The 51,766-nt window shown below is 50.7% G+C and overlaps 4 protein-coding genes across 20 annotated transcripts; 1 reads left to right on the top strand and 3 right to left on the bottom strand.

The window, feature by feature from the left end:
• The first annotated feature begins 10,582 nt into the window (after window positions 1-10,582).
• Window positions 10,583-29,530, top strand: si:dkey-220o5.5 (actin filament-associated protein 1). 3 transcript variants are annotated; one of them, XM_029161143.2, is made up of 14 exons: window positions 10,583-10,925; window positions 12,888-13,022; window positions 13,767-13,844; window positions 13,927-13,970; window positions 14,419-14,751; window positions 14,825-15,004; window positions 15,066-15,119; window positions 15,263-15,326; window positions 15,395-15,812; window positions 27,772-27,859; window positions 28,054-28,138; window positions 28,226-28,392; window positions 28,476-28,586; window positions 28,654-29,530. In XM_029161143.2, exons 1-14 carry the CDS (start codon window positions 10,910-10,912, stop codon window positions 28,678-28,680), a joined length of 1,800 nt encoding a protein of 599 aa, XP_029016976.1. In that variant the 5' UTR covers window positions 10,583-10,909; the 3' UTR covers window positions 28,681-29,530. The 3 variants fall into 3 exon arrangements, with proteins under 3 accessions (XP_029016976.1, XP_029016977.1, XP_029016975.1); XM_029161144.3 differs by lacking the exon at window positions 10,583-10,925 and having other exon boundaries at window positions 12,851-13,022; window positions 15,395-15,627; window positions 15,700-15,812; XM_029161142.3 differs by lacking the exon at window positions 10,583-10,925 and having other exon boundaries at window positions 12,851-13,022.
• A 229-nt stretch (window positions 29,531-29,759) lies between these two features.
• Window positions 29,760-39,941, bottom strand: LOC114861672 (dematin-like). Of its 14 annotated transcripts, none has more exons than XM_055511267.1 (18): window positions 39,798-39,896; window positions 39,392-39,505; window positions 38,618-39,301; window positions 36,276-36,338; window positions 35,904-35,937; window positions 35,473-35,553; window positions 35,268-35,393; window positions 34,784-34,828; window positions 33,542-33,725; window positions 32,866-32,910; window positions 32,431-32,583; window positions 32,248-32,348; window positions 31,919-32,143; window positions 31,794-31,833; window positions 31,706-31,731; window positions 31,582-31,638; window positions 31,431-31,511; window positions 29,760-31,279 (listed from the first exon to the last, which is right to left on the bottom strand). In XM_055511267.1, exons 5-18 carry the CDS (start codon window positions 35,913-35,915, stop codon window positions 31,166-31,168), a joined length of 1,290 nt encoding a protein of 429 aa, XP_055367242.1. In that variant the 5' UTR covers window positions 35,916-35,937; window positions 36,276-36,338; window positions 38,618-39,301; window positions 39,392-39,505; window positions 39,798-39,896; the 3' UTR covers window positions 29,760-31,165. The 14 variants fall into 14 exon arrangements, 12 of the variants coding, with proteins under 12 accessions (XP_055367242.1, XP_055367246.1, XP_055367243.1 ...); XM_055511271.1 differs by having other exon boundaries at window positions 35,473-35,550; window positions 39,798-39,849; XM_055511268.1 differs by lacking the exon at window positions 38,618-39,301.
• Window positions 39,942-41,249: 1,308 nt separating this feature from the next.
• rsph14 (radial spoke head 14 homolog) lies at window positions 41,250-43,993 on the bottom strand. 2 transcript variants are annotated; one of them, XM_029163652.2, is made up of 6 exons: window positions 43,338-43,993; window positions 43,166-43,268; window positions 42,761-42,879; window positions 42,286-42,514; window positions 42,067-42,203; window positions 41,250-41,621 (listed from the first exon to the last, which is right to left on the bottom strand). In XM_029163652.2, the coding sequence occupies exons 1-6, from the start codon at window positions 43,510-43,512 to the stop codon at window positions 41,356-41,358; spliced, it is 1,029 nt and encodes a 342-aa protein (XP_029019485.1). In that variant the 5' UTR covers window positions 43,513-43,993; the 3' UTR covers window positions 41,250-41,355. The 2 variants fall into 2 exon arrangements, with proteins under 2 accessions (XP_029019485.1, XP_029019486.1); XM_029163653.2 differs by having other exon boundaries at window positions 42,083-42,203.
• A 143-nt stretch (window positions 43,994-44,136) lies between these two features.
• Window positions 44,137-46,555, bottom strand: srp19 (signal recognition particle 19). Its single transcript, XM_029163654.3, has 5 exons — window positions 46,331-46,555; window positions 45,642-45,717; window positions 44,814-44,885; window positions 44,598-44,706; window positions 44,137-44,466 (listed from the first exon to the last, which is right to left on the bottom strand). The coding sequence occupies exons 1-5, from the start codon at window positions 46,366-46,368 to the stop codon at window positions 44,336-44,338; spliced, it is 426 nt and encodes a 141-aa protein (XP_029019487.1). The 5' UTR covers window positions 46,369-46,555; the 3' UTR covers window positions 44,137-44,335.
• Between the last annotated feature and the right edge of the window lie 5,211 nt (window positions 46,556-51,766).

The raw sequence follows: 51,766 nt of genomic DNA, 5'->3' as shown, positions 1-51,766 counted from the left end.
TTATGGGTCTTGGATGTTTCATCCTGGATAGTGGCTCTCACGCTCACTAGTCCTCTGCCTCCTTCCTTGCGGCTAGCGTACAGTCTCAGGGTGCTGGATTTGGGGTGGAACCCTCCATACATGGTGAGGAGCTTTCGTGTCTTAACATCTGTGGTCTGTATCTCTTCCTTTGGCCACCTTATTATTCCCGCAGGGTATCTGATCACTGGCAGAGCGTAGCTGTTTATTGCCCGGGATTTGTTCTTGCCATTGAGCTGGCTTCTTAGGACTTGCCTTACTCGTTGGAGGTATTTGGCTGTTGCCGCATTCCTTGTTGCCTGTTCAAGGTTGCCGTTTGCCTGTGGTATTCCAAGGTACTTGTAATTGTCCTCAATGTCTGCTATTGTTCCTTCTGGGAGTGAGACCCCTTCTGTGTGGATTACCTTGCCTCTCTTTGTCACCATCCTCCCACATTTCTCGAGTCCGAATAACATCCCAATGTCCGAGCTGTAGATCCTGGTGGTGTGGATCAGCGAGTCGATGTCTCGCTCACTCTTGGCGTACAGCTTGATGTCATCCATGTAGAGGAGGTGACTTATGGTGGCCCCGTTCCGGAGTCGGTATCCATAGCCAGTCTTGTTTATTATTTGGCTGAGGGGGTTCAGACCTATGCAGAACAGCAATGGGGACAGTGCATCTCCTTGGTATATGCCACATTTGATGGATACTTGGGCAAGTGGCTTCCCATTGGCTTCAAGGGTGGTTCTCCACAACCTCATCGAGTTTGCAATGAAGGCCCTTAGAGTTCTGTTGATGTTGTACAGCTCCAAGCATTCAGTGATCCATGTGTGTGGCATTGAGTCATAGGCTTTCTTGTAGTCGATCCAGGCTGTGCACAGGTTGGTGTGTCGCATTCTGCAGTCTTGGGCGACTGTTCTGTCTACCAGGAGTTGGTGTTTGGCTCCTCTGGTATCCTTACCAATGCCCTTCTGTGCTTCGCTCATGTATTGACTCATGTGCCCACTTATCTTAGCTGCGATGATGCCTGACATGAGCTTCCATGTTGTGGAGAGACAGGTTATTGGCCGGTAGTTGGATGGGACTGTACCCTTTGAGGGATCCTTCATTATCAGGATCGTTCGCCCTTCGGTCAGCCATTCAGGGTGAGTCCCATCCCTTAGCAGCTGGTTCATTTGTGCTGCCAGGCGCTCATGGATTGCAGTGAGCTTCTTTAGCCAGTAGGCGTGGATCATGTCAGGGCCAGGTGCTGTCCAGTTTATCATACCTGAGACTCTATGTTGGATGTCTGCCACTGTGATAGTCACTGGGTTCTGTTCAGGGAGGTTGCTGTGGTCTTCCCTCAGATCCACCAGCCACTGTGCATCACTGTTGTGTGATGCCTCCCTTTCCCATATGCCTTTCCAGTACTGTTCAGTTTCCAGCCTTGGTGGGTCTGCTCTGTTGTTATTACCCTGCCATTGAGAGTACACTTCCGCAGGTTGTGTTGCGAACAGCCGGTTTATTCGTCTGGCTTCGTTATCTCTGGTGTATCTCTTTAGGCGGCTGGCCAAGGCTTGTAGCCTTTGCTTGGCAGTTTCGAGTGCTTCAGGTATGGTCATCTGGCTGTACCTCTTGGGCATCGGTCTTTTCATTGCACCTCTCTGGGCCTCTGTCATTTGGCTCACTTCCCTCCGAGCTGCCTTGATTTTTGCCTCCAATCTTCGTTTCCATGGTGGGTATTGTTTCTCATGGCTCCCATGGTTGCTCTTATAGCCAAGCATCTCTAGGATCACTGATGCTGAAGCGTATATCAGCTCATTGGTTTCTGTGATTGTTGTGGTAGGGATCGCTCTCAATGCTGCATTCACATCTTCCATGAGACTTTCTGATGGTACTTCACTTAGCCGTTGTAGTGGGGTTCGGGGTTGCCTGTTCAATCTCGCCATGATCTTATCTTTCAGGTCAGTCGCTGCCTCGCTCAGCGTATCTGTGCTTATTGGGGCTTCGTACCCAATTTCCGGTTGGGGGGATGGTGAAACCTCCCCTCTGACCTGGCGTCCTGGCTCCCCCTTGCCGTAGCATTTGTGTTGTATCTCGTCAATCTCAAGTCGTGATAGCAGTTGCCGTTTGTGGATGTTGGAACACTGAGCTACTAGTTGCTTCGCCGTATGTATATATATATATATATATATATATATATATATATATATATATATATATATATATATATATATATATATATATATATATCTATATATATATATATATATATATATATTATATATATATATATATATATATATATATATATATGTATATATATGTATGTATGTATGTCTGTATGTATGTATGTATGTATGTATGTATGTATGTATGTATGTATGTATGTATGTATGTATATATATATATATATGTATGTATGTATGTATATATATATATATAGGGTGAGAATAGAGTGTGTGTGTGTGTGTATACATATACATATATACAATAATAAACAAGACTGGCTATGGATACCGACTCCGGAACGGGGCCACCATAAGTCACCTCCTCTACATGGATGACATCAAGCTGTACGCCAAGAGTGAGCGAGACATCGACTTGCTGATCCACACCACCAGGATCTACAGCTCGGACATCGGGATGTCATTCGGACTCGAGAAATGTGGGAGGATGGTGACAAAGAGAGGCAAGGTAATCCACACAGAAGGGGTCTCACTCCCAGAAGGAAGAATAGCAGACATTGAGGACAATTACAAGTACCTTGGAATACCACAGGCGAACGGCAACCTTGAACAGGCAACAAGGAATGCGGCAACAGCCAAATACCTCCAACGAGTAAGACAAGTCCTAAGAAGCCAGCTCAATGGCAAGAACAAATCCCGGGCAATAAACAGCTAGCAATAAACAGCTAGCTCTGCCCACTTCTCTGGCGAGAAGTGGGCTACTGGAACAAGAAAGAAATGGCTGAGATGCGAGAAGAAGGCTCTGTTGGAATGCTACTACTCAAGTAACCCTAGTCAGAGGGGTTACATGCAAAGAATGTGCGGTGAATGGGAACGGAGAAACCCACATTCAAGACTGACGGCGAAGCAACTAGTAGCTCAGTGTTCCAACATCCACAAACGGCAACTGCTATCACAACTTGAGATTGACAAGATACAACACAAATGCTACGGCAAGGGGGAGCCAGGACGCCAGGTCAGAGGGGAGGTTTCACCATCTCCCCAACCGGAAATTGGGTACGAAGCCCCAATGAGCACAAATACGCTGAGCGAGGCAGCGACTGACCTGAAAGATAAGATCATGGCAAGATTAAAAAACAGGCAACCCCGAATCCCACCACAACGGCTAAGTGAAGTACCATCAGAAAGTCTCATGGAAGATGTGAATGCAGCATTGAGAGTGATCCCTACCACAACAATCACAGAAACCAATGAGCTGATATACGCTTCAGCGTCAGTGATCCTAGAGGTGCTTGGCTATAAGAGCAAGAGCAACCATGGGAGCCATGAGAAACAATACCCACCATGGAAACGAAGGTTGGAGGCAAAAATCAAGGCAGCTCGGAGGGAAGTGAGCCAAATGACAGAGGCCCAGAGAGGTGCAATGAAAAGACCGATGCACAAGAGGTACAGCCAGATGTCCATACCTGAAGCACTCGAAACTGCCAAGCAAAGGCTACAAGCCTTGGCCAGCTGCCTAAAGAGATACACCAGAGACAACGAAGCCAGATGAATAAACCGGCTGTTCGCAACACAACCTGCGAAAGTGTACTCTCAATGGCAGGGTAATAACAGCGGAGCAGACCCACCAAGGCTGGACACTAAACAGTACTGGAAAGGTATATGGGAGAGGGAGGCATCACACAACAACGATGCACAGTGGCTGGTGGATCTAAGGGAAGACCACAGCAACCTCCCTGAACAGAATCCAGTGACTATTACAGTGGCAGACATCCAACAAAGAGTCTCAGGTATGAAAAACTGGACAGCACCTGGCCCTGACATGATCCACGCCTACTGGCTAAAGAAGCTCACTGCAATCCATGTGTCAAGGGACGCTCGGATGAGGACCCAAATGCACAGCAAACACAGGTTGACGGTGATCAGACGGTGGTTTATTCCAGGTATTAGGCAGAGGCAGCGTCAGGAACAGGCAAGGTTCATACACGAAATCCAGCATACAGTACCAATTCGACAGGCGGAGAATCGTGGTCAGGCAGGCGAACGAGTTCGGTAACGTGCAGAGCAGAGAACGGGGTACACAAAACACGGACGGACAGGAACAGCGAACTGGGAACAACGGTAAGCACACAAACAACGATCTGGCAGTTTGCTAGAGTGAGAGGTGGTGCTTAAATATACTGAGCTGATTACTGATCGCATGCAGGTGTGGGTAATGACCGGTAATGGCAGGGAACAGCTGTGGAGTGACATAGCAGGAAGTAAAGCCGAAACAGAAACAGAAACCGTGAGTGCTACCAAAATAAAACCGGAAATAACTAGACCCAAGACCCAGATCGTGACAATACCCCCCTCCCAAGGGCGGATTCCAGACGACCAAAAAAAAAACAAAACAAAAAAAACCAAACCCGAGCAGGGCGGGCGGAGGGAGGACTGGCGGAGGGACAGAACCAAAAACAACCCGCACAGAACACAGACAGGGCGGGCGGAGGGCGGCCCGGGGGAGGGCAAAACGGGAACCCCCATCAAACAAAATTCACGCCCGAACACAACAGACCAGAGGGCCCACCAAAAACCCAAAACAAGGACGAGCCTCAAACCCGAAAACAACATGAATGTCCATGAGACAGGAACAAAGTCCATGACCAGAAAACTCAGAGTCCAGGGAGTCCCTCACGGAGGGTGGGGACGCGGCGAGATCCTGCTCAACCGCCGCTGAGGCAGGAGGGCACCCCCAGCGCCCTTGGGCTGGGCCAGCGTCCACGGGGACCCCCCCGAACGACGACGTCCTCCAGGACGACGCTGATCCTGGAGATCGAGGGGTCGAGGTGGACGTCGACGCAGGAGGCAGCGCCACCCAAACGGCCGGAAGCGCCGAGGGCGAGGCCACCAGTCCAGCTGCCGAAGCGAGAACAGACGTGGCAACGCGGTCAGCGCCGGGCCGCCAGGAACCGATGCAGGTGCGGCCGAGCCGCCAGGAACCGATGCAGGTGCGGCCGAGCCGCCAGGAACCGATGCAGGTGCGGCCGAGCCGCCAGGAACCGATGCAGGTGCGGCCGAGCCGCCAGGAACCGATGCAGGTGCGGCCGAGCCGCCAGGAACCGATGCAGGTGCGGCCGAGCCGCCAGGAACCGATGCAGGTGCGGCCGAGCCGCCAGGAACCGATGCAGGTGCGGCCGAGCCGCCAGGAACCGATGCAGGTGCGGCCGAGCCGCCAGGAACCGATGCAGGTGCGGCCGAGCCGCCAGGAACCGATGCAGGTGCGGCCGAGCCGCCAGGAACCGATGCAGGTGCGGCCGGAGCCGCCAGGAACCGATGCAGGTGCGGCCGGAACTATGACGGGCGCGACCCCCTCCTGGAGGTCCGCCGGGACTGCGACGGGCGCGACCCCCTCCTGGAGGTCCGCCGGGACTGCGGCGGGCGCGACCCCCTCCTGGAGGTCCGCCGGGACTGCCACCCCAAGACTGACAGGGACAGGAACGGCATCTACTTGGCCGACAGGGACAGGAACGGCATCTACTTGGCCGACAGGGACAGGAACGGCATCTACTTGGCCGACAGGGACAGGAACGGCATCTACTTGGCCGACAGGGACAGGAACGGCATCTACTTGGCCGACAGGGACAGGAACGGCATCTACTTGGCCGACAGGGACAGGAACGGCATCTACTTGGCCGACAGGGACAGGAACGGCATCTACTTGGCCGACAGGGACAGGAACGGCATCTACTTGGCCGACAGGGACAGGAACGGCATCTACTTGGCCGACAGAAACAGGAACGACCTCTACTTGGCCGACAGAAACAGGAACGACCTCAACTTGGCCGACAGAAACAGGAACGACCTCAACTTGGCCGACAGGAACAGGAACGGGGACTGGAACGGCCGCAACATGGCCGACTGGAACGGCCTCAACATGGCCGACAGGAACAGGAACAGGGACTGGAACGGCCTCAACATGGCCGACAGGAACAGGAACAGGGACTAGAACGGCCGCAACATGGCCGACAGGAACGGCCGCAACATGGCCGACAGGAACTGGGACGGCGTCCCCTCCGGAGCCGGCATGACTGCTTACAGCTGCCGAGCTCGACGGAGGAGACGTCGGGCCTGATCGGGTGTGCACAGCACCCGTTCGACAGTTGGAGTCCTCTGACTGGGATAAGACCTGCGCGTGACTGGACTGAACTGGGACAGGAGCGTGACTGGACTGAACTGGGACAGGGCTCGACTGGACAGGGCTCGACTGGACAGGGCTCGACTGGACAGGGCTCGACTGGGCTGAGACCCGGACTGGGCTCGACTGAACTGGAACCGGGACTGGGCTCGACTGAACTGGGGACTGGACTGGGCTCGACTGAACTGGGGACTGAACAGGGCTCGGCTGGACTGGGGACTGGGCTCGACTGAACTGGAACCGGGACTGGGCTCGGCTGAACTGGAACCGGGACTGGGCTCGGCTGAACTGGAACCGGGACTGGGCTCGGCTGGACCGGAGACTGAACAGGACTCGGCTGGACCGGAGACTGAACAGGACTCGGCTGGACCGGAGACTGAACAGGACTTGGCTGGACCGGAGACTGAACAGCTCGCGGCTGGACTGGAGACTGAACAGCTCGCGGCTGGACTGGAGACTGAACAGCTCGCGGCTGGACTGGAGACTGGGCAACACACGACTGAACTGGGGACTGGGCAACACACGGCTGAACTGGGGACTGGGCAACACACGGCTGAACTGGGGACTGGGCAACACACGGCTGAACTGGGGACCGCATGAGTGCAGGAAATCCTCCCAGCGGAACAAACATGGAGCTGGGCAGGTTGGTGCAGACACAACGGTGCGACGGGGCGGGGAGGAGGAAACCGAAACCTTCGGCGGTGCGACCGGCGCTGGCGTGGTGCGGAGCGCGTCGCTTAGCTCGCACAGCCGCTCATAGAGGCGACGAACACTGGGGCGCTCCAACACGCTGTCATCGTCCTCCAGCGTCAATATCGCCACCTCCACGGCGCTGCGCTGGTTCCTCGGGGTAACCGCCCGTCTGTAATCCTCCGCGAGGATTTGAAAATAAACGCGTAGGTCGCTGGGTAGCTCGGCGCAGGTGAACTCCATACTTCCTCGCCGGTGAAGGAGACTCGCCGCCAAAAAAAAAACCAAGAAACAAAACAGTCACTGACCTGGGCGACGGCTGAGTGCTGGCTGGGTCCAAGTCTGGCCAGATCGTTCTGTCAAGGGACGCTCGGATGAGGACCCAAATGCACAGCAAACACAGGTTGACGGTGATCAGACGGTGGTTTATTCCAGGTATTAGGCAGAGGCAGCGTCAGGAACAGGCAAGGTTCATACACGAAATCCAGCATACAGTACCAATTCGACAGGCGGAGAATCGTGGTCAGGCAGGCGAACGAGTTCGGTAACGTGCAGAGCAGAGAACGGGGTACACAAAACACGGACGGACAGGAACAGCGAACTGGGAACAACGGTAAGCACACAAACAACGATCTGGCAGTTTGCTAGAGTGAGAGGTGGTGCTTAAATATACTGAGCTGATTACTGATCGCATGCAGGTGTGGGTAATGACCGGTAATGGCAGGGAACAGCTGTGGAGTGACATAGCAGGAAGTAAAGCCGAAACAGAAACAGAAACCGGGAGTGCTACCAAAATAAAACCGGAAATAACTAGACCCAAGACCCAGATCGTGACACCATGAGCGCCTGGCAGCACAAATGAACCCGCTGCTAAGGGATGGGACTCACCCTGAATGGCTAACCAAAGGGCGAACGATCCTGATAATGAAAGATCCCTCAAAGGGTGCAGTCCCATCCAACTACCGGCCAATAACCTGCCTCTCCACAACATGGAAGCTCATGTCAGGCATCATCGCAGCTAAGATAAGTGGGCACATGGGTCAATACATGAGCGAAGCACAGAAGGGCATTGGTAAGGATACCAGAGGAGCCAAACACCAACTCCTGGTAGACAGAACAGTCGCCCAAGACTGCAGAATGCGACACACCAACCTGTGCACAGCCTGGATCGACTACAAGAAAGCCTATGACTCAATGCCACACACATGGATCACTGAATGCTTGGAGCTGTACAACATCAACAGAACTCTAAGGGCCTTCATTGCAAACTCGATGAGGTTGTGGAGAACCACCCTTGAAGCCAATGGGAAGCCACTTGCCCAAGTATCCATCAAATGTGGCATATACCAAGGAGATGCACTGTCCCCATTGCTGTTCTGCATAGGTCTGAACCCCCTCAGCCAAATAATAAACAAGACTGGCTATGGATACCGACTCCGGAACGGGGCCACCATAAGTCACCTCCTCTACATGGATGACATCAAGCTGTACGCCAAGAGTGAGCGAGACATCGACTCGCTGATCCACACCACCAGGATCTACAGCTCGGACATCGGGATGTTATTCGGACTCGAGAAATGTGGGAGGATGGTGACAAAGAGAGGCAAGGTAATCCACACAGAAGGGGTCTCACTCCCAGAAGGAACAATAGCAGACATTGAGGACAATTACAAGTACCTTGGAATACCACAGGCAAACGGCAACCTTGAACAGGCAACAAGGAATGCGGCAACAGCCAAATACCTCCAACGAGTAAGGCAAGTCCTAAGAAGCCAGCTCAATGGCAAGAACAAATCCCGGGCAATAAACAGCTACGCTCTGCCAGTGATCAGATACCCTGCGGGAATAATAAGGTGGCCAAAGGAAGAGATACAGACCACAGATGTTAAGACACGAAAGCTCCTCACCATGTATGGAGGGTTCCACCCCAAATCCAGCACCCTGAGACTGTACGCTAGCCGCAAGGAAGGAGGCAGAGGACTAGTGAGCGTGAGAGCCACTATCCAGGATGAAACATCCAAGACCCATAAGTACATCAAGGATAAGGCCCCGACAGATGACGTGCTGAGTGAATGTCTCAGGCAGTGGAGAACAGAGGATGAGATGCTGGAAGAGGGACCATCATGGGAGGACAAGCCCTTGCACGGGATGTACCACCGGAACATAACTGAAGTGGCTGATCTCAACAAATCCTACCAATGGCTTGAAAGGGCTGGGCTGAAGGACAGCACAGAGGCACTCATCCTGGCTGCACAGGAGCAGGCCCTGAGCACCAGAGCCATAGAGGCCCAGATCTACCACACCAGACAAGACCCAAGGTGTAGACTGTGCAAAGAGGCCCCAGAGATAGTCCAGCACATAACTGCAGGGTGTAAGATGCTGGCAGGCAAAGCATACATGGAACGCCATAACCAAGTGGCTGGCATAGTATACAGGAACATCTGCGCGGAGTATGGACTGGAAACCCCAAGGTCAAAGTGGGAAACACCTCCCAAGGTGGTAGAGAACGAGCGAGCCAAGATCCTGTGGGACTTCCAGATCCAGACTGACAGAATGGTAATGGCGAACCAACCAGACATTGTGGTGGTGGATAAAGAGCAGAGGAAAGCCGTAGTGGTGGATGTGGCAATACCAAGCGATGGCAACATCAGGAAAAAGGAACATGAGAAACTAGAGAAATACTAATAATACTATTACTAGGGCTCAGCTCCCTGGCCTCTGGTAGAGGACCCGAGCTTGGAAAGTGGATGAGACCACCCGAGTGTCACGTCTTGGGTCAACTTCCGCTATTATTGTGAAAGGACTTCCGGTTTAAGTCATATCACAGCTGTTCCCTGCCTTTACCGGTCATTATCCACACCTGCAGTTCATCAGTAATCAGTCACCTTGTATTTAAGCACCACCTCTCACCCCAGTACCTTGCCAGATTGTTGCGTGATATTCACCATGTTCCAGCGTTCTGAATCCGAGCCCAGCCTTGTTATCGTGAACCTTGTTTTTGACCACCGACGCCGATCCTGTCTAGTCCTTGTCTGTTGTGTACGCCTTGGCCTTTGATCCTGTCTGATAACGACCGTGCTTGCTTACCTGACGACGAGCCTGCCTCTGACGGAACGGTACTGTAATCCTGAGTCTTGTTAACGAACCTTGCCTGTCCCCGACCACGAAGCTGCCTGATCCTTTGCGCTGCTCCGTATTTGACTACCTGTGTCTGACCCTGCCTGATCTGGACTCTGTGTTTCGGAATAAACTCTCATTTACCATCTTCAAGCTGGTCTGTGCTGTGTATGTGGGTTCGTCATCTACAACGTCCGTCCGTGTGTGTGTGTGTGTGTGTGTGTGTGTGTGTGTGTGTGTGTGTGTGTTCTGCACATCCACTCTAACAAACCACACTGTAGGTTTTTAATAAAATCAAAATAATGAATGTATATATTAACTAGAACAATTGTTTGGGATTGATAGTAGAAGCAGCAGCACATAATATTACTAATATTAGACTAATATTCAGATTCACATGAAGACAGTCGCTGCTCACACACAGCAACTGCTCCTGTGGGATGTAGTTTGATGAGCTAGTCGGTCCGTCCTCCTGCTCCTCCCACAGAGGCAGGACTCAGACTCAGCGCAGAGAGGCAGAATCAGACACGGACTCAGAGGCAGAACAACAGACAGAACCAGACACACACACACAGAGGCAGAACCGGGCACGGACCCAGAGACAGAACAACAGATAGAACCAGAGGTAGAACAACAGACAGAACCAGACACACACACTGAACCAGACAAGGACCCAGAGCTGAAGACAGACCCGGTCAGTTTGGTTCTTCTGCAGAGAAATGAGACTGAACACCAGCAGCTACTGAGGAAACAAACAGACATGGACAAACAGAAAGGTACAGACCTCATGTTACTTACTACAGACATAGAATCAGAACCAGTCCTCACATCAGGTTCTCAACCCAGGTAAAAAACATCCTGCAACTGTTTTACTGGTTCTGTTTTTGACTTTGAATGTAATGCTTTCTGTGAGAACCATGTTTTTCTTTGAGTAAACGTTACACGTTATTGTGTGGATCAGTGATGCAGCAGGCAAAGGCTGATTTAAGCCTTCAGCATTTATCAGAACTACTCAGAACCAGGAAGCAGAGTCCGGGGTCAGGGGTCAGCGGACCGGCTCCTACTAGGTCTGATCAGTCCAGTTCAGAGTCCAGACCCAGCAGCGCCGCCAAGTTCATGCTGAGATGGAGTGATAAACATACTGGACCTCAGCACATCACACTTCATCAGAACCACTGTAGCAGTGAGCTTTGGGCTTTGACTTCAATTTCCAGGTGTTACTCATCTCACTCCTGATGTTCAGTCCAGAACCAGGCTCAGGGTGGGCGGTTGGGGTAAGGGGACTGAGAGCCACGAGCAGGTCGTTGGGTCAGAACCAGGTCAGCTGCTGTGGTCCCGACCCTGGTGGAGTGTTAACTGCAGCTGCTGCGTCCTCCTGCCCCAGGAGACCAGATAACACACTGTTCAGGTTCCACCTGAACCCGGGTCGGGCTGAAGCTTTGTCCCATTAGAGGATCTGGACTCAGTGCCGATGGATTAGTTTGAGGCTCTTGGGTCCTGTGGTCTCAGCCACTTCTTAACTTAAGCTCCTGCCTCTCGCAGCCATCGTGCTGCTGGCCGGTGGATTCAGATGTAGGCGGCTTTGGTTTCACTCTCGACCAGGCGGAACTAATCAAGACTTGGTCTCATGTCCACAGACAGAACCAGAGTCGTTGGGAGGACGCCAGCGCCTCCAGTGCGAGGCTCATGATGACGGTGGCTCAGGGTGGGGCCGTTTAGCTCTTCATCAGACGCGCTGACTGCTGCTGGATGCCGTCAGCTTCAAAGCCAGACACAGGAAGTAAAACGATGCTCAGATAAGCTCACGGCTGCTTCTCTCCTTGTGTGTGAGCTATGCACTTCTCAGCGCTGAATCGTGGGACCTTAAGTCAGCAGAGAGCAGTAAATGAGCCGTGTTCAGGCCTCGTCTTCCACACGGAGCCGAGCGTCACCCGCTCTGAACGGAGCCACACAACCAGCGACTGTCTGCCCCCGAAAATCATCATTTTCCCCCTATGACAACTCAGGTGGTTCAACCTCACACACAGCTGAAGGACAGACACACTGAGGGTTGTGTTTAATCGTGTAAAGTGGGGTCTGGTCCGGTCCGCTCCGGTTCGGAAGAAGAACCTGCTGCTCGAAGACAAGAAGCCAAGGCAGCGTCCGTTATGCGCTACAGACTCATCAGGAGGTGGAGCTTCTCTTGGTTTTCTGTTAAACATTAGCGGCACATCCTTCACATCTGAAGGTCAGAAGAAGCCACAGACTGGTGCATCATGGGAAAGTACCTGAGCAGGTGCAAGCTTTCAGCCAATCATTAACCTGTCCATGTCCTCGAGTGGGCGGCTTGTGACTACTGTCAGTATAATACTGCCTTTATTTGTTATCAGCTGGGACAGAGAACACGCCTGACGTGTTCTACGTTTGTGAGAGGCCGGGAATCAGTCTGTGCATTCACAAAGACAAGAGAGCGTTTATCCACCTGCTTCCTCAGCGTGCTCCCAAGTCGGAGGCTCGTTGTCGCTTAAGTGTCTGCAACTTGTTTAAGGACGAAGGTTAAAGATGCAGATGCAGCCACAGGTTTTAGTGACATACATGTACTTATACAGTACTTCACTACATCACGTCGCTGACCTGCATATTCTAAAAGCTATATTAATTATGATAATGTTAAACACGCGTGATGGGCAGAGCTCGAGCTCATTTCTTCCCGTGAAGTAACATGATGTTGCAGATGTTCACCTCTGCCTCTGCTTTAGCTCTGGCCAAGCTGATCTGGGACCTGCGCTCCTTTCTGTTGGTTCTGGACTCGGAGAACTTGAGTTACATCGCTCAGGCTCAGAAGAAATCCATCTCCGACCTTCTGTCCAAACTGCAGAGCAACGAGACGCCTGGTGAGAACAAAGCTGCACTGTAAACACCTCTACTAACTGATAAAGATTGAGGACCCTACATTTAAACACTGTCTAAAAGTTAATGAAACTCAGAACTACTGTATTAAGGTCTTGGAACAATGAACCTACTTTTAATGTTTTGGTGCTGAGACATTTTACATAAAGTAAATTTACAGCGTGCCAGTGGGTAGCACTGTTGCCTGATAGTGAGAAGGTCCAGGGTTGGATCCCAGTGGTCATGGCCCGTCCACAGTGTACTGATCTGAGGTACATACATGTAGAGAGGAAAAGAAACAATAAGTCAAGGAAAGAATCATTTTCAGCCCAGTGCACTTAAATAAAAAAAAACACAAATGAAAACTTTTTACTTTGATTAAATTTGTTGTTTTAAGTTATTGCTTACTTATAAATTATTATTATTATTATTATTATTATTATTATTATTATTATTATTATTATTATTTTGAGGTAATCGGTTCCTTCATAAGTTCCTTCGAGTTCTGATACAGTTTTATGGTTTTATAGTGTGGGAGTCGGTTTAGTCCTTTAATAGAAAAGAGGTGGCTAACGGATCAACTGGACCACTGGGCCCAGAATCCGCCACAGAACCAGAGCTCCGTTAAAAGTCTGTCCAGCACACAACAATGAAGAAAAGTCTTCAATTCTTCTGAGAAAACACCCAGGAGCTGTTGTAATGCGCCCAGTCATTAGCAGTTAGCATTAGCAGTGCTTGTTTGCTTTCAGTGGAAGATGCTGAGTACATGGTGATGAGCTGCCCATCGTCGTCTCCTAGCAACGAGCTGCCAGACACACCTGCGACAGGTAACTGAGCTATGAGTAACTGGACGGAAATGTGTTACAGCAGCGTGCGTCTGACGTTCAGCACGCTTGTGTCTCTGTGCAGACGCTTCCCAGAGCTCAAAGCTGGACTCCAAGGCACGGGATTGGGTGAGTGGTACCACCGGGCCGGGTCAGAACTACGAGAGAACTGCCCTCCAACGCAGCAGTGTCGCCTGGATTCACTGCGTGCACACGGCTCAGCCTCTGCTCAGACCATTAACTTGTGTGTTTCTCTGGATTCTGTGGATCCAGAAGTAGAAACAGAGAGGAGCCGTGTGATGTGGCTCAGTAATGACAGACTGTAATGTCAGTAATGAGCTGAGGTTTGGGCGGAGACGAGGGACGAGGGAGCGACAGGATGCTGGTGTTTACACATGAGGCCATCGCTGGCCGCTGGCTACAGGGAGGAAGTGCTCGCTAATGGCAGCTGATTAGCATCTGTCTCTGTGATGGATGGATAACAGCACCACCGTTAACCCGGAGCTGAACCTTCAGTTATTAGTGAAGCCACAATAAGCAGATGTGTTGTGAGAAGTTACTGAGCTCTGCTTTGCAGATTGACAGTCCTTCGGTGCCGCCGCATCCTCCAGGGGGTCTAGGAAATGATGATGATGAAGACACCTATGAGGAAGCAGAGCCCTACGTAGCGGCTGGTACCGGTGCCGGAACCGGTGCCGGTGCAGACAGAGACTCTGACAGCAGCCACTACGAGTCGTACGGCGAGGACGAGGAGCCGCTCCAGGACCGGGCCCACTACGTCCGCTGGAGCGCGTCCCAGCCCTGCCTGCGACCCGTCCCCGAGGCCCGGCTCTGCGGGTACCTGTGGCGCAGGCGCTGGCTCGGGCAGTGGACCAAGCAGCTGTTCATCGTCAGACAGGACGCGCTGCTGGTGAGGAGCAAAGCGAGCGGCTGTGAACGAACACGGGTCCGATGGCTCTGACGCGCGTCTGCTTCTGTACCAGTGTTATAAGTGCGCTCAGGACCTGCTGCCGCAGCTGGAGCTGAGCCTGCGCGGCTGTCGGCTCAGCTACAAGTCCAAGAGCAACAGGAGGATCCAGCACCAGCTCAAACTGGTTCCACTGGGCTCTGAGACGCTGGTGCTGGGATACAACAGCTTCCAACAGGCTGAGGAGTGGAGGAAGGTGAGTACGAGCGGGTTGAGGTCCGGCGGAACCGACCGGCACTCACACACACTGTGTGCAGGTGATGGAGGAGGCTGCAGCTGAAGGGGAGCCAGCGGTGCCGCCGTCCTGCCGGGTGAGGACCGTTCTCCTTCTGCAGAACCCATGAGTGACCCCGTGACGCCTTTCTGTCACAACCAGCCACAGTGGCAGAACCTGTCAGTGTTCCAGCGCCTGTGGTTCAGACATGAATGTTCTGATCCTGTTTGTGTTCTTCAGTCCAGAGCAGTCCAGACTGAGGAAGAGAAAGCTTTATTTGACTGCAGCCTCCACCAGGACAAAGGTACGGGCTACAGCAGGTTTGTGGGTTTGGACCAGAACACGTCTGACCCGTCTCCTTCTGTAACGCAGCGGGCCTCCTCAACGTGCTGATGAACTGTCAGTGGCAGAGCCTAGCGTGTCGGGTGGAGGCCGGCGTCCTCAACATGTTTGCAGAGGGGGAGGAGGAGGAGGAGGAGCAGAGGCAGCAGTCTCCTCAGTACACGGTCCAGCTCAGGGGGTGCGAGGTCCGAGCTGGGCCCGACACCGAGCGCTCCCACAGGATCACACTGAGCATGCTCGGTGACCAGGTGGCCGTGCTGGAGGTGAGGCCTGCGACTGCTCCTTCCACCGCGCGGGTGCCGGCGTCTGGCGTCACTCGTGCTCTCGTCCTTCAGGTCGGCAGCTCAGAGGAGAAGGAGCGATGGGTGAAGCTTCTGCATGAAGGAGCTGCCCATCACCGTCACCATGACAACCGCCCCCAGGAGGATGCAGGCGCAGGAGTGCTCAGGTGAGGAGAGGGGGGTGTTGACAGAAGCTGGCAGACGGTAGCGCAGATTGCAGAACGCAGAACGCTGGACGCAGAACGCAGAACGCAGAACGCTGAACGCTGAACGCTGGACACAGAAAGCTGCACGCTGAACACTGAACGCAAAACGCAGAACGCTGGACGCTGAACGCAAAACGCAGAACGCTTGACGCAGAACGCTTGACGCAGAAAGCTTGACACAGAACGCTTGACGCTGAACGCTGAACGCTGGACGCAGAACGCTGCACGCTGGACGCTGAACGCAGAACGCTTGACGCAGAACACAGAACGCAGAACGCAGAACGCAGAACGCTGAACGCAGAACGCAGAATGCTGAACACAGAACGCTTGACGCAAAACGCTTGACGCAGAAAGCTTGACACAGAACGCCGAACGCTTGACGCAGAACGCTGCACGCTGAACACAGAACGCAAAACGCAGAACGCTGGACGCTGAACGCAGAACGCTTGACACAGAACGCTGAACGCAGAACGCTTGACGCAGAACGCTTGACGCAGAACGCTTGACGCAGAACGCTGAACGCTGAACACAGAACGCTGAACGCTGGACGCAGAATGCTGGACACAGAACACTTGACGCAGAAAGCTTGACACAGAACGCTGCACGCTGAACCCTGAACGCAGAACGCTGGACGCTGAAGGCAGAACGCTGAACGCTGAACGCTGAACGCTGAACGCAAAACGCAGAATGCAGAACACTAAACGCAGAACGCTGAACGCTGGATGCAGAACGCTGAACGCAGAACGCTGAACGCAGAACGCTGGACGCTGAACGCAGAACGCTGAACGCTGGACGCAGAATGCTGGACGCAGAACGCTGCACGCTGAACACTGAACGCAAAACGCAGAATGCTGGACGCTGAACGCAGAACGCTTGACGCAGAACGCAGAACGCAGAACGCTGAACGCTGAACGCTGAACGCTGAACGCTGAACGCAGAACGCTTGACGCAGAACGCAGAACGCTGGACGCTGAACGCTTGACGCAGAACGCTGGACGCAGAATGCTGGACACAGAACGCTTGATGCAGAACGCAGAACGCTGCACGCTGAACACTGAACGCTGAACGCTGAACGCAGAACGCAGAACGCTTGACGCAGAACGCTGAACGCAGAACGCTGAACGCTGGACGCAGAATGCTGGACACAGAATGCTGGACACAGAATGCTGGACACAGAACGCTGCACGCTGAACACAGAATGCAAAACGCAGAACGCTGGACGCTGAACGCAGAACGCTTGACGCAGAACGCAGAACGCTGAACGCAGAACGCTGAACGCAGAACGCTGAACGCAGAACGCTTGACGCAGAACGCTGAACGCTGGACGCAGAACGCTGCACGCTGAACACTGAACGCAAAACGCAGAACGCTGGACGCTGAACGCAGAACGCTTGACGCAGAACACATAACGCAGAACGCAGAACGCTGAACGCAGAACGCAGAACGCTGAACGCAGAACGCTTGACGCAGAACGCTTGACGCAGAAAGCTTGACACAGAACGCCGAACGCTTGACGCAGAACGCTGCACGCTGCACGCTGAACACTGAACGCAGAACGCTGGACGCTGAACGCAGAACGCTTGACACAGAACGCTGAACGCAGAACGCTTGACGCAGAACGCTTGACGCTTGACGCAGAACGCTGGACGCAGAACGCTGGACGCAGAACGCTGAACGCTGAACACAGAACGCTGGACGCAGAATGCTGGACACAGAACACTTGACGCAGAAAGCTTGACACAGAACGCTGCACGCTGAACACTGAACGCAAAACGCAGAACGCTGGACGCTGAACGCTTGACGCAGAACGCTGGACGCAGAACGCTGCACGCTGAACACTGAACGCAAAACGCAGAACGCTGGACGCTGAACGCAGAACGCTTGACGCAGAACACATAACGCAGAACGCAGAACGCTGAACGCAGAACGCAGAACGCTGAACGCAGAACGCTTGACGCAGAACGCTTGACGCAGAAAGCTTGACACAGAACGCCGAACGCTTGACGCAGAACGCTGCACGCTGCACGCTGAACACTGAACGCAGAACGCTGGACGCTGAACGCAGAACGCTTGACACAGAACGCTGAACGCAGAACGCTTGACGCAGAACGCTTGACGCTTGACGCAGAACGCTGGACGCAGAACGCTGGACGCAGAACGCTGAACGCTGAACACAGAACGCTGGACGCAGAATGCTGGACACAGAACACTTGACGCAGAAAGCTTGACACAGAACGCTGCACGCTGAACACTGAACGCAAAACGCAGAACGCTGGACGCTGAAGGCAGAACGCTGAACGCTGAACGCAAAACGCAGAATGCAGAACGCTGAACGCAGAACGCTGAACGCTGGATGCAGAACGCTGGACGCAGAACGCTGAACGCTGAACGCAGAACGCTGAACGCTGAACGCTGAACGCTGAACGCAAAACGCAGAACGCTGGACGCTGAACGCAGAACGCTGGACGCAGAACGCTGAACGCTGGACGCAGAATGCTGGACACAGAATGCTGGACACAGAACGCTGCACGCTGAACACTAAACGCAAAACGCTGAACGCAAAACGCTGAACGCAGAACGCTTGACGCAGAACGCAGAATGCTGAACGCAGAACGCTGAACGCAGAACGCTTGACGCAGAACGCTTGACGCAGAACGCTTGACGCAGAACGCTTGACGCAGAACGCTGAACGCAGAACGCTGGACGCAGAACGCTTGACGCAGAACGCTTGACGCAGAACGCTGAACACTGACTCAAAACGCAGAACGCTGGACGCTGAACGCTTGACGCAGAACGCTGGACGCAGAATGCTGGACACATAACGCTTGACGCAGAACGCAGAATGCAGAACGCTGCACGCTGAACACTGAACGCTGGACGCTGAACGCTGAACGCTGAACGCTGAACGCAGAACGCTTGACGCAGAACGCTGAACGCAGAACGCTGAACGCTGAACGCTGGACGCAGAATGCTGGACACAGAATGCTGGACACAGAACGCTGCACGCTGAACACTGAATGCAAAACGCAGAACGCTGGACGCTGAACGCAGAACGCTTGACGCAGAACGCTGAATGCTGAACGCTGGACGCAGAATGCTGGACACAGAAAGCTGCACGCTGAACACTGAACGCAAAACGCAGAACGCTGGACGCAGAAAGCTTGACACAGAACGCAGAAAGCTTGACGCAGAACGCTTGACGCAGAACGCAGAACGCAGAACGCTTGACGCAGAACGCTGAACGCTGAACACAGAACGCTGAGCGCTGGACGCAGAATGCTGGACACAGAACACTTGACGCAGAAAGCTTGACACAGAACGCTGCACGCTGAACACTGAACGCAAAACGCAGAACGCTGAACGCAGAACGCTGGACGCAGAACGCTGGACGCTGGACGCTGGATGCAGAACGCAGAACGCTGAACGCAGAACGCTGAACGCTGGACGCAGAATGCAGACCGCTGAACGCTGGACGCAGAAAGCTTGACACAGAACGCCGAACGCTTGACGCAGAACGCTTGACGCAGAATGCTGAACGCTGAACGCAGAACGCAGAACGCTTAACGCAGAACGCTTAACGCAGAACGCAGAACGCAGAACGCAGAACGCTGAACGCTGAATGCAGAACGCTGAACGCAGAACGCTGAACGCTGAATGCAAAACGCAGAACGCTGGACGCTGGACGCAGAACGCAGAACGCTGAACGCAGAACGCTGGACGCAGAACGCTTGACGCAGAACGCTTGACGCAGAACGCTGAACACTGACTCAAAACGCAGAACGCTGGACGCTGAACGCTTGACGCAGAACGCTGGACGCAGAATGCTGGACACATAACGCTTGACGCAGAACGCAGAACGCAGAACGCAGAACGCTGAACACTGAACGCTGGACGCTGAACGCAGAACGCTTGACGCAGAACGCTGAACGCAGAACGCTGAACGCTGAACGCTGGACGCAGAATGCTGGACACAGAATGCTGGACACAGAACGCTGCACGCTGAACACTGAATGCAAAACGCAGAACGCTGGACGCTGGACGCAGAACGCAGAACGCTGAACGCTGAATGCAGAACGCTGAACGCAGAACGCTTGACGCAGAACGCTTGACGCAGAACGCTGAACACTGACTCAAAACGCAGAACGCTGGACGCTGAACGCTTGACGCAGAACGCTGGACGCAGAATGCTGGACACATAACGCTTGACGCAGAACGCAGAACGCAGAACGCAGAACGCTGAACACTGAACGCTGAACGCAGAACGCTTGACGCAGAACGCTGAACGCAGAACGCAGAACGCTGAACGCTGAACGCTGGACGCTGGACGCTGGATGCAGAACGCAGAACGCTGAACGCAGAACGCTGAACGCTGGACGCAGAATGCAGACCGCTGAACGCTGGACGCAGAAAGCTTGACACAGAACGCCGAACGCTTGACGCAGAACGCTTGACGCAGAATGCTGAACGCTGAACGCAGAACGCAGAACGCTTAACGCAGAACGCTTAACGCAGAACGCAGAACGCAGAACGCTGAACGCTGAATGCAGAACGCTGAACGCAGAACGCTGAACGCTGAATGCAAAACGCAGAACGCTGGACGCTGGACGCAGAACGCAGAACGCAGAACGCTGAACGCAGAACGCTGGACGCAGAACGCTTGACGCAGAACGCTTGACGCAGAACGCTGAACACTGACTCAAAACGCAGAACGCTGGACGCTGAACGCTTGACGCAGAACGCTGGACGCAGAATGCTGGACACATAACGCTTGACGCAGAACGCAGAACGCAGAACGCAGAACGCAGAACGCTGAACACTGAACGCTGGACGCTGAACGCAGAACGCTTGACGCAGAACGCTGAACGCAGAACGCTGAACGCTGAACGCTGGACGCAGAATGCTGGACACAGAATGCTGGACACAGAACGCTGCACGCTGAACACTGAATGCAAAACGCAGAACGCTGGACGCTGGACGCAGAACGCAGAACGCTGAACGCTGAATGCAGAACGCTGAACGCAGAACGCTTGACGCAGAACGCTTGACGCAGAACGCTGAACACTGACTCAAAACGCAGAACGCTGGACGCTGAACGCTTGACGCAGAACGCTGGACGCAGAATGCTGGACACATAACGCTTGACGCAGAACGCAGAACGCAGAACGCTGAACACTGAACGCTGAACGCAGAACGCTTGACGCAGAACGCTGAACGCAGAACGCAGAACGCTGAACGCTGAACGCTGGACGCAGAATGCTGGACACAGAATGCTGGACACAGAACGCTGCACGCTGAACACTGAATGCAAAACGCAAAACGCAGAACGCTGGACGCTGGACGCTGAACGCAGAACGCTTGACGCAGAACGCTGAACGCAGAACGCTGAATGCTGAACGCTGAACGCTGAACGCTGAACGCTGGACGCAGAATGCTGGACACAGAATGCTGGACACAGAACGCTGCACGCTGAACACTGAATGCAAAACGCAGAACGCTGGACGCTGGACGCTGAACGCAGAACGCTTGACGCAGAACGCTGAATGCTGAACGCTGGACGCAGAATGCTGGACACAGAAAGCTGCACGCTGAACACTGAACGCAAAACGCAGAACGCTGGACGCAGAAAGCTTGACACAGAACGCCGAAAGCTTGACGCAGAACGCTTGACGCAGAACGCAGAACGCAGAACGCTTGACGCAGAACGCTGAACGCTGAACACAGAACGCTGAGCGCTGGACGCAGAATGCTGGACACAGAACACTTGACGCAGAAAGCTTGACACAGAACGCTGCACGCTGAACACTGAACGCAAAACGCAGAACGCTGAACGCAGAACGCTGGACGCAGAACGCTGGACGCTGGACGCTGGATGCAGAACGCAGAACGCTGAACGCAGAACGCTGAACGCTGGACGCAGAATGCAGACCGCTGAACGCTGGACGCAGAAAGCTTGACACAGAACGCCGAACGCTTGACGCAGAACGCTTGACGCAGAATGCTGAACGCTGAACGCAGAACGCTTAACGCAGAACGCTTAACGCAGAACGCAGAACGCAGAACGCAGAACGCTGAACGCTGAATGCAGAACGCTGAACGCAGAACGCTGAACGCTGAATGCAAAACGCAGAACGCTGGACGCTGGACGCAGAACGCAGAACGCAGAACGCTGAACGCAGAACGCTGGACGCAGAACGCTTGACGCAGAACGCTTGACGCAGAACGCTGAACACTGACTCAAAACGCAGAACGCTGGACGCTGAACGCTTGACGCAGAACGCTGGACGCAGAATGCTGGACACATAACGCTTGACGCAGAACGCAGAACGCAGAACGCAGAACGCAGAACGCTGAACACTGAACGCTGGACGCTGAACGCAGAACGCTTGACGCAGAACGCTGAACGCAGAACGCTGAACGCTGAACGCTGGACGCAGAATGCTGGACACAGAATGCTGGACACAGAACGCTGCACGCTGAACACTGAATGCAAAACGCAGAACGCTGGACGCTGGACGCAGAACGCAGAACGCTGAACGCTGAATGCAGAACGCTGAACGCAGAACGCTTGACGCAGAACGCTTGACGCAGAACGCTGAACACTGACTCAAAACGCAGAACGCTGGACGCTGAACGCTTGACGCAGAACGCTGGACGCAGAATGCTGGACACATAACGCTTGACGCAGAACGCAGAACGCAGAACGCTGAACACTGAACGCTGAACGCAGAACGCTTGACGCAGAACGCTGAACGCAGAACGCTGAACGCTGAACGCTGGACGCAGAATGCTGGACACAGAATGCTGGACACAGAACGCTGCACGCTGAACACTGAATGCAAAACGCAAAACGCAGAACGCTGGACGCTGGACGCTGAACGCAGAACGCTTGACGCAGAACGCTGAACGCAGAACGCTGAATGCTGAACGCTGAACGCTGGACGCAGAATGCTGGACACAGAAAGCTGCACGCTGAACACTGAACGCAAAACGCAGAACGCTGGACGCTGAACGCAGAACGCTTGACGCAGAACGCTGAACGCAGAACGCAGAACGCTGAACGCTGGAAGCAGAATGCAGACCGCTGAACGCTGGACGCAGAAAGCTTGACACAGAACGCCGAACGCTTGACGCAGAACGCTTGACGCAGAACGCTGAACGCAGAACGCTTAACGCAGAACGCTTGACGCAGAACGCAGAACGCAGAACGCAGAACGCTGAACGCAGAACGCTGGATGCAGAACGATTGACGCAGAACGCTGAATGCAGAACGCTTGACGCAGAAAGCTTGACACAGAACGCCGAACGCTTGATGCAGAACGCAGAACGCTGAACGCTGAACACATAGCGCAGAACGCTGGACGCTGAACGCTGCACGCTGAACGCAAAACGCTTGACACAGAACGCTGAACGCAGAACGCTTGACGCAGAACGCTTGACGCAGAACGCTTGATGCTGCACGCCGAACGCTTGACGCAGAACGCTGAACACAGAACGCTGAGCGCTGGACGCAGAATGCTGGACACAGAACACTTGACGCAGAAAGCTTGACACAGAACGCTGCACGCTGAACACTGAACGCAAAACGCAGAACGCTGAACGCAGAACGCTGGACGCAGAACGCTGGACGCAGAACGCTGGACGCTGGACGCAGAACGCAGAACGCTGAACGCAGAACGCTGAACGCTGAACGCTGAACGCTGGACGCAGAAAGCTTGACACAGAACGCCGAACGCTTGACGCAGAACGCTTGACGCAGAATGCTGAACGCTGAACGCTGAACGCAGAACGCAGAACGCTTAACGCTGAACGCTGAACGCAGAACGCTGAACACAGAACGCTGAGCGCTGGACGCAGAATGCTGGACACAGAACACTTGAAGCAGAAAGCTTGACACAGAACGCTGCACGCTGAACACTGAACGCAAAACGCAGAATGCAGAACGCTGGACGCAGAAAGCTTGACACAGAACGCCGAACGCTTGACGCAGAACGCAGAATGCTGAACGCAGAACGCTGAACGCTGGACGCAGAATGCTGGACACAGAACGCTGCACGCTGAACACTGAACGCAAAACGCAGAACGCTGGACGCAGAACGCAGAACGCTTAACGCTTAACGCAGAACGCTTGACGCAGAACGCTTGACGCAGAACGCTTGACGCTGAACGCAGAACGCTGGATGCAGAACGCTTGACGCAGAACGCTGAATGCAGAACGCTTGACGCAGAAAGCTTGACACAGAACGCCGAACGCTTGACGCTGCACGCTTAACGCAGAACGCAGAACGCTGAACGCTGAACGCAGAACGCTGAACGCTGAACACAGAACGCTGAGCGCTGGACGCAGAATGCTGGACACAGAACACTTGAAGCAGAAAGCTTGACACAGAACGCTGCACGCTGAACACTGAACGCAAAACGCAGAATGCAGAACGCTGGACGCAGAAAGCTTGACACAGAACGCCGAACGCTTGACGCAGAACGCTGGACGCTGGACGCTGGACGCTGAACGCAGAACGCTTGACGCAGAACGCAGAATGCTGAACGCAGAACGCTGAACGCTGAACGCTGGACGCAGAATGCTGGACACAGAACGCTGCACGCTGAACACTGAACGCAAAACGCAGAACGCTGGACGCAGAACGCAGAACGCTTAACGCAGAACGCTTGACGCAGAACGCAGAACGCTTGACGCAGAACGCTTGACGCTGAACGCAGAACGCTGGATGCAGAACGCTTGACGCAGAACGCTGAATGCAGAACGCTTGACGCAGAAAGCTTGACACAGAACGCCGAACGCTTGACGCTGCACACTTGACGCAGAACGCTTGACGCAGAACGCTTGACGCAGAACGCTTGACGCAGAACGCTGGACGCAGAATGCTGGACACAGAACGCTGAACGCTGGACGCAGAATGCTGGACACAGAACGCTTGACGCAGAAAGCTTGACACAGAACGCTGCACGCTGAACACTGAACGCAGAACGCTGGACGCTGGACGCTGAATGTTGAACGCAGAACGCTTGACGCAGAACGCTGGACGCAGAAAGCTTGACACAGAACGCTGCACGCTGAACACTGAACGCAGAACGCTGGACGCTGGACGCTGAATGTTGAACGCAGAACGCTTGACGCAGAACGCTGGACGCAGAAAGCTTGACACAGAACGCCGAACGCTTGACGCAGAACGCAGAACGCTGGACACTGGACGCTGAACGCAGAACGCTTGACGCAGAACGCAGAACGCTGAACGCTGAACGCAGAACGCTGAACGCTGGACGCAGAATGCTGGACACAGAACGCTGCACGCTGAACACTGATCGCAAAACGCAGAACGCTGAACGCAGAACGCAGAACGCTTGACGCAGAACGCTGAACGCAGAACGCTGAACGCAGAACGCTTGACGCAGAACGCTTGACGCAGAACGCAGAACGCTGAACGCAGAACGCTGGACGCAGAACGCTTGACGCAGAATGCTTGACGCAGAACGCTGAACACTGACTCAAAACGCAGAACGCTGGACGCTGAACGCTTGACGCAGAACGCTGGACGCAGAATGCTGGACACATAACGCTTGACACAGAACGCAGAACGCTGCACGCTGAACACTGAACGCTGGACGCTGAACGCTGAACGCAGAACGCTTGACGCAGAACGCTGAACGCAGAACGCTGAACGCTGGACGCTTGACGCAGAAAGCTTGACACAGAACGCCGAACGCTTGACGCTGCACACTTGACGCAGAACGCTTGACGCAGAACGCTTGACGCAGAACGCTTGACGCAGAACGCTGGACGCAGAATGCTGGACACAGAACGCTGAACGCTGGACGCAGAATGCTGGACACAGAACGCTTGACGCAGAAAGCTTGACACAGAACGCTGCACGCTGAACACTGAACGCAGAACGCTGGACGCTGGACGCTGAATGTTGAACGCAGAACGCTTGACGCAGAACGCTGGACGCAGAAAGCTTGACACAGAACGCCGAACGCTTGACGCAGAACGCAGAACGCTGGACACTGGACGCTGAACGCAGAACGCTTGACGCAGAACGCAGAACGCTGAACGCTGAACGCAGAACGCTGAACGCTGGACGCAGAATGCTGGACACAGAACGCTGCACGCTGAACACTGATCGCAAAACGCAGAACGCTGAACGCAGAACGCAGAACGCTTGACGCAGAACGCTGAACGCAGAACGCTGAACGCAGAACGCTTGACGCAGAACGCTTGACGCAGAACGCAGAACGCTGAACGCAGAACGCTGGACGCAGAACGCTTGACGCAGAATGCTTGACGCAGAACGCTGAACACTGACTCAAAACGCAGAACGCTGGACGCTGAACGCTTGACGCAGAACGCTGGACGCAGAATGCTGGACACATAACGCTTGACACAGAACGCAGAACGCTGCACGCTGAACACTGAACGCTGGACGCTGAACGCTGAACGCAGAACGCTTGACGCAGAACGCTGAACGCAGAACACTGAACGCTGGACGCAGAATGCTGGACACAGAATGCTGGACACAGAACGCTGCACGCTGAACACTGAATGCAAAACGCAGAACGCTGGACGCTGAACGCAGAACGCTTGACGCAGAACGCTTGACGCAGAACGCTGAACGCAGAACGCTGAATGCTGAACGCTGAACGCTGAACGCTGGACGCAGAATGCTGGACACAGAAAGCTGCACGCTGAACACTGAACGCAAAACGCAGAACGCTGGACGCAGAACGCTGAACGCAGAACGCTGGACGCAGAATGCTGGACACAGAACGCTGAACGCAGAATGCTGGACACAGAACGCTTGACGCAGAAAGCTTGACACAGAACGCTGCACGCTGAACACTGAACGCAAAACGCTGGACGCTGAACGCTGAACGCAGAACGCTTGACGCAGAACGCTGAACGCAGAACGCAGAACGCTGAACACTGAACGCAAAACGCAAACCGCTGGACGCTGAACGCAGAACGCTTGACACAGAACGCTGAACGCAGAACGCTTGACACAGAACGCTTGACGGAGAAAGCTTGACACAGAACGCCGAACGCTTGACACAGAACGCAGAACGCTGGACGCTGAACGCTGAACGCAGAACGCTGAACGCTGAACACATAGCGCAGAACGCTGGACGCTGAACGCTGCACGCTTGACGCAGAACGCTTGACGCAGAACGCTTGACGCAGAACGCTTGACGCAGAACGCTTGACGCAGAACGCTGAACGCTGGACGCAGAATGCTGGACACAGAACGCTTGACGCTGAACGCAGAACGCTGAACACTGAACGCTGAACACATAGCGCAGAACGCTGGATGCTGAACGCTGCATGCTGAACGCAGAACGCTTGACGCAGAACGCTTGACGCAGAACGCTTGATGCAGAATGCAGAACGCTGAACGCAGAACGCTGGACGCAGAATGCTGGACACAGAACGCTTGACGCAGAAAGCTTGACACAGAACGCCAAATGCTTGACGCAGAACGCTGCAAGCTGAGCACAGAACGCAAATTGCAGAACGCTGGACGCTGAACGCAGAACGCTTGACGCAGAACGCAGAACGCTTGACGCAGAACGCTTGACGCAGAACGCTTGACGCAGAACGCTGAACGCAGAACGCAGAATGCTTGACGCAGAACGCTGAACGCAGATCGCTTGACGCAGAACGCTTGACGCTGAACGCAGAACGCTGGACGCAGAACGCTGGACGCAGAACGCTTGACGCAGAACGCTTGACGCAGAACGCTTGATGCAGAACGCTGAACGCAGAGCGCTTAACGCAGAACGCTTGACGCAGAACGCTGAACGCAGAACGCTGAACGCAGAACGCTGAACGCAGAACGCTGGACGCAGAACGCTGGACGCAGAACGCTGAACGCAGAACACTGGCCCCTGACGCGCTGACGTGTGTCCTCAGTGGGCTGCAGACCTGGAGGTTCCCCACGGACGACGCCTTCCGTGGGGGCGGGGCCATCTACTCCAACACCGCCGCCCTGCAGCACGCGGTACGACCCAGATTAGCAACGAGCTAGTTACACTGCCGACACAGACGAGCACCAGAGGGAGCCAGACAGGTTTAGGGTGTGACTCCCATGGTGCATCTTGGCCTTGACTTGTAGTTTAAATGGATGTTAAAATGGATGGAGGTTCGAATAGGAGACCTTGGAGCAGAGGTCCATATGAAATGTTCTGTTCTCAGCTCCACAGCTCAGAGGACACGGCCCGATACTCGGTCTCATCCAGAGAGTTCGTGACATACAGCAACAGCGTCTTCACCAGCTACAGTGAGTGGCAGGTGACCTCTGACCTCTGAGCCAAACCTGTGGATGTCCGGCTGGAACCTGTAACCCTCGTGTTGGTGTGCGTTGCAGACAAAAGGCCGGTGGAGGTGGAACGCGCAGTCCAGAAGCTTGAGCTCACCCGGAAGGAGCCGGTGCCGCGGAGGGCGGGCTCAGAGATCAACCTGGCATCTGCCGGGAAGCAAAACAAACGCACCTTGTTCAGACAGTCGCTGGCCGTCTGCACTGAGCGTGCTCAGGTGAGGAAACTTCAGTGTGAGACGTGGTGTTGGAGGTACAGTCTGCGAGCGGCGCTGCTCACTGTGCTGTGTCTGCGGCCCAGACGGGCTTCCTGAACCCGCTCCTGCGACGCACGGCCTCGGCCAAGACCAGTCTGGGACGAGCTCCGTCAGCACCGTTCATCCAACACGGGAAGGTTTTCCAGAGGAGGAAGGTCAGGGCACACGTGCAAGTATGATAACTGTAGGTTATAACAGGTTTTAACTGTGAATCATTTTTAGGAGTGGGAAACCAAAGCTGCTGCCTGACCAACAGAACCTCTGCATGTCGGACTCTCTGGCCCCTTGACCCGGTGATTCTGACTCTTTATCGGTTCCTTTTCGTTCAACACTGGACTAGTCCTTAGAACTGGACAGAAGCGACACTGGAGCATCTGTGAAAACATCCTTTACTATACAGACATGTCTTTGTTAGGTTGCCATGGTTACAAAGTGCAGCATGTGACCTTGAAGTCCACATACGTATCACATAATATCAACACAAAGTTCATTTATTTCACTAATTCCATTCAAAAAATAAAATGTTTATATTATATTCATTCATTACACACAGACTGATATATTTCAAATGTTTACTTCTTTTAGATGTGATGATTATAACTAATTGAAATCGAATTAAATTTAAATCCCCCTCAGAAAACTAGAATATTACTTACTACATGAAAAGTATGAACAGTAAAGCATGTACAGCGCTCAGCACTTTTGCCTGAATCACTGCAGCAGTGCGGCGAGTCCATCAGTCTGTGCCACTGCTCAGGTGTTAGTTATGAGCCCAGGTTTCTCTGGTAGTGGCCTTCAGCTCGTCTGCATTGTTGGCTCTGGCATATCGCATCCTCCTCTTCACAAGAGCCCCTCTTCACAAGGTTAAGGTCCTTTTTGTCTGACAGACAGCTGCCATCGTTGCCACGGCGCCAAGGAGCAGCGCACCTAGCGACCAAGCAGCCAATCGGAGGACTCTGTTCTGTTCACTACAGCATCACCAGGGAACAAGCAAATGTGTATTGACCTTCATGTTCACTTTTAGTATCACTGCCTTTTATATGAAACACACTTTGACTAAATACCGATTGTCAACACAATAAACACATCTTTACTTTTACAGTTTTAGTAATTTACCGGGAAAGTCACGTCTTGTTGTGTCATTAACTTCTCAGGTAAAATAGTAAACAAGAGAAAAACTGTTGTGAAAATACAACATGTCACTCAAACAGCAGGTTTTGGTGTTGAGTTGATCTCTAACAACCAGAAGAGACACACTCACCTGTGTCAGGTCCAAAACTAAAACTGCTGCCCGTAGAGCAGCTAACGTTCTAACACCGCAAACAAGGTTCAACAAAGCAAATAAAATGCTCTTTATTGTAACTCATGGTTAATCATCCACATCACCATTCATATGTTACATCACCTACATCCACAACAATCATGAGTGTCATCACTCAGTGGTTCAGTATGTACAGCAGAAGTAAGCCTGACCTCAGTGTGACCTTTGACCTCAGTTCTTTAGTTAGGCTTACTACAATCTCATTCTGACCTTTGACTTTGCTTCAGTAAAACACCAGGTCAAATCAGAACAACAGCTGCTTTACATCTAAACTAAAAGCTTTTAAGTGCTATTGTTATTTTACAACTTTATTCAATAAAGTTTAAATTGAAATGACATCATGCAGCAGCCAATCGGGCTTGTTGACAGTGACATGCCCACATGAAGTTGACTTGTGTTTTAGAAGAAGTCAGAAAAAAAAACACTATAAACAGCTAAAAATGTACAAAAAAGGAAAAACAACCAACAACATGGAACAATCTGTGTCATTACAGCAACTAAATCAAACCAAACCAGATCAAACCAGACCAAGTCCACGCCAACCAATCTGAACTTAGTCTAATCCTGCTGAGAGAAAAGGGAACCTCCGCATGAAGGAGGCACAGACACAGGAAGCGCGTCTGCTGAGCTGAGTCGACCGTAAACAGGACCGTCCACCGGCGTCTCACGGCTTTACAGTCGTAGAGACAGGGTTTGTTCAGGTAGGAGTCTTATGATGAAGACGCTGTTCAGTTGAGCTCAGCTGTCAGCGACGTCCCATCATTCCTTCAGTCTGTGAAATGTCTTTTCTCCACATTCATGTGTTTTATAATGAGTTCACCTTAACAACAAACATGCCACTTCTCCATGGAGCTTAGAAAATAGCTGCACATCATTGGTCACTAAGCAACACGAGCCGACACACAAAGTCTACGACCCACGGGTCTCGGCTCTGGGATCCGGGGTCAAAGGTCGTTTCTAATCTTCAACATTGTGAGCTGTGAGTGTGTGTGTGCTAGAAAACACAGGGCAGTGGCTGATGCTGAGCAGGACACAAGAGAGGAGGAGGAGACGGTTTGATCACAGCTGGACGTCACCTGGTGAGTCGGATCCAGGATCGGCTGATCCAGCTGAAAGGCCTCGTGCTATAGACCGATCCTGATGAGCTGCCTACAACCTATAACTTTCCATCAGGCACCTGAACGCATCGCCCTCTTCCTGCCGGTCATGCGATTGACTGCCATCAAACCGTCTGCGAGTCCTTGGGTGTCGTTGACATCATAGGAACAGGCTCAGATCTGAGATGACTGCGAGTCACCAGGAGCAGAGCCTGAGTGTGTGTGTGTGTGTGTGGGGGGGGGGGCATTAATAGTAGTGAAGCTTGATTCACAATCTGTCCTGCCAGGATCCTGGCACTGATGGAGCCAAGCAGCATCAGAAGAGACAGACCTTCTTCTTCATGTCGTTCCTCTTCCAGAGAGACAGACGGTCGAACTCCTCCAGGGTCGTCCCAAAAACACTGAAGAACTCCTCCTGAGACAGGTGCCGCTGCAGGGGGTCAGACACACACAGATACCAGTAGAATGTCTCTTAGTAAGGTTGTGTTTACAGGCAGCCCAGTGCATTCTGGGTCATTGTTGTCTGTTCTCGGATTTAGTTCTGATTCGTGGACTGTGTTTCCGGTGGCTGGTGGTTTTACCTCCAGCCTGGTTCTGTCCACACCCGGGGGCAGTTTGCTCCGTCCTCTGTGAGTCAGCACCAGCGTCTCATAGGGATAAACCTGCAGGCGCGATCAGACATTGGACGCCTGCTGCACATGTACAGAGAATGAAGCAAGTGACGGCCGCTACCTTGTGCTCCAACATGCTGGGGAGCGAGTTCCCTCTGTCCATCCTGGACTCTCCATTCTGAAACCACACCAGCATCAGTAACAGCCGCTGGCCGCTCGCTTCCTCTCTGCACATGTTGACTTACCTGAAGCGCTGCAGACAGAGAAGAAGCTGAGCGTTAACGTGACGCAGGTTTCAGTAGCAGGAAGTGAGGGAGAAAGCTCTCAGTTTACCTGCAGCCTTGTCCGACGCGCCAAACTCTGCCGACTGAAGCTGGGAACAAACACAGAGGTGCCGATCAGTGACGGCATCTGGCGCGAGCGGATGCGGCGCCGGCACCGGCGCCGGTGCTACTCACCCTGGACAGGCCCATCCTGGACGGCGCCGGGAAGTACACGGCCCGGGAGGCGCTGGAGCCGGGAGGGGGAGGAGCAGAGGCGTCCACACGCTGGAGCTCACACACCAAGGCGTCGGTACCGGTGCCGTGGCTGCGGTCCGGCAGGGAGCGGGTCTTCCTCCTCAGAGGAGCCGCACACCTCCCCAGCTCCTCCTTCAGGAGGATTTTACCCAGGTTGGACTGGATCTGAGGATGCCGACGCATCAGACGACAAGAGAAAGAAATAGAATATGAAGATGAACACAAAGTCCACCAGTTCAGGTAGAAAAGAGTTTGGTTTGGTCTCTGACCTTGTTCAGTTCCTGTTTCTGAAGAGGTCGCAGTCCCCACAGTTCATCCTCCAGCTCTTCATCCTCCTCCTCCTTTTGCTCATGCCTCCTGCACTCCTTCTCTGCAAGGAGGATGGGAGAACATCAGAATTAAGAACGACACAAGACGAGGAGAGGGACAAGGAAGTAAAACATGTGTCGCACCGATCACGGCCAGGGAGGGCGGGCAGGGCCAGGACTCGGTCTCGATTTTGCTGGGCTGGTTCGGGTCGGGAGGGTGAGCAGCCGGAAACTTTGACGACTCGATGATCAGATCCTCGATGTGTTTCCCCTGAGGGAGCGAGGACGACGACACATCTGCACGAACGCACGCACCAAGAAGAAGAAGAGGAGGAGGAGGAAGAAGGGGAGGAGGAGGAAGAAGAAGAGGTGAAGGAAGAAGACGAGGAGGAAGAAGAGGAGGAGGAGAAAGAAGAGGAGGAGGAGGAAGAAGAAGAGGAGGAGGAGAAAGAAGAAGAGAAGGAGGAGGAGAAAGAAGCCTCACACGCACACGCACACACACACAAAAAGCTGAGGTTTGTGGCGTCTTACATGACTGGACACATGATGGCGCTGCAGCTTGTTTTTTTTTATCGCTACCTTGTTTGTAGATCGGAGGCTTCTTGTAGATGTTGGTGCCGTTTTCTAGAACAATGAGAAGCAGCAGTTACAGAAGGACACAAACTCTGAGCCTGGTCCATTTAGCTTCAGAGCTGCAGTGGTTCTGCTGAACCTCAGGTGTAAATCTAAATTCACTGCCGGTTCCTCTTTGGTTCCTCTTTGCTGCTGTGTGAACTATGAGGTGGGGACTCCAAAGGTTGGAGCAGTTGGTCCGGCTCATTCCACAGATGCTTCATTGGACCAAGATCTGGGTGTTAGGAACCGAGTCAACACCTCTAACTGGTTAATATGCTACTCAACCTGTTCCAGAACCAGGCCGCATTGTCCTGCTGAGCACAGCAGTCTGAACCAAGCTGACGTGGTGCTGCGGACCGTGGGCCGACCCACGGGTCAGACTTCGCTCTGCGTGACCCAGCGTTCAGGTTGAAAGATGCTAGTGACTGTAGCCCACAAGAGCTGCAGTTCTGGAGGTTCTGACCCAAACCCACTCAAAACTGACACTTTTTCTGTTTCAGCTCTGCCTGACGCATCCACCACTAACAGATGAGGTGGGTCCAGTGCCGTGGTGCTGGGACTGACACTCACACTTTAACTATAAGCTGTGCGGCATCGTCTACGAACATTCGCTTTCATGAGCAGATGCACGTGGTCCTACCGGGCCTGTGGAAGTGCTGCACACTGCTCTTAGCAGAGCTGTGTGTGCTGGCCGTGTTCGGTGCGTTTGGGGCCTGTGGAGTTGATGGAGTGTGCGAGCTGTGGGTTCTGCTGTCGGTCTGGATCGTGGAACCAGGAGAGGATCCTGCAGGAGACCGATTCTCCAGCCAGTCTTTAGGGAGGTTCTGGAGACAGAAAGATCTTAAGACTGAACAGTTCAGTTAGGCAGAAACGGATTAAATCTGCATCATAAAAACAAATAAAAGAAGAGGAGGAGGAGAAAGAAGAAGAAGAGTAGGACAACGACGAAGAAGAAGAAGAGGCGGAGGAGGAAGGAGAAGAGGTGAAGGAAGAAGAGGAGGTGGAGAAAGAAGAGGTGGAGGAAAAAGAGGAGGAGGAGAAAGAAGAAGAAGAGGAGGAAGAAGAGGAGGAGGAGAAAGAAGAAGAGGAGGAGGAGAAAGAGGTGGAGGAAGAAGAGGAGGAGGAGGAGGGAGAAGAGGTGAAGGAAGCAGAGGAGGTGGAGGAAGAAGAGGAGGAGAAAGAAGAAGAAGAGGAGGAAGAAGAGGAGGAGGAGAAAGAAGAAGAGGAGGAGGAGGAAGAAGAGGAGGAGGAGGAAGAAGAGGAGGAGGAAGAAGAGGAGGAGGAGGAGAAAGAAGAAGAGGAGGAGGAGGAAGAAGAGGAGGAGGAGGAAGAGGAGGAGGAGTAAGAAGAAGAGAAGGAGGAGTAGGAAGAGGAGGAGGAGGAGGAGAAGGAAGAAGAGGAGGAAGAGGTGGAGGAAGAAGAGGAGAAGAAGGAAGAGGAGGAGGAGGAGAAGGAGGAAGAAGAGGAGGAGGAAGAAGAGGTGGAGGAAGAAGAGGAGGAGGAGTAAGAAGAAGAGGAGGAAGAAGAGGAGGAGGATGAGAAGGAAGAAGAGGAGGAGGATGAGAAGGAAGAAGAGGAGGAAGAGGAAGAGGAAGAGGAAGAAGCGGAGGAAGAGGAAGAGGTGGAGGAAGAAGAGGAGGAGGAGTAAGAAGAAGAGGAGGAGGAGGAAGAAGGGGAGGAGGAGGAGGAGGAGAAGGAAGAAGAGGAGGAAGAAGAAGAGGAGAAGGAGGAGAAAGAAGAGGTGGAGGAAGAAGACGAGGAGAAAGAAGAAAATGAGGAGGAAGGAGAGGAGGAGGAGGAGAAAGAAGAAGAGGAGGAGGAAAAAGATTAGGAGGAGGAAGAAGAGGAGGAGGAGGTTGTGAGGTGTGATGCGGTTACCTACCTCGGGGGAGGGAGGAGGTGAGATGGAGCGAGGAGACAGGGACCTCTACCAGGAGCAACAAACATAGATGAAGCAAAGGTATGAATCTTATCAGGGAACAGACACAACTAAGCAACGACAAACATCTGGCTTTGACCAGCGTGTTCTACAGATGTGCTGGGAGCAGAGCTAGCTGTTAGCGCAGTGTGGTGAGCTAGCTTAGTTCTGCGCTCCTAGCTACAGCGCAGACGCCCAGTGTGGTTGTTTGTGGCCCGTTGCCAGGTTGTGTGCGTGTGTCAGCGCGTGGCTCGGTGTGTTGTTGGGCCATTTGTTTACATCTTCCATGTTCTCTCTCAGGTTGAGGTTTGTTCCCTGCTGTTGCTTAGTTAGTTATTCTGTTTAAACTAAAGCTAGGTGAATTCGTACACCTTGTTTTGTGGCTCTAGCGTTTAGCCATCGTGTGCTGCCAGTGCACGTGTAGGGCCTTTAATGCACACACGTTCACCTCCAGCGGGCTGTAGCTGTAGTGCTGGTAGATCATCAGGTCCGGCCTCTCTATCTCCAGGATGGCTTTGTCCCGCGGTAACGCTGCCAGGTCCTTATAGCCGATGACACCGTCCTCCACGCGGGCCTGTGGGGGAGGAGGCCCCGATCACACATTACTGCTCAAGATAATCTGAGGACAATATGACGTGATCTGCGTGCCTCACCACGATGGCAGCAGGGGATCCTGGGATACCGGAACCCCGCAGCGACAGCACGCTCCCTGGAGACGTCTGAGCCAGCTGCTGCTGACACACACACACACACAGGTCAGAGGTCAAACACTGATATTCAGAGATCATTTAGGCTTCTGATCAGGTCTACTGGCAGCGACGAGAAAAGGACACAGGAAGATTCAGGCCTAGCACAAGAACAGCTCCTGACTGTCTGCTCACCGCTAGCGTTAGCATCTGTGACGTCACTGTTTACCCAGAATGCACTGCAAGGCTAGAACAATGACACTTCAGTGCAGGATAATGTCCAATGACGTTTGTGTTGTAGCCACTGAACATTCTGTTTGCTCAGGTTCTGGCTCAAGCTTTGACCCAGTGCTTCATTTAAACTGTTCTCATTCCAGCGAAGTAAATGGGACGTTTACCTTTGGCATCATCCTGGCTGCTGATTGGTCCGTCCTGAGGGCGACACAGACGCAGCCTGTTTATATATATGATATCAGCAGAAGCAGGTGAGTTTACGCTCCACATTTGTTATCTGTGCTGGCACCCTGTATAATATGTAATATATGCATTTATGCTTTATTATATTTATGCTTTGGTGCTGACTGAATGTGGTGCTGGACTTAAACTGGGCTCAGGTGAATCTGGCTCCAGGGTCCAGAGGAACCGATTTGTCCTGTTGTCAGCTTTGTATTGTCCAGTGACACAGGACACAAAGAGAGGGTTCCAGAGTCCACAGCTTTGTCCATGTAAACACCCGGTAGGGTCACAGTGGGTCAGTGTGAGGCCGGTACCTCAGAGAGAATGAGGCATCACGTCTACTCTGCTGGTTTTGAGATTCTGCAGCAGATCAGCACCTGAAAAACACAAAGAGCTGTGTTTTACTCCAAAGTACGCAGCACCTCCTGTTTGCTGCAGCTCCGGTCTGCGTCGCCTCATATGTTACATCATTGTTAGATTTTCTGCTTGTGTGACTGGTTCTGACCCAACATCTGTGCCCCCAGTATTGATCTGTGATGAATCCTGGTGTTGCTGACCCTTAATAATTCATGTGTTAATGTGTGGCTGTGATCACTCAGCAGACAGACAGACAGACAGACAGACAGACAGACAGACAGACAGACAGACAGACAGACAGACAGACAGACAGACAGACAGGCAGGCAGGCAGGCAGACAGACAGGCAGACAGGCAGGCAGACAGGCAGACAGACAGACAGACAGACAGACAGACAGACAGACAGACAGACAGACAGACAGACAGACAGACAGACAGACAGGCAGACCGACAGGCAGACAGACAGGCAGAAAGACAGGCAGACTGACAGGCAGACAGACAGACAAACAGGCAGGCAGGCAGGCAGACAGACAGACAGACAGACAGACAGACAGGCAGACCGACAGGCAGACAGACAGACAGACAGACAGGCAGGCAGACAGGCAGACAGGCAGACAGGCAGGCAGGCAGGCAGGCAGGCAGGCAGACAGAAAGATGGATAGACAGGCAGGCAGGCAGACAGACAGACAGACAGGCAGGTGAGCAGACTCTGGTCAAACTCTGTTGGTTCTTCTTGTTTTTACTGAAGCTCTGCGTCCATTTCCAATTTTATTTGGGTTTTTTTTTGAGCCCAAGTGAAGCTGTTGCTAAGCAACAATGTTGGCAAGAATCCAATGGCACAAGTTTGAGACTGAAAACAAGAGAAAAACTAAAGAAGCTCTAAGGACAGAAAACGAAAATAAACATCATGCTGTGGTCAAAGTGAAGATCAGGGTCTCGATGCTGCTCAGGACGTGTTGAGCTTCTCCTGTGTGAAGGTTCTATCGTTGGTCACATGATTTTAATAGTAATAAATTATCCTCAGCTTCTTTTTGGTGGAATGCTCAAGGGAATGCTGGGAGATGCAACGGTTGCTAGGTTACCACACCCAGCTGTCCAATCAGCTGGCAGAAATGAGGGAGACACATAGGTCAGAGATGCTAAAGCACAACAGACTCCCCAGATGCACAAACCCACCCAGGACCAGAATCAGATGGCAGAACACAACAGAACAATCCCAAAGCTGGTATTGAACAGCAGGCGTCTCCTCGTCTTGTCTCTTTGTGAAGATGCCGTTAATAATCCTTAGAGTCGGTCACCAGCTTTTCACAAAGTCCAAGGTCCTGAGAGTGTTTGGACCTTACAGCACATTCACATCAAGGACCGGCCCACACACTGGGAGGGGTCTGTCCAACCTCACATGGACGTCACAATATCGAGCCCTGTTCCAGAACCAGGACAGTCCTACTTGCGGACTCGTGAGGCAGGACCTTTTAAAGTGGAGCTCTGTGACCCATGAAATGGTTTCAATCAAATATAACTTTAAAGGTCAGTGCACAGGTCCAGAGGTGGGTTCAGCCAGTCCTGTAGCCACACCGGTTCTGAAGGTTCTGTTAAAATCCACTGCAGGACAGTACATGAAGCAGAACCTCCTGCTTTTTTAATCGTGATGGAGTGACAACGGCAGAGGCTATAACTGGGTCAGAACCTGAAAACGGCTGAGTCACCTGTTCATATGATGAGGACGAGGAGGAGAGTGATCGAACTACGACGTTGCAGCTCAGATGAAGTCATTAGTAACAAGTTAACGGTTCCGGTCGTGAAGCTATAACTCACGACTCCACTACTGATGCACAATGAACAGAGGGAAGGTTCTGCTTGGATTAAGTGTCGGGTCCATGCTGAGGATCAGTGCAGTATTAGTAGGTTCCTGGGTTGTGGGCCTCGTGTTGTTCAGAGTGAAATGACTGTTACTAACGGCTCATTAACCCTTAGAGGCCCAGTCTATGCTGCTGACTCCGGGCTGGAGGTCAGAGGTCAGCTGCTGGCTTTAGGTCTGAGTAGTAAACATGAAAACAGCCTCTTATCTCTGCTGGCAGATGCGACCGCACCCCGTGTGACGACCGTGTGACGACGTGTTCGTGGTGAAGTTGTGAGCTTCACTGTTTCCTTTCATGTTTCCTCATTGCTTTCTTCCACCTTTCCTTTCCTGCGGCCTTCCCTCATACCTGTAGCTTCTAGGGGCCTATAGTTGCTTCTTACTTGCACATCTCCTTCTTTCCTTGACTGTATAGCTTCTTTCTCTCCCTATCCCGGCTTACCTCCTTGTTTCCTTTCCTCCTTTCTCTTGCCTTCATGCTACTGTGAAGCTCTGACATCAGACAACTGTGTTGCTCTGGTTACAGCTTGTCGGTCTGGCATCACAGCACCAATACTGGAGCTGCTCAACTTAAATTCCTCCAGTGACGGTGGGCGGTTGCCTCCCAGCACCACCACCAGCTGCAGCACTGGCTGAGCCCATGGCCTCATTCGGCAGCTTCAACAGCCCCTCGGCCCCTCCGCCCCCTGCTGGGCCCACAGATAAGAGCCAAGGTCACTGGGGAACATTCTGCTTTTATATTAAACTTAAAGTCGAGTTCAGAACATTACTGTAGTCGAGTTCCAGGTTCTTGGACTCTGCAGTAACTGAGTCAAACCTCGAAAGTGTCTAAGTTGAGCAAAGATTCTATTGTATAACATGAGTAAAGATGACTCATACATCCAGAAATAGAGAGAACCAACGCAGTACCCTGAGGCGTTCAGTGACCGTACGTTGAGGTGTTCAGGGACAGTACCCTGAGGAGTCCAAAGACCTACGATGCTGACGTCACCAACTTATTCTCTGTAGAGTCTGAAGCCTATTACTCAGCAGGTTGAACAAAAGAGCAGGTCTGACTCTTCTGTCATCATCATCCTCACTGCTGATGAAGATTCTCAGCATGTAGCTATGACCTCTTACCTTTAACCTAAATTAAACAGAAAATGATTTCTACTTTCAATCACATCTACGAGCAGAGATACTGTGCTGCCCTACATTTCCAAGACGATGTCTATACCTCATTTCTGGAACCTAGCAGCTCAGTCTGGACCAGCTTCAGTTACAGACTGATGGACGGATCGTTGTACAGATGTTGTCCTGAGGAAGAGGCCGGCCGGCAGATGTTGTGATGCTGGATGAGGATGGGGGAGGTTTGAGGGAATGGTTTTACATAAAAGCATTCTCTCCTCTTTAATCCCCCCCCCCCCCTCCCTTCCATCCCTCCCCTCCTCCGCAGCGTGCTCGCCTCCCAGCAGCCTCTTACATAATCACACCACACCTGATTCACATCTACTGCATCAGTACGACACAAATACGCGTTTCTAAAAATCTCCTCTAACATTTGTGATAAGTAACAAACATTCTTCTACATGACGTCACACACGTTCATTGTAACACGGTACCGAGAACAAGGTGGATCCTACCTGAGCGCGCGCACCAACATCCAGCGGCTCCGGCTTGGACTGCGCTCACAGCGCTGAGCGTGTGACGCGCCTCGCTCAGTATCGTCCCTCCCTCTATCTGTCTGTCTTTTTCGCTCTCTCTCTCTCTCTGGACTGGTCCATTAAAGGGGGTGGGGGCACAGAGAAACTCTTCTACTTTCAAATGTGGCCTCCTCCAGCAGGTTCTGGTTTTAGCAGGACATCAACCCGTTTGAAGTGTTGACTTGGCTCCAAATTCCCCAGATCTTAGTCTAATCCCACCTCTGGGGGATAAGATGGATTCCTGGGGGCTCCACCTCAAAACTCACAGGACCTAAAGCACTGCTGCTGAGCTCAGGACCAGACACCACAGCACAGCTTCAAGTTCTAGGGCAGCACATTATGTGTAGTGATAGTGTAACTCGTTTGGTTTCTATATTCACTTATAAGTCAGAGTCACGTTAGAACCTGCCTTCTGTGTTGCAAAGAACACGTGCGTGGCGGTGGCGGTGCCGGCCTGCCTAAAGAACCGGGTCAACGGCGCTGGTGGATTCTGGGCTGGCCGTGTGGGTCCCCTGCGGTGGGGGGTGGTGGCTGCTGGGACCGGCGGTCCGGTGCTGGACTGGGGCCATTTTGAGGGCTGCCGTGTGCCTGTCTCCGGCGGCCTCCCTGCCAGTGTGCGGGCGGACCTGGGGGTGGAGACCTGGGTGCCCTGTGTCCGGGTGCCTCTGGGGGGCTGGGTTGCAGGGTTCTGGGGTGCCTTTTCCGCTGCCCCCTGCTCCACTGCTGCTGAAGCTCTGTGTGGGCGGTTTGGGTCCTGACACCGGCCTTCTGAACTGAAGGTGCGTGGGCTCCCTGGCTGCTAGGATTGTCTCCTCTGCTTGCTGGATGGGCGTAGCAGCCGAGCTCCTCCATCACCCTGGCTTCCACAAGTGGCATTGTTCATGCACCAACGTCTGCCTCACCCTTTGGGTGAGTAATATCAAGCTACAGCTTTACTAACCTTGTAGTGGGACACTGAACACCTGAGCTGATAAACAGGCTTTCTAAACTTAAAGTATTACTGATACTTATCACTACCAAGATCAATGATGTGTGAATATGGAAATTGTAGTGTTGCCAGTGTATGCCATGGCTATTATTAAGTAGTATGGGATATGTATAACAATGCATATGTGTATGTATATGATATGTATATGTTTGTATGAGTATGTGCACATACCTTAACGCTATTATTGGTATTAGTATTAATCTCCAAGGTAAACCACAGTAGAGCAGTTGTTTAGTTATGGATGTGTTAGCCTAAGGTACATCCCTGCTTATTTATTTTGCATAGATTGTTTGCTTAACTGATTTGCTTGGTTTCAGCAGCTGAAAGCCTAATACATGCTGCTTTTTGAACTGCTGGACAGGACAAAAAAACCCAAAGCGTTAGAACAGAGTTAGAATCATGTCTGTGTTTACCTGCATGAACATCATGCAGCTGTTTATTGTGCATCATGGCATGTAATAAGGTAATAACTGCAGCAGGTCTGCTCTAGAGGTCATGGGTCATCAGGTCTCAGGGGGTCCAGGCAATGACCCTGATAGTGGTCTGAGCAGCCCGCCTGATGTCCTGGTCCCTCTCTGCAGCTTCACTCCTCCTCGCCAGCAGGGGAAGCTGCTGCTGCAGGAGGCGCCGGCCTTCTGGAGCTTCAGCCAGGGAGGTGAGAGCTCGCAGGGAGTAAATGATGAGGGCCTTCCTCTCCTCCTCCTCCTCCTCCTCCTTTTTAGACACCAGGTCAACAAGAACAGGGACGATGCCCAGGTCCAAACACTGCTGCTTACCTGTAAAGTCAAAGGTTCACTGGTTCAGGCAGGAAAAGAATAATAAAAAGAGTCAAGTCAAACTAAGGGAGCTTAGTTTGTGGGTCCCAACATTGTGGTTAAAACAAAGCTACATGAATCTTGAAAACAACAATTCCCAGAGTGCGTTTCACCCACATCCAAGCAAACAGAACAACAAAACAACGTCAACAACTGAAGAAACACTTCTATTGTTTGCCCAATTTAAATCACTTGACTTCCTGAGTCTGAATCTGTTTCAGTGTTCTTAAAAACAAGTAACCACGGTGACAGGTTTGTTTTAGCAGCTGTGGCTTATGGGTAATGTAGTCCTTCATGTAGGACACAAATTCAGCTAAAGAAGCGTGAAATGGTGCAGGAGAAGTATTAGAACAGCAACTTTAGCTCTGGCTCAGCATTGCTGCTGCTGCCAGATGTGTGTTTGCACCTGTGGTTAAGATCACCGTGAACATGATCACTCCTGCAGCGTTGGCCTGAACCTCAACGTCTTCATCCTGCAGCAGAGCAAGCAGGACAGGAAGGAGTCCCTGCTCACACACCTGACGCTTCCCATCCTCACAAACACTGAAAGCAGCAGAGAGCAGTCACATAACTAACCCCTCCCCCCCAGCTCCTCTGTGGACCTGGACCAGAACCCAGCGTCTACCTGAGTGCCATCATGAACGCAGCCGCCTCCCTGCGGATGTTCAGGGAGCGGTGGGAGAGTTTCTGACCCAGCAGCGAGACCCCATCACAGGCCAGAGCGGGGAGAGCGTCCAGCCTGGAGCAGCGGCTGAGGGTGGAGAGGAGCAGCACCTGCACCCCCTCCTCACCTTCTTGTTCTTCTCTGAGCTTCAGCATCAGTTTAGGAACCAGACTGAGGACAAATTCTGCTCCTGCAGGTAGATCTCTGTGGTTACTTCTAAAATATATTGCAAAGCTTTCTTACTAATAAATAAATAAATATAAATAAAAATCATCAAGTATGCTTTGAATAGTTCATCACAAGAAATCATTTTAATAAATATTGTATGTTATTATTAGAGTTTCACTTACAGTATGTTTCATATTATTTATGGTAATTTCTAACTAAATATTGATGGCTATTAAATTGGACCCAACTGGCGCCTTGGCCTCTGCACCTGCCGACAGCAGAACGATGCGGTTCAGCACTCGGTGGACGTTTGCCCTGCAGGAGGGCGAGGGGTCGTCCAGCAGCAGGGAGAGAGGAGGCAGCAGGGAGGAGTCGAGCAGGGCCTGTCTGCAGAACAGCACAGTTATGGACGTCAAAGCCGATCCCACCACACAGAACGTACCGGCTCCGTGAGGACGCACAACTGTGCATCGGATGGATTGGAACCGCTTCCTCGTAATCAATCAAACTTTACCGTGGACGTTAGTGGTGTTAGAGCGCCACCTTCCGGTGACGTTGGAGACCAGCTCAGGCCCGTGTGTGATGTTCTGCGTTTTGTCATAAACTAAGCGTATAATCTAGATGTTCTGTTCCTTCCCACTAATGAGGCAGAAGGTGTCTAAGGCTACTTCACCTGCCGCTGCTGTGGTGGCTCAGAAGCTGGAGCAGTTCACAGGTCTGGGTTCGGACTGGTGGGTCTTTGTCCCGCAATGGGGCCTTCAGCTGCTCCAGAAAACCTGCAGCAGAGCTCGTATCAGGTGATGGACCTGTACAAATGTACACCTATTCAAGCCGTGACCTCTGACCTCCACTAACGGTCTGGTAGAGACGCTCCGGGTCGTCCATCAGGTCACACAGTGTAGTCAGAGCCCGTTGCCTGCGGCCGGAGTCCGGCTGCTGCAGCTCCTCAAACAGTTGCGGAACCGCCCGCAGCCCGAAGGCCACCGGAGCTCGGTTCGGGTCCATCAGAACAGCCGCCATCAGGAGGTTTAAGTCGCAGCTAACGGCTAGCTGCAAAGTTAGCCGTTGCCTAGTGACCTTATGTAAACTTCACTTGACGGCGGTGCTGCGTTCAGGGACTTACAGAAAAAAAAAAAAACTTAAAAGCGTTTAAAACTTTACTTATAAACTGAAAGGCTTGGCATTATTACTGCTTTAGAAGTTATGCAGCATGTCAAAATGTCTAGAATGCGGTTGGGAATGATCCCAGGATGAACCATGCCAGGACAGGTAGATACATAAAGCATGGGAGGCTGGCAACCACCTCATTTCTCTCCCTTCAAAAACTGTAAATTTCATCTGCGGAGGGGTTACCTTGGCAATGTCCAGACATGTAGTCATAAATAAACCTGATAGCAATTCACTTGGCCAAGCTTTAAGGATAGACCTTATGTTTTAGCATTACACCACTGTTTGAACTAGACACCTCAACCTCAGATGCACAAAATACAGATGCTCTGTTGTGTCTGCACATTTAGGTCCTGGAGTAACAGTTCGTGCTGGCTCAGACATCAGAACAGTTTGAACATGGCTAAAATGTCAAATAAATGTCTTTAAAGCTTCTAAATAATCATAAGTGACACACCTGGATCACTGGGACAGCAATTCAATTTTTTGTACATTTTATTCATCTGTACTTAACTGACTGCAAGTTAAAGGTAAAACAAAGAGATGCTCGTCTTCATCACTTTACGTGTCTCCTATTTCCTAAATTACCAAAGTGTTTTTATCGGGAGCTTCTGTACAGATTAATGAGTTTGAGATTTCATGGCCCCTTCACAAAAACAAAAAGTGGGGTCAATATCTATTTCTTTTTCTTCTTGCTCTTCTTCCCTCCCTCTCCCTGCTGAGAGCTGGCGTCTCCTCCTCCACTCTTCTGTGTCCGAGTCTTTAGTTTGGGGATCATCTCTGCTACGTAAAACATCAGGTCTTTACCTGAGGAGAAAAAAAAAACTAATTTCTTTTAATCTCCACACTGATCAGTGTGTTATAAATGTACTGTGAAGCCTGTCCAGCCACGGGTTCAGACTCTGCAGTGTGTGACTCAAAATGAATCCAGAACTTACGGGAGCCAAACTTTTCCTGACAGAAACTGCCGTCTTCTTCTTTCAGTTGAACACGTACACGACCTCTGAACTGGACGTCCCTGTTCCACTCCCTGGGGTGCATTTTGTTCTGTAACACACACGCATGCATGAACGCACATACCCACAAGCAAAGTATAATCTGTGGACTTCAGTCACCGATGGAGTGTTCGTTTTTCGTACACTCCTCAGGTTTACCTCCACATAAACGTTCATCCCAGCAGCCGTCAGGACGTCTCTGATCTCAGCACAGGACGGATTCTCTACAGCCTGAGCACAAACATCAGCTCCTTGTTAATCACAGTTGAACACGACAGTTGGAGCATCATCACCTCAACCAGTGTTCCCCTCAGGATGAACTGTGATGTCTCTGGTAGCATCAGTTTATGTTAATAAGCACGCACAGACAGCCAGACTCACTCACTCACTCACTCACTGTAAAGAGCTTTGGTTGCACAATCAAGAAAACAAGTGAAACTTGGTAGCAGACATCTGTTGGTGTGGCGGCGAAGATGCCAAACCCTAGAGTGTGTTGGGAAGCGGAGAATGAAGAAGCTTTGTGCTAAAAGACCGGGCAGAAGGAGCAAGAGCAAAGCCTGGATGTCGCTCAAGACCAACAGTTTGTGATCTAGACTGATTTTGGCTGACGAACTGCTGAAATGCAGTCATCAAAACATTTGACATTTCACAGCAGGGCACTTAAAATCACTGAAGTGTCAATACAATGTACTGGGATGAATGAATGACTGAAAACAGAGTTTGCTTTATGCCGATTCATTTGCTGATTATTCTGACACTCAGTTGTGATATAAAAACTATTGAACAACTGCATTTACTGCACTAGGATTGAAGTTAAAGTATGATCATCTTCACCTTAAAGACAAAAGTCTGAAAGGTTTGTGCTACAGTGTCTAGATCTGCTGTAAATCAGTACATCAAACTGAAACTAGACTAAATGATCCGACAGTCGTGTAGTAATGATGGTGGTTTTCTGTCTGATCCAGTCTTGAACAGTTTCAGCCTTACCTTCTCTGTGCTAATCCTTCGTCCCTCAGCCAGCGTCTTCTTACTGTTGATGTAAACTGGGTAAATACAGATGAACCTAGAAAAAAAACAGTCAGCAAGTATGGGAATCTTCACAGAGAAGCTAAACTATTTTAAACGAAAGGAGAAAGAAATTAGGCGCAAATGTCGGTCATCAGGTTTCAGAACAGAATCGACACATGTGCCGGTTAAAGTGACTGTTACACGTCATGCTAACAGAAGCCTGCTTCTGAGCCACCACCGAACTTCGCCTGAGAATGAAGCCATCTTAACATTTGCCACAGTTTATGGTGCATTTTTGGAAACTGTTTTCTTCAACTCTCCGGGATTTATGCTGATCTGATACATATCTATTAGGTTTTATTAGACTGAGCGTTGAACTCTGTTGTCCGACTGCTGGCTAACCCCTCTTTACTAGCATTAGGACATCATTAACAGTCAATGGCTACGCTGAGTCAGAAACGCTAGATATCTATTCTCGGTGGATTAACATCTTAAACACATGAAGAAATGGCCGAATTCAAGAGTGGCCTTTCGCAATCTACAATTTGTGCAATAAACTTTAGTAGCATGCGTCCATAGAGACCTTCGTCATAAATAAAGTTTGCTTTAGCACAAAGTTACCGTGGCTGACCATGCTAACAGGTTAGCTAGCAGCTGTTGGAGCTCACCTCTCCTTCTCGGCGGGGTTTTGCGTTAGATGAGCCATTGTTGTGGTTGAATTTGAATCCGCAGACAGGCACTAGCGGCGCCGTTCTATCTGTGGCGTGTTTAGATCCTCATAAAGTAAAGCACCCATTCATATGGCAGCTTTGCGGTGTATTCCCTGCCAGTTGACAACCACCTAGAGATGTCCAACTCGAGACCTCCCACTCAGCGTCGATCTTTTGAAGCGGAAGTGTCGTCAAGCAGAAGCTCGAGCGCGTTCCGAATCACGTGACCAAGGAGAGCAAGAGGCGTCGATACGTCACGTGACTGCCGAGCGGCTTATGTGCAGTTTGAACTGTTGTTTTAATATGTAAGAATAAGAATAAGAATAAGAAAACCTTTAATAGTCCCGCAGTGGGGAAATTACGTCTCACAACAGCAGTACAGATGAGCGAGAATACAGGTACAGAACAGTTTGTGTTGGCACAGTACAAAGCAGTACAGTACAGTTAGAGTGAGTATGAGGTCATTGCAGGGTTATTGCACAGTAATGGGTATAAGATTTGTACCCGTAACAATATACATGATTGTTCACAGATTTACACAAATATTGTGCAGAGCAGGTTGCTATATAAACCACTGATGCAGTGGGTGAGTGACTGTGGTGAGACGTGGTCAACAGTTCTGATTGTACAGTCTGACAGCAGCAGGTAGGAAGGATCTACGATATCTCTCCTTCACACAGCGAGGGTGGATCAGTCTGCTACTGAAGCTGCTCTCCAGAGCAGACAGTGAGTCCTCCAGTGGGTGAGAGTCCTGGTCCATGATGGATGTCAGTTTAGCCAGGACCCTTCTCTCACCACCTCCTGCACCGTGTCCAGAGTGCAGCCCAGGACAGAGCTGGACTTCTTGATGATCCTGTCCAATCTCTTCCTGTCCCTCACTGTGATGCTGCCGCCCCAGCAGACCACACCGTACAGGACGGCTGATGCCACCACAGAGTCATAGAAGGTCTTCAGGAGTGGCCCCCTCACTCCAAAAGACCGCAGTCTCCTCAGCAGGTAGAGTCTGCTCTGACCCTTCCTGTACAGTGCATCCATGTTATGAGTCCAGTCCAGTTTATTGTTCAGATGCACGCCCAGGTACTTGTAAGAGTCTACTCTCTCACATTGTGAGAGCTTTATAGACGTGGCAAGCGGTCCGCAGATGATCTATAAGATGATAGATGATCTAGAAGATAGACAAGTTTCACATTACAGATATCATATGTATTTATGACAAATTCAAAATGTAACTAGAAAAAGTAATTTCTCGAGAAATTACGTGGGAGAGCTGATCTGCTGCCGCAACGATGACAAACGCTGATTAAGCTGCTGACGTCACAAAGTTGACTACGTCCAAAAGTTGACTACGGCAAAACGATGAAAACGATGAAAACGAGAAAACGTTGACAAAGATTAAAACGATGACAAAAGATGGCGAATAAAAAGATGATGATTAAAAAGATGACCAAGGTCATACTATGACAATATTAAAGAGATGACAATGATTCAAAAGTTGACCACGGTTAAAAGATGTCAAAGATTAAAAAGTTGACCAAGGTGCATTGTTGACAATCATAAATAAGCTGACTAGCTTTTTGATTTGAAGAAAGTATTTGTAAATAATTACCTAACTATGTAATAGTTTAATAACTATTAAAAATTTACCAGTCAGAATCAAATATCTTGCCATTTAGGGTAATAAATTACATTGGTGCTTTTATTTTGAAGGGATTTAGAGGTTGTGTGTGAGTTATTACTAAACTATAAAATAGTCATTAGATAGTCATAATTTATCATTCAATAGCAAGAATAGCCCTATTAAAGCAAAAGATTTAGATTAAGCCCTTTCAGAATAAAAGCACCCTAATAAGTGTGAGTGGTTATTTACTGAACTCTAAAGTAGTCTCATTAACGATTGGTAAGTTTTCAGAACCAGACATTTTCTAATCAATCTTGCCATTAAAGGTAATAAACTGTAATTGGTGCTTTTATTTTGAAAGGATTTAGAGGAAATGTGTGGGGGTAATAGCGTAGCTGTCAATTAGTCTTTAAATAATCATAATTACCCATTCAAAGGCAAAAACAGTGCAGGTAAAGCTAATAATTGGCATTGGTGCTTTTATTTTGAAAGGATGTAGAGGAAGCATGTGTGGGTAATTACTAAACTGTTAATCTATCTTTAAATAGTCATAATTACCCATCTAAAAGTTGAAATATTGCTATTAAAGCTAATTATTTGGCTTGGTGCTTTTATTTTGAAAGGATTTAGAGGAAGTGCGTGCTTAATTACTACACAATCCAATAGTGTAGTTGACTAATCAGTAATAAGCATGGAACTGCTGTCTACACTGAGCATCAGCAGTTTGACCTGTCAGTGAAATCTGCAGCTGCGCCGTCGCCATGGAGACGAAAGGCGGGAAAATCAGGCTCACTCTGCTCTGTAAAAGCAGAGTTTCACCCTGTATAAACAGGCTTGTTCCAGCTAAACCATGATAGTTATCACAAAAATTATTTCATTTTACGAGTCCCAAGGCTTCAATGAGCAAATGGTGTGAATTTTATGTTTGAGGATAAAAGCTTGTAGCCACAGTGGCAATTTCAAAATATGTCTCCTCTGTTTTTCTCCCCAGACGTCTGCCGAAAATTATCATTAGAGTCTATGGGAGAATTTCGGGATCTCTCTGCGCTTTGAGGTTGATAGCGACCTAAAGTATAGGTCTGAGGGTATATCCAGACACATCATTAGAAAGAAGACAAGTATGACTACGATTAGTGAAGTAATTATGTTGATAGAGTAAAAATTGTGGCTGTAGTGACGAGTTAGAGACAGAAGTTCTGTCTTAAAAAGCGCACCTTCTCACTGTAGCTGTGACATCACGCACTCTAACTGACCCAATACACACTAATGGAAAAGCTGAAAATTTAACAAAAACCACACCATATTTAAACGCTCACAAGTCGAAAACTATAAAGATACGAGGACGCTGATTTAGACGGAGAACGCTGAAAGATGATAGACGCTTTTGACGTTGAAATGACGTTTCTACGCCAAAGTATGACGATGACAGAAGCTGACGAAAGAGGCAAGTTGACAAAAAGTTGAACGATGATTCCCATAGACGACCATTATAAAAAAACGACGAAAAACGTTGAATAACGTTAAAAGTTAAAAAAGCTGAAAACGTGAAAAGTAATAGCCCCCATCTCCTAAAGACGACACACGTTTAGAAAGTTGAACGGCGATTCTACGACGAAGCGTTGAGACGATGAAAGCGACCGAAAAACGGGGCGAAATAAGAAGAAAAACTAGAAAAAGTAATTTCTCGAGAAATTACGTGGGAGAGCTGATCTGCTGCCGCAACGATGACAAACGCTGATTAAGCTGCTGACGTCAAAAAGTTGACTACGGCAAAACGATGAAAACGATGAAAACGAGAAAACGTTGACAAAGATTAAAACGATGACAAAAGATGGTGATTAAAAAGATGATGATTAAAAAGATGACCAAGGTCATACTATGACAATATTAAAGAGATGACAATGATTCAAAAGTTGACCACGTTTTAAAATATTAAAAAGTTGACCAAGGTGCATTGTTGACAATCATAAATAAGCTGACTATCTTTTTGATTTGAAGAAAGTATTTGTAAATAATTACCTAACTGTGTAATAGTTTAATAACTAGTAGAAATTTACCAGTCAGAAACAAAAATCTTGCCATTTAAGGTAATAAATTACATTGGTGCTTTTATTTTGAAAGGATTTAGAGGTTGTGTGTGGGCGATTACTAAACTATAAAATAGTCATTAGATAGTCATAGTTTATCATTCAATAGCAAGAATAGCCCTATTAAAGCAAAAGATTTAGAATTAGCCCTTTCAGAATAAAAGCACCCTAATAAGTTTGAGTGTCTATTTACTGAACTCTAAAGTAGTCCCATTAACGATTGGTAAGTATTCAGAACCACAATTTTTTTAATCAATCTTGCCATTAAAGGTAATAAATTGTAATTGGTGCTTTTATTTTGAAAGGATTTAGAGGAAATGTGTGGGGGTAATAGCATAACTGTCAATTAGTCTTTAATTACCCATTAATAATCATAATTACCCATTCAAAGGCAAAAACAGTGCAGTTAAAGCTAATAATTGGCATTGGTGCTTTTATTTTGAAAGGATGTAGAGGAAGCACGTGTGGGTAATTACTAAACTGTTAATCTATCTTTAAATAGTCATAATTACCCATCTAAAAGTTGAAATATTGCTATTAAAGCTAATTATTTGGCTTGGTGCTTTTATTTTGAAAGGATTTAGAGGAAGTGTGTGCTTAATTACTACACAATCCAATAGTGTAGTTGAGTAATCAGTAATAAGCATGGGACTGCTGTCTACACTGAGCATCAGCAGTTTGACCTGTCAGTGAAATCTGCAGCTGCGCCGTCGCCATGGAGACGAAAGGCGGGAAAATCAGGCTCACTCTGCTCTGTAAAAGCAGAGTTTCACCCTGTATAAACAGGCTTGTTCCAGCTAAACCATGATAGTTATCACAAAAATTATTTCATTTTACGAGTCCCAAGGCTTCAATGAGCAAATGGTGTGAATTTATGTTTGAGGATAAAAGCTTGTAGCCACAGTGGCAATTTCAAAATATGTCTCCTCTGTTTTTCTCCCCAGACGTCTGCCGAAAATTATCATTAGAGTCTATGGGAGAATTTCGGGATCTCTCTGCGCTTTGAGGTTGATAGCGACTAAAGTATAGGTCTGAGGGTATATCCAGACACATCATTAGAAAGAAGACAAGTATGACTACAATTTAGTGAAGTAATTATGTTGATAGAGTAAAAATTGTGGCTGTAGTGACGAGTTAGAGACAGAAGTTCTGTCTTAAAAAAGCGCACCTTCTCACTGTAGCTGTGACATCACGCCACTCTAACTGACCCAATACACACTAATGGAAAAGCTGAAAATTTAACAAAAACCACACCATATTTAAACGCTCACAAGTCGAAAACTATAAAAGATACGAGGACGCTGATTTACACGGAGAACGCTGAAAGATGATAGACGCTTTTGACGTTGAAATGACGTTTTCTACGCCAAAGTATGACGATGACAGAAGCTGACGAAAAGAGGCAAGTTGACAAAAAGTTGAACGATGATTCCCATAGACGACCATTATAAAAAAACGACGAAAAACGTTGAATAACGTTAAAAGTTTGAAAAGCTGAAAATGTGAAAAGTAATAGCCCCCATCCCTAAAGACGACACACGTTTAGAAAGTTGAACGGCGATTCTACGACGAAGCGTTGAGACGATGAAAGCGACCGAAAAAAACGGGGCGAATAAGAAGAAAAACTAGAAAAAGTAATTTCTCGAGAAATTACGTGGGAGAGCTGATCTGCTGCCGCAACGATGACAA

The sequence above is a fragment of the Betta splendens genome, chromosome 9 (assembly GCF_900634795.4).
Source record: "Betta splendens chromosome 9, fBetSpl5.4, whole genome shotgun sequence".
NCBI classification, from domain to species: Eukaryota; Metazoa; Chordata; class Actinopteri; order Anabantiformes; family Osphronemidae; genus Betta; species Betta splendens.
The sequence above is the reverse complement of the archived record's forward strand: the minus strand, read 5'-3'. Positions and strand labels throughout refer to the sequence as shown.

What these genes read in the sequence shown, in the direction of transcription:
- si:dkey-220o5.5 (XM_029161142.3), top strand. Translation starts at nt 12,851, where the DNA reads ATGATGTTGCAGATGTTCACCTCTGCCTCTGCTTTAGCTCTGGCCAAG. An exon ending in ACTCCAAGGCACGGGATTGG is followed by an intron (nt 13,971 to 14,418) that starts GTGAGTGGTACC and finishes TCTGCTTTGCAG; the next exon opens with ATTGACAGTCCTTCGGTGCC. An exon ending in TCAGACAGGACGCGCTGCTG is followed by an intron (nt 14,752 to 14,824) that starts GTGAGGAGCAAA and finishes CTTCTGTACCAG; the next exon opens with TGTTATAAGTGCGCTCAGGA.
- LOC114861672 (XM_055511263.1), bottom strand. An exon ending in CGCGTCGGACAAGGCTGCAG is followed by an intron (nt 31,732 to 31,793) that starts GTAAACTGAGAG and finishes GTTAACGCTCAG; the next exon opens with CTTCTTCTCTGTCTGCAGCG. An exon ending in TGGACAGAACCAGGCTGGAG is followed by an intron (nt 31,280 to 31,430) that starts GTAAAACCACCA and finishes GACCCCCTGCAG; the next exon opens with CGGCACCTGTCTCAGGAGGA.
- rsph14 (XM_029163652.2), bottom strand. Translation starts at nt 43,512, where the DNA reads ATGGCGGCTGTTCTGATGGACCCGAACCGAGCTCCGGTGGCCTTCGGG. An exon ending in CTACCAGACCGTTAGTGGAG is followed by an intron (nt 43,269 to 43,337) that starts GTCAGAGGTCAC and finishes GCTCTGCTGCAG; the next exon opens with GTTTTCTGGAGCAGCTGAAG. An exon ending in CATCGTTCTGCTGTCGGCAG is followed by an intron (nt 42,515 to 42,760) that starts GTGCAGAGGCCA and finishes ATCTACCTGCAG; the next exon opens with GAGCAGAATTTGTCCTCAGT.
- srp19 (XM_029163654.3), bottom strand. Translation starts at nt 46,368, where the DNA reads ATGGCTCATCTAACGCAAAACCCCGCCGAGAAGGAGAG. An exon ending in AACCCCGCCGAGAAGGAGAG is followed by an intron (nt 45,718 to 46,330) that starts GTGAGCTCCAAC and finishes TTTTTTTTCTAG; the next exon opens with GTTCATCTGTATTTACCCAG. An exon ending in GAAGGATTAGCACAGAGAAG is followed by an intron (nt 44,886 to 45,641) that starts GTAAGGCTGAAA and finishes GTTTGTGCTCAG; the next exon opens with GCTGTAGAGAATCCGTCCTG.